General features: G+C 49.5%; 1 protein-coding gene across 1 annotated transcript; it reads right to left on the reverse strand.

Annotated features, from left to right (window-relative positions):
- Nucleotides 1-10,863: 10,863 nt before the first annotated feature.
- EFHD1 (EF-hand domain family member D1) lies at nucleotides 10,864-54,488 on the reverse strand. The gene is made up of 4 exons (XM_069585538.1): nucleotides 53,671-54,488; nucleotides 28,804-28,951; nucleotides 21,016-21,150; nucleotides 10,864-11,099 (listed from the first exon to the last, which is right to left on the reverse strand). The coding sequence occupies exons 1-4, from the start codon at nucleotides 53,961-53,963 to the stop codon at nucleotides 10,965-10,967; spliced, it is 711 nt and encodes a 236-aa protein (XP_069441639.1). The 5' UTR covers nucleotides 53,964-54,488; the 3' UTR covers nucleotides 10,864-10,964.
- Between the last annotated feature and the right edge of the window lie 16,980 nt (nucleotides 54,489-71,468).

Raw genomic sequence — 71,468 nt, forward strand, 5'->3', positions numbered from 1 at the left:
TTTGGGACCCCATGGATTGTAGCCCACCAGGCTCCTCTGTCCATGGAATTGTCCAAGCAAGAATACTGGAGTGGGTTGCTGTTTCCTTCGCCAGAGAATCTTCCTGACACAGAGATCGAACCCATGTCTCCTACAGTGCAGGCGGATTCTTTATCACTGAGCCACCGGGGAACTAGAGTTTCATTCTCCTCAATCCTTTATAACCAGTAAACCCTGGTGGAAGTGAAACAAGATGCCTTCCAATACTAAATCATAAAGGTGATGGAGCTTGTTTGCTCACAGTCCCTTTTAAGGCAAGAGCTGATGTAAAATAATAATAATAATAATTTTTAAAAAGAGCTGACAAATGATAAGTCCAAATGTCCTGAGGCTGCCATTCTGGGAGGAAGTCCAGACAATAAGGAGAGACCCAAGTATCTGTCCACATCTATAGCCCCAGCTAAAGTCCCAGTATCAACAACCAGACATTTGAGTGAAAAATGCCACCAGATGATGCCGGCCCCAGCTAAGTCGTACCCAGGAATCCAAGCCCAGGACATCATAAAGCAGAGACAGGTATCCTCACTGTGCCTTGTCTGAATTCCTGGTCCACTGGATCCATGAACATAATAAAATGGTTGTTTGAAGCCACCAAATTTTGGAATAATTTGTTACATAGCAATAGTGACTGGAGCATATCCTTATGGATTGAATTGTGTCCCCCCCCCCAAAAAAAAGGTACGTTGGCCTCCAAACCTCAGAATGTACCCCAGAAAGTGACTTTATTTGAAGATAGGGTCTTTGAGGTAATCAAGCTAAAACGAAATCATTAGAGTGGACCAAAATTCAGGATGACAAGTGTCCCTATAAAAAGAGGGAATCTGGGGACTTCCCTGGTAGCTCCGCGGAAAAGAGTCCGCCTGCCAATGCAGGAGACGCAGGTTCGAACCCTGGTCCAGGAAGATCCCACGTACCTCGGAGCAACTAAGCCCCCGCGCCGGAACTACCGAACCCACGTGCTGCAACTGCTGAAGCCCATGTGCCTTGAGCCTGTGTCCCGCAATGAGAGAAACCCATCCGCCACAACTAGAGAGTAGTCCCCGCTCGCTGCAACTGGAGGGACACCCACGCAGCCACGGAAACCCAGCACAGCCAAACATAAATAAGTAACGTTAGGTTTGCTTGTTTTGTAAAAAAGAAGACATCTGGGGACATCCCTCGTGGTCTGGTGGTTAAGAATCCACCTTCCAGTGCAGGAGATGTGCGTTCAATCACGTGCCATTAGGCAACTAAGCCGGAGAGATGCAGCCACTGAGCCCACGGAGTCTGGAGCCTGAGTTCTACCGCTAGAGAGAAGCCCGAGGTCCCCAACAAAGATACCGTGTGATGTAACTAAGACCTCGCGCAGCCAAATAAACAAATAACAAAGAAAATGAGCTAAAAAGAGGAAATCTGGACACAGAAATGTATAGACAGAGCACTCCACGTGAACATGAGGTAGGAATTAGGTGATACTTCTACACCCCAAGAGACACCAAAGGTTGCCAGCAAACCAACAGAGGCTGCGAGAGAGGCGTGGAGCAAGCATTCTTCCTCAGCCCTCTGAAAGAACCAGTCAGCACCTTGATCTTGAATTTCTATCACCCAGCACTGTAAGACAATGAATTTCTGCTAAGCCACGCAGTTGGTGGTACCTTGTTACAGCAGCCCTAGCAAACTAACTGTTAGCTGCTCAGTCGTGTCCGACTCTTTGAGACCCCATGGACTGTAGCCTGCCAGGCTTTGCGACCCCACAGACTGTAGCCCACCAGGCTCCTCTGTCCATGGGATTCTCCAGGCAAGACTATCAGAGTGGGATGCCATTATGGAATCATCTAAAATTTTAAAGAGACACTTTGAAATGAAGGAGATTTAGAGGCAGTCAGAACTAAAGATCTGACAGTCACCCATGGAGAGGAGATCTGTGAAAACTTGGGAAATTACCCATAACCAGCAACTGTAAAGAGGAAAAGCATGGAGTTAAGGCAGGCTCTTAGGAAGAAAAAGTGTAGCTGATGGACAGAGAGAAGTTACAGGGAGGACCAGGTTAGAAGCAGGAACCAGTCTCAGAAGAGAGGGAGGAAGAGATTGGCTGGTAGTGCCAAATCTGTAGCATTATCAAGGCATCTGGGCCTGGGGACTGGAGGTGCGTCTGTGGAGCAAAGAGTACAGAGGATTAGAAAAGAGTAGGTGATGAGGAAGGGAGGGTGCAGACATTTGGAAGTAGATTAAAAAAAAAGGAGGATGGATTCATTAGTGCAGAAGGCAGTGCCACTCAGATTGGTACCCTAACTTACAGCGTTGGGTACACAGCTGAAAAGCAAAGAGGAAACACAAGGAAGAGAGTGCGGGAAGAGAGCACAGCAAACAGCAAGGAAAGACTGCTCAGATGATAACTATGGAAACGGATCCATTTTTATGTTTGAAAACATTTTTATTCTAAAAGTACTTGCATATTTAAACTTTTTTTTTTAAATTTCCAACCTCCAGATGTACCAAGAAAATTAAATCGTAAAAATGATCTTGGACTACGATAAACATATCCTTTCATGTAAACACCCCACAGTGTGTCCCAAAATGGTGTTTTCTTTCTCCTGAGTCTTGCATATTGAGGATTTCATATTTTTGCTGTCCCGAAGAGTTCCCACATGCATGTTCAACTGCTCTTCTCACTTTCTTTGCAGTCAGAGAGTCCCTTTTCTTTTTTAGTAACTGTTATTAGCAGTTGCAACAGTAAAGCGTATGTGTTTACAGTTTAATACTTTTAAGAATTCAAAGACATATAACAGAAAAAATTTAAAACCCTCTCAAGCCTAGATTCTTTCCCTAGGAAACTCAGGACCCTTAGGTTCTGTCCCCTCTCAAGTAACCCACTGATGACAGTTTCCTGTGTGGCTTTCTGGTTGTATAAGGAAACAAGCATGATGTGCTTCTTAACTCTCAGTACCACCGAGAGCTGAGGATACAAGCAGTTGCCCAAAATCTACTTGGCACTGACCTCATGCAGCTTAGCCGACGTAGGCAGAGACATGGCATTGTATCTCTCATGTAAAACAGAACAAAATACCTGAGTGGTACTGTGTTTGCTGCTCTGCTTCCGGCCTTTCTCCAAGAATATGTCCTGGAGTCCTCCACATTCTTTTTAGTGTCTGCCTAGCAGCAATTATTTACATGGATAGAGGATGGCATGGCACCCCACTCCAGTATTCTTGCCTAGAGAATCCCATGGACAGAGGAGCCTGGCAGGCTACAGTCCATGAGGTTGCAAAGAGGCGGACACGACTGAGCGACTAAGCACAGCACACATCAGAATACACTTAACTGATCCTCTGCTGACAGACACCCTGATTGTTTCCATTATATTTGCTATAACAAATAATGCAATAATAAATTTCCCTTTAAGTATACCCTTATTCATGTTTATATTTACCTATAGGATAAACTCCCAGGGGTAGAATCCCTGGGTCAATGCTCCTGAGTATCTCTGCAGCAAAATACAGGGCTGGATGAAGCACAAGCTGGAATTAAGATTGCCGGGAGAGATATCAAAAACCTCAGATAAGCAGATGACACCACCCTTATGGAAGAAAGCAAAGAGAAACTAAAGAGCCTCTTGATTAAGGTGAAAGAGGAGAGTGAAAAAGCTGGCTTAAAACTCAACATTCAAAAAATGAAGATCATGGCATCCGGTCCCATCACTTCATGGCAAATAGATGGGGAAACAGTGGAAACAGCAACTGACTTTATTTTCTTGGGCTCCAAAATCACTGCAGATGGTGATTGCAGCTGTGAAATTAAAAGACACTTGCTCCTTGGAAGGAAAACTATGACCAACCTAGACAGCATATTAAAAAGCAGGCATTACTCTGCCAACAAAGGTCCATCTAGTCAAAGCTATGGTTTTTCCAGTAGTCATGCATATATGCGAGGGTTGGACCATCAAGAAGGCTGAGCACCGAAGAATTGATGCTTTTTAACAGTGGTGTTGGATAAGACTCTTGAGAGTCCCTTGGACTGCAAGCAGACCAAACCAGTCAATCAGTCCTAAAGGAAACCAATCCTGAATATTCAGCAGAAGGACTGATGCTGAAGCTGAAGTTTCAATAGTTGATCTACGTGATGCGAAGAGCAGAATCATTAGAAAAGACCCTGATGCTGGCAAAGATTGAAGGCAGGAGGGGAAGGGGGTGACAGTGGATGAGATGGGTGGGTGGCATCACCGACTCAATGGACATGAGTTTGAGCAAGCTCCAGGAGATGATGAAGGACAGGGAAGCCTGGTGTGCCACAGTCTGTGTGCCACAGTCTGTGGGGTCACAGAGAGTCAGACATGACTGAGCAACTGAACAACAATCTCGGCAGCAGACACCTGCCTTTCATTCACAACTGTTCTGCATCGGAAATACTTTTCCATGTTTGGGGAAAATAAGAATCTTGGTGGGAGACCTTCCCTTACAGAAGACAGGTGGTCCAGATACTATCCCTTCCCACCCCTAACACGTGGGCATGACTGGGCTCCCCCTCAGACTCTGAATCTGGACTAAGCACCTGCAGAAGAAGGGCATCCCAAAGATCTTATCACCCAGGGCAGTGGCACCAGGCCTGGCTTGTCTCCATGGAGCTCTTTTGGCTGTGGTCCCCAGACACCTGGCTTCCTGCCTATTTCCTAAGCCTAATCCCCCAACCCAGCTAGTGATTCTGTGAGCCCCTCGATGTCTTTGCAGGAAATTCTCCTTCTGCTTAAATCAGTCTGCTTAGATTTTGTTACTTGCAATTAAGAATCCAGACTGATTCTGTAGTAGTAAGCCTCCACGATGGCTCCCGGCGTTTCCTACCAATTGGGCTGGACTGTGTAACCAGTAAGATACTGTGGGAATGACAGAGCATGATTTCCAAAGTGAGGTCTTAAAAGACATTGTGGGTGGCTTACACCTCTAATATCACTTGCTTTGAGAGAGACCAACTGCCATGCTGTGAGGACACCCTGACCGTCCAGCGGAGAAGTCCACTTGGCAAGAAAACAGGCCTCTGGCCAACAGCCAGCACCAACTTGTGAATCACGCGAGTGAGTCACCTTAGGGATGGGTCTTCCAGCCCCAGTCAAGCCTTCAGATGGCTGCAGCCTCAAGTGACATTTTGACTGTTTATAAGAGACCCTGAGCTAGAAACCAGCTAAACCGCTTCTGAATTCCTGCCCCTCAGAAAGGGTATAGCATAATAAATGTTAATTATTGATTTCAGCCACTAAGTTATAGGATGATTTGTTAAAGCAGAAATTAATGACTGACACACATACAACTCAATTAATTAATTTACTTGACTGCGTCAAATCTTAGCTGCAGCATCAGTTCTTTAATTGTAGCATGTGGGATCTAGTTCCCTGACTAGGGATCGAACCCAGGCCCCCTGCCATGGAAGTGTGGAGTCAGCCATTGGACCACCATGGAAGTCCTCACAATTCTAAATTTTAGCAGTCTATCAGATTGCCCTTCAAAAGGACCACAGCAATGTGTACACCCACCAATAACATGCGGCAGGGTGCCAAAAGTGATGATTGGTTTTGGAAAGGAGAGGAAAGGAGCAGAGATCCCGGATAATGTCCCCTCCCCAGTGCCTTCCTAAGTGGGCGGAATTATAAGTTTGGTCCCCTACAGCACCCCCATCAGTCAGGCTAGTGGGCAGGGATGTAGCCAGAATCTGGCCTGGTGTACAAGCAGGGTAAGAAAGGAGAAATCTGAGCAGGGACAAGGCCACACTTGTCAAGTCACATGATCCGGCCAGGGGGGCTCAGCAAGTGTCAGCTGCAGGGGTGTGGCAGGGGAACGGGCAGATAGGCAGAAATCTCTCCAGGCTGTTTGGGAAAGGGGACTTAAGAAAATAGAGAAGCTGGGTAAGTGAGTGACTGCTTGGGGCCAAGGCAACAGCCAGGACTGAGCACTTCCAGGCAGGAGACAGAAGGGATGTGGATTCGATCCCTGGATTGGGAAGATCCCCTGGAGGAGGAGATGGCATCTCCCTCCAGATTCTTGGCTGGAAAATCCCATGGACAGAGGAGCCTGGTGAGCTACAGTCCACGGGGTTGCAAAGAGTCGGATACGACTAAGTTTCTGAGCACTAACAAACTAGCCTGGAGTCTCTTGCATGTGACCTTAAAGACCCAGAGCTCAGGAAGAGACAGAATTGTAGCAGGGGAAGGTAGAAGCTAGAGAGGGGACCCATATGTCCTGAGCACTAAGTAAATGCCAGACATAGAATCTTCCAGGTGGACAGTTATGTTCCCATTTTACTGATGAGGAAACAGAGACTCAGCGAGGATACAGTTCCGGCCTAATTAGTATCTGATTGCAGCTCTTATGACATCACACAGTCTCCAGGGCAGAGGCAGAGCTGACTTGTTTGCTGGTGTTCCCTACTGCTCAAAGGAGAACCTTGGGGAGTAGACTTGTCGCCTTTCCGTGAGACAGATGTCTGCACAGTCTCTGCTGTCCTGACTTTCAGAGCTGTCCCCTCAGGCCAGGCTCCCATGTCAGGCATCCAGAAGGTCCCTGAGTCAGTGGTAGTGGCCCTGTCTCATCCATCTGCTCCAAAGAACCTGATACCTCCTTGTGAAACAAATATGCATGGGGTGGGTGGGCGGGGTGGGGGGAACATGCGCTCACATGCCAAGCAACATGTTAGGCTTGCAACAAAGGGTAAGGCAGAGTTTCTGCCCTTCAAAGAGTTCATAGTCCAAAGAGTTCAAAAGTCCAAAGGAGGAAGGAGGAGGGGGATGGGATGAATTGGGAGGTTAGCAGATTGGGAGATTGGGATTGACATAGATACACTATTGATACTACGCATAAAATAGATACATTAATGGGAACCTGCTGTATTGCTCAGGGAGCTCTACTCAGTGCTTTGTGGTCACCTAAATGGAAGGAAACCAAAAAAAGAGGGGTTATACATACAGGTGTAGCTGATGCACTTTGCTGTCGGGTAGAAACTAGCAACATTGTAAAGCAACTATATTCAAAAAAAATTTAATCTTTAAAACAAGGAGGGAGAGAAGTAAAGAAAAGAAAACTGCAGGATGTCATAAGGATTACAGCGGAGAAAAACTTAGGGTGAAATGGGAACTCTTGAGACCGGGTACCTTGAAGCATCAAAACGCTTCTTGAGGATCATCTCTGAGCTGAGTGACAGTGAGAACTCACTGGGGAAGGGAGGGCGTACCAGGCAGAGGGAACTGGAAAGGTCTGGATGAGTGGCCCTTCCTAGGGATCACTAGGTCTTGCGTGTTCCAGGAGAGTACCATTTGGAGGGGAGGAGGGGCAAGATAAGAGACAAGACGGGTGAGCAGGGGCCAGATCCTAAAGGCGGGGAGCCAAAAACTGAAGGAAAGCTGCCTAGAAACACTTTACAGTTTAGAAAGTTGATTCTAACTCAGGGCAAAATGAGGACAGGGAAACCAGTTATGAGGCCACTGTCGAGTCCCAGAAATAAATCAGTGAAGGCCATGACGATGTTGCTGACGAGGGGAGCTGTGGACGGCAGGCGTGAAGGCAACACTGTTTACAGGACTTGATGATGAAGAGGGGGCAGAGGAGACCTGTCCCTGGTCTTTGTAGTCCCATAACCCGACAGTCGTCCTTGTTTCCCTCATAAGTCCTTTTGTGTTTCATTTTCTATCATTTGCAAACAAGAGGTCTTAGCTCTCACATGGGCCTAGAAGTCCATGGAAGGAAAAGGGCATTTGAAGTATTGAAACTGTCATCTCCCTTTCTTCCTTCCTTCCTTTTTCCTTTGCTTTATTAATAGACTTTATTTTTTGGAGCAGTTTCAGGTTTGCAGATAACATTGGCGGAAAGTTGAGTTTCACATACCCCTCTCTTCCTTCCCACTCCCTTTCTGCCTGTTATTAACATCTTGCATTAGTGTGGTACATTTGTTACAACTGATGGGCTCCCACTGACACACTATTATTAAATAAAGTCCTTGTAACCTTAGGTCCCACTCTTTGTTGTATATTCTACATGGGTTTTGAGAAATGTACAATGACCATTGTAGCATCATGTGGGCTTTCCTGGTGGTTCAGTAGTAAAGAACCCGCCTGCCAAAGCAAGAGACACAGGTTCAATCCCTGGGTCATGAAGTTTCCCTGGAGAAGGAAATAGCAACCCACTCCAGCATTCTTGCCTGGAGAATCCCCATGGACAGAGAAACCTGGCGGGCTGCAGTCCATGGGATCACAGAGTCAGACATGACTGAGCAACTAAGCACAGCACAGCAGCAGCATTCTTGCCTGAAAAATCCCACGGACAGAGGAGCCTGGCCATCCACATTTCATGGGGTTGCAAAAGAGTAGGACATGATTTAGCAACTAAGACAGTAGCAACATGCAGAGTAAGTTTCACTGCTCTAGAAATCCCCTACTCATCCCTCCTTGCCCACCCCAACCTGATAATCCTAATCTTTTCACTGTCTTCATAAGTTTGCCTTTTCTAGAATTTCACATAACTGGAACCATGTACAATGTAATCTTTGCATATTGGCTTCCTTTACTCAGCTCTATGCACTTATGTTTCCTCCATGTCACTTTGTAATTTGATAACTCATTTCTTTTTTAACACTGAATAACATTTTTCACCGCTTAATTAATACTCCATTGTGTGGCTCGACCACAGTGTAAAGATTCACCTATTGAAGAACACTTTGGTTGTTTCTAAGTTTTGAACTATGAATAAAGCTGCTATAAACATTCATGTGCAGGCTTTTGCATGGACAAAAGATCTCAGCTCATTTGGATAAATACCAAGAAGCATGATTGCTGGATTATATGGCAAGAGTCTTCCCATTCCTCTCAGTTCCTTTTTCTCCATTTTCTTTTCCATGTCCACTTCTTCCAGCAGGGAGGTGGTGGGGTGACCTTCCATGGAAAAATGATGCCATAGAAGTGTAGGTCTTAAATTTGTGTAGAAACAGAAATTGTCCTCCCTGGGGAGTGTCCTTTAAGGCCAGGGGTCCTTACCATATTAAGGTCCACTATATACTGTGGAATTATACATGGGAACAAGGGGTCACTGGCCCTCATCAGAGTTTCAGGGGGTCTAGGAAGCAAGGAAATGGCAACCCACTCCAGTATTCTTGCCTGGAGAATCCCAGGGATGGGGGAGCCTGGTGGGCTGCCGTCTATGGGGTCGCACAGAGTCGGACACGACTGAAGTGACTTAGCAGTAGCAGGAAGCAAGAGAAATTAAGCTACAGAGTTCATCTGCAGCTGAAAGAATCCTTAGTGATAGGAAAGGGAAGAGCAGCAGACAGACAATCTTCCTATTCAGAATGCCCTGGAGGGAAAACCAAACTTCTAGCCTTCACTTTTAAAAATAATTTTATTTATTGATTTTTAATTTATTGATTTTTGGTTGTGCTGGGTCTTCGTTGCACAGGCTTTCCTCTCGTGGCACTGAGCGGGGAGCTCCTCTCTCGCTGGGGTGCACGGGATCCTCGCTGCAGTGGTTTCTCTTGTTGCAGAGTACAGACTCTCAGGCTGTGGCTCCTGGGCTCTAGAGCACACGCTCAACTGTTGTGGCGCATGAGCTTAGATGCTCCAGGGAGCTTAGCTCCCTCCTGGATCAGGGATCGAACCCATGTCTCCTGCATTTGGCAGGCGGATTCTTTCCTTCTGAACCACCAGCGAAGTCCCACAGGGACCACTTCTAACTCTACTTCAGGGACTCAGTGTCAAACAGGAGCCTGGGCCCACACAGGCTCCCACACAGGAGCCCACACAGAAAACATCCTCCTCTCTCCTCCAATTCAAAGAAGACAAGAAGCACGCTGATGTGATGGCTAAGCCCACTTGCACCGTTTATTTAAAAAGAATAGCTGTAAGGTAAAAATGCAGATGTTTTCTTCATTGTAAAAGACAGCAGTTAAAAAAGGGAAGAAATAAATATGACGTTAGAAATTATTTTATCATGTACAACAAACCCCTGATATCTGGGAGCAATCCCCAGAGCTCATAACATGTACAAATTTGTGCTGAAGAACAGCTTCACTTTGAACACCTTAGAGCAGATGTTGGAAACTGGCTAGATGGTGAAAATGATCCTAGCTTTTCAGATTCTGAAAGACTCTGGATCTGTTACTCAGTGATGGCAAGGGTCTACTGTAATATAATTTGCATCGAGTCAGAGTTAATAAGAATTGTTCTACTCATTAATATTGTTTGTAATCATTCTCTCATTCTTACGGTTAAGTAGCACAGTATTTAGGAGAAGGGGGAAACGGCTGAGAAGTGCAAAGGGGAAGGAAAAGGGAGGGACCTAAGTGGAATGCTAAGGATAAGAGAAAGGTGATGGGGAGGACCAGAATCTCCCATCTCTTCACTCTTTTCTGTCACCTCAGCAGCATGCTGTGGCCCACTGTGGAGAGGGACCAGGCTGTGGTCCAGCCTGGCCTGCCTTAAACCTCACCATCACCAAAGGACAGAAGATGCAGGAGCATCTGGCAGGATCAGGCGAAGAATGAGAACAAGGAGGCTGGATGAGAAAGAAAGGAGAGACACAGAAAAGGATGACCCAAGGAAATGGATGCTGGCCTCCTGCGGCTCTCTCCTCTGAGGACCACCAAGGAAAGAAGTATCTGCACGAATTAACACAGCAGACCACTCTTTGATGTGGAGGGGAAAAGAGACAGGAACAAGCAGAGGTTGCCAAGTCAAGGCACATTCTGGCTACAGAGAAGGGTGCAGGAGAGAGACTCGAGGAGGGCAGTGGGACCTTCTGGGAGGGGTTCCCAAATGGGGAGAGCTGCCCCTGCCACCCCACGAGGCCAAGGAGTGTGCACTGGGTGATGGGTGTGGAGGTTGGCTGGGGCAAAGGGTCAGCAGGGGTGAGGGTGTCTGGCCAGCTCTCCCCGGAGCATCTGTGAGGCACAGCTGTGGTCAGAGGTCAGGGTCAGCCCCACTAAGCACTGAAAGCGGCCTTGAGTTCCTGGAAGGCTGCTTGGCGGACCTTCCTCTTCTCTTCCTCCCGCTTCCGCTCATCTTGCTCTGCTTTTAGCTCCGCTTCAAACTTACTGGCACAGGACAAGGCTTGGACCTGAAGAGAAACAGTGAGGGTGGATCAACAGAGTGAGAGACAAAAGAGACGTCTGGAGAAGGAGCAGCCCACCAAACAGAACTCGGTGGTCTCCAGCCACATGGCCTGGGACCCCGGCCCCGCTGGAGGCAGGCCCCCTGAGCCAATGCTCCCTGCCCTTGGTCTTCCGATGTTTGCTTTCTAACAGCGAGGATATCAGCATTTCACTTGCTTCTGTGTTACAGATGCTCCTTCCAGTCTGCTGGGGTTGCCTATTCCACCTGAGCTTCTGTTTCTTTTTTTTAGCTTCTTTTTCAGGATACTTTTTTAAAAATTAATATTTATTTATTTGGCTGTACTGGGTCTTTAGTTGCAGCATGTGGGATCTAATTCCCTGACCTGGGTTCAAACCTGGGCCTCCTGCATTGGGAGCATGGAGTCTTTGCCAATGGACCACCAAGAAAGTCCCGGGATACTGTTCATATCCATGCCCACTTCTACTTACTTTCCACCTTAATTTCACAATGGTATTCTTTAGTTCTAGGGAAAGTCAAGAACAAAATGAGCTCCCTGTGGGCATTTTGACTGGGACTGCATCAATCTGCCTGAGGCAAAGGGATATTTTTAGGTGGTGGTGTTTGGTCACTAAGTTGTGTCCGACTCTTTGTAACTCCATGGACTGTATGTAGCCCACCAGGCTCCTTTGTCCATGGGATTTCCAGCCAAGAACACTGGAATGGGTTGCCATTTCCTTCTCTAGAGGATCTTCCCGAGCCAGGGATCAAACACCTATCTCCTGCATCGGTAGGCAGATTCTTTACCCTTGAGCCACCAGGGAAACCCCATCTTTAGGTGTACGCTATTTTTAATAAAAACGGCTAGATTGCCCTCCAAAGAGCTGCTCCAATTTGTACCCCACAATCATGAAATGCAAGGCTCATTTTCCCATAACCTTACCAACACTTATCATTAACCTTTTTCCTGTTTGCCAATCTGATGTGGAAGAAAAATTGGCACCTTCTTTTATTTCTTCTTTGATAAACTGGAGAAGGAAATGGCAACCCACTCCAGTACTGTTGCCTGGAAAATTCCATGGATGGAGGAGCCTCGTAGGCTATAGTCCATGGGGTCGCAAAGAGTCAGACACGACTGAGTGACTTCACTTACTTTCTTTCTTTTCTTGATAAATTATCCATTTATATTCTTTGCCTATTTTTTCTATTCAGTTAGTGTTTATTTTTCCTTTAATTTGCACTAATTCTTTACATAATTTAAGTATATATTTTTCAGCTAATTTCCTCCAGTCTTTTTTTTACTTCAAAGTATCTTGGGTCATACATTTAAGTTTTGATGTCATCAAAAAGTTCACTTATTTCCTTTCCAAGTTGGTACTTTATATCATGTTTAAGAAGTTCTTCTCTACCACCCAGGTTCTAAACCCATTTTCCTGTAATTTCTTCTCATACTTGTATGTTTTCATTTTCCCATTTGGCTCTTTAAGTCCCCTGCAATTTATTTTGTGAGGGAGCCTAATGGAGGGCTTTACTTCGTTTTCCTAAGTGGATACCCAATTGTCTCAACACCTGTTACTGAATAGCCCATTATTTTCCCACTGATTTGAAAATTATCTTTTCCATATACTCAATTCCCACATGAAGGAGACCTGCTTTTATTATTTTCTACCCCATCCCGCTAACTGGTTTGTTTATTCCTGTGTCCGTACTACATTAGTTAATATTACTGCCTTATAGAATGCCTTAATATTTATAAAGAAAGTAAATCTTTTCTTATGTTGAAGAAGTATATTTTCTTATTTTCAAATGTGTGATTATGAATATGCATTAAACTTCACCAAATGTTTTTGAGACATCTACTTGCAATGGTCACATTTTTCTAATTTAACCTACCTATGATATGAGTATATTTTAAAAATTATCCCTGCCATCTTAACATAAATTTCAAATATTTCAATTGCATTCCATTTCTTAATGTTTTAGGATTCATACAGCGATACTTATTAGATGGATATATAAATTGTTTGGTGTTATTTTCATCTGATTTCGTAATCAGAGTCATAATGGCTTTAGAGAATGAATGTGATATAGCCTTTTGTGTAAGTTTCAGGTATACAGCATTACAGTTCAACATCTGAATACCCTACAAAGTGATCACCACCATGAGTCTCATTACCATCCATCACCCCGTAGTTGACTCTCTTCATCCATTTCTCCCATTTGTCCCCCACCTTCCTTCCCTTCTGGTTACCAAATCTGTTTTCTGTATACATGAGTATCTTTTATGGAGCTTTTAATGGTTTTAGGTTGATGTATCATCATCTCTCATTATTTCTACCTGTGGGCATCATCGCCTTGATTCCTCTGTCACTAGCTTCCTTGTCTCACTGTCGCATCAGTCTACCCCTGGTCCACTCATTCACTTCTCTGCAGTGCTGCAGCTCAGATTCACCATTCCCTACCATGCTTTTTATTTAGCCCATTCTGTTTTCATTTCATTATATCCATGGCTGCTGTTGTTTAGTTGCTAAGTCGTGTCCAACTCTTTGCAACCCCGTGGACTGTTGCCCCACCAGGCTCTTCTATCCATGGAATTTCCCAGGCAAGAATACTGGAGTGAGTTGCCATTTCTTTCTCCAGGGGATCTTCCCGACCCAGGGATCAAGTCCCCATCTCTTTCATTGGCAGGCAGATTCTTTACTGCTGTGCCACTGGGGAAAACCACATCCACGGTAGCCCAATGCGGAGTCTCATATTTCAATGAAAAATCATATCCTTTTCAAATCCTCCCTGTACTTCACAAGGGTCCATTTTTGAAGACAAGATACCAATGAAATTATCAGTAGGTAGTACGTATTATGTTTTCACTGTTTCTGAATCCGAATCCCTAGGGATAGGGTCAAGGAAATTATGTTTTCCAAACTACCCCCTCCCCCCCAGGTATTTCTCAGGCCCTTGGGGCCCTGCTCTGACCCAGCAGCTCTCACCCCTGGCTCCCTATGTCAGAGTCCTCAGAGACTGCTCTATCTTGATCTTGGCAAGATGTCCAAGTTGGAGTTTACCGTTGTCTACCCAGCCTGTCCCCCAAGTATCCCTAATGGTTGTAGAATCCTACAACCTGGGTTCAAGCTCCTATTTCCTAATGTGCTGGCCTCGCCTTTATTCACTTTCTAACCCAGAACAGATGCCTGAACAATCTTCACAACGGCAGCTGCCACATAGCCTCCGACTGCCAGGACTGCGCTTCTGCCGGACACGCTCCACCTCTGCCCCCGACTCCCAAGTCCCACCCTTGGACCAGGGATGTTGTCTGCTCCTGCTTGCAGGCTGAGAATGTGTCTTTCTTAGAAGCCTCACCAGGACCCACTTAGGGTAAGGATTTCCAGTTTGGGCTGGTCCTTCACTGAGGCTCTGCCCTCCTCCCAGCTCTTTGCCCACAGAGGTCAAGCGGATGGCTGCATCCTCAGGGACCCTGCCACCCTGCAGGCCATCTCCTCCCTCGTTTAGACAACACAGAGGAATGTGGTCTGTCCACTCTGGACTCCTCTCCCACCCTCTTCATCCCTCCCCTTTTCCCTGTGCTTCAGGGTGGGCAGGAAGCCGACCCTGGGCGCATCTTTGAACATCTCAGGGACCAGAGGCGCACTAGCTGCTACCTGCTTGCAAGCCAGTTGTTTGATTTGCAGGAATTTTATGAGCTGGTTGCTAAATATGGTTGGTGGTGGTTTAGTTGCTAAGTCGTGTCCAACTCTTGCGACCCCATGGACTGTAGCCCACCAGGCTCCTCTGTCCATGGGATTTTCCAGGCAAGAGTCCTGGAGTGGATTGCCATTTCCTTCTCCAGGGGATCTTCCCAACCCAGGAATCGAACCCAGGTCTCCTATATTGCAGGCAGATTCTTTACCGACTGAGCTTTGAGGGAAGTCCAAGCAACTGTTAAAAATTAGATTTCTATACTTTCACAATGAAATTATGTTACAAGCAAAGGTAACACACACTTACAAGTCATCAATTTCTGGTGATTGTGCTTCATTGACTACTATCTGTGTCCTCAAGGTTACCTGCGTCTGTCATGTCTCTAAGGGGGAAACCGTGTATGATGACCTGGTACCATGAATTGTCCCAGCTCCATGTTCAAAGGCATCCTGTGGGTAGCTTCAAAAGCAATCCCAGGAGGGGGATTCACACCTTGGAAGAATAATGCTACAAACACGGGTTTAATTATTCTTTCAGTGACTGTCTAGACAATCTTTTCTTAAGAAAGTGATGGCAAAATGTCAAAAATGCAGATTAAAGGTAAACATGTGTAGCGTCTGTAGCCTTCACATTATAAATAGCTCCAACATGAAAAGGCTGTTCTTCCAATATTTAAAAGTGAAAGTGAAGTCGCTCAGTCGTGTCCAACTCTTTGCGACCCCATGGACTGCAGCCTGCCAGGCTCCTCTGTCCATGGGATTTTCCAGGCAACAATACTAGAGTAGGCTGCCATTTCCTTCTCCAGGGGATCTTCCCAACCCAGGGATCACACCCAGGTAGATGCTTTTTACTGTCTGGGATGTTGCTCATGTCACTGAGGAATGAATGAAGTTCTGACACGTCTTTTCACTTTTTTCTTATAAATTATACAAAATACTAACCAACATGCATGTTGGAACTACATTCCTTTGTCAGCTGCAATCGTAGACTGCCTATAGACACAAGAGTCCAGCAAAAATCAAGGAGTTATTCTTTAAGAATCAATAACCTATAAGGGGGACATCCCTGATAGCCTAGTGACTAAGTCTCCAAGCTCCCAATGCTCAGAGTTCAATCGCTGGTCAGGGAACTAGATTCCACATTCTGTAACTAAGAGTTTGCATGCCACAATGAAGACCTGGTACAACACAATAAATAAAAATAAGTATTTTTAAAATACTTTGCTCTTCAGCCTTCCCTTGTAGCTCAGTCAGTAAAGAATCTGCCTGCAATGCAGGAGACCTGTGTTCGATTCCTGGGTTGGGAAGATCCCCTAGAGAAGGAAATGGCAACCCACTCCAGTATTGTTGCCTGGAGAATCCCATGGACAGAGAAGCCTTGAAGGTTCCCAGTCCATGGGGTCGCAAGAGTCGGACACGACTTAGCAGCTAAACCATCGCCATTTAAAAAAAATAGACTATATGAAATCTGCAATAAAAATAGTGTATATTTATTATTTGTATATTGCATGCTATGTATCCTTTTTATCAGCAAAATCTATAATAAACTTAGGCATACATATATATATATATGCCTTCTTATATATAAGAACTTAAATATACAAGTTCCCTTCTCCAGGGAATCTTCCCAACCCAGGGATAGAACTCAGGTCTCCCACATTGCAGGCAGATTCTTAACCAGCTAAGCCACAAGGGAAGCCCAAGAATACTGGAGTGGGTAGCCTATCCCTTCTCCAGCAGATCTTCCCAACTCAAGAATCGAACTGAGGTCTCCTGAATTGCAAGCGGATTCTTTACCAACTGAGCTATCAGGGAAGCCCATATAAATATACACACACACACTCTTTGTCCAGAGAGCCAGTTGTTAAACATCGATCAAGTTGTTAAGCATCAGTCTCCTCATCTGCAAAGTGGGATAATAACACCTACCTGCAGAAAGCTTGTATGAGGATTAGATACAGCCTGAATCTGAAGCAGTCAGCAGAGGGTCACCATCAACACTCACATGTTTGGTAATCACCCCACCTACCCATTCCTGGCCAGGTCAGAGGAAAGCTGGGGACCTGTGCAATTACTTTACTTGGGGTCCTTGTCCTCCACTATAAAAGCCCACCTCTCCTCTTGATTCTATCATCTCTGAGTACTTGTACATCAATCACTCCACTCTTTATGTGTTCTTCTCGCTGGATCACTTCCTTGTGACCTAGAAACATGCCAACATCTATCTTCTCTAGGCTAAAAAAAAAAAAAAAAGTTTATTTCCTGATCTTAAGCTACCATCCCCACTTTGTCTAGGCCTCCTCTGCCAACTTTCTAGACAAAAAAGCCAGCTATCAGGGCTCTTTCCCCCCAGCTCCCACCCACCCCTTACCCTGTTACAATCTGCCCTCCCTCCATAGTGAACCTCATCTCTCAGAATGAGTCTCCACTGACCCACTTGCTGGACCCAACACCTCTGCCCCAACCTCATCGGATTCAATCTCTTCTTGAAATTGCTCTTGTCCTCCATATAGCATTTCTCCAGAGTTTCCTTGTATCTCTGATTATTTCCTTTCCCACTCTAGTCACCATGACGTTCTGCCCTGAGTCAGTTCCCTTTAGTTCCCAGGTTTCAGTCTGTATCCCGTGAAGACAGCGCCTGTGGTCTGTGTGGCTGGTTGTCCAGGAAACACCCATCCTCCCCCACTTTCTTTCTATGACATGTTTCCCTATCACATGGTCCAAGGGCCTAGGGGAGACCGGCTTCACCCCTGGGCTCAAGGAGAGAAGCCAATCAGAGAAACAATATTCCAGCCCTCGCCAGGAGTCAGTTCAGGCATGGACAAGCATGGAAGAGATTATTCCATGACTACAGTATCTAGTATGCCTGTCTTCCTTAGTATCAGAATTGCAGCTGGGCACATGGATGCCCAGGAAAGAAAAAAAAGGCATTCTGTAGCCTCCCATTTAATGGGGTGTGGCCAAGTTCTGTCCAATAGGGCTGAGCAGAACCTAGCAGCAAACAACAGTGTGCCCTTCAGATAAAGGGGCAGGTCTTTCCCTTGCCTGAAGTCACCTCGGACTTAACAGTAAAACCCAGCTTATCGCTTTTCCTCCCGAAATCATTCACATTCAGGGACAGGGGTCCTGTTTTGATTTTTCTTAGTATCACCAACCCCTGGCCCCGCAGCTCCTACAATCTTGTTGCTTTTACTTTCCACCTCCAATCACATGGTCATGAACACAGAGTTCTGGTTTTTTTTGTTTGTTTGTTTTTTTGCTGCAGTGTGCAGCATGCGGGATCTTAGTTCCCTGACCAGGGATCGAACCCATGCCCCCTGCACTGGGAGCACAGAGTCTCAGCCACAGGCCCACCAGGGAAGTCCCAACACTGAGAGCTCTAGGGGGGTTGGGATTCATCGCCACCTCCTCCCCAGCCCACTGTCACACTCCTCGTTGGACCTACGGTTCTTCTCCAGGTGTCTACGGAGCCTCCCTGAGTCCAGTCTCTCCCCAGCCAAATCTGTCCCTGTTGTACCCAAGGCTGATCAGAGCAAGGCGCTGCTCTCCAAGATTGGCCATGCACTGAATTCTCCCGCAGAGCCCAGGGAGAGTTGGATGAGGCCTGGGAAGCTGGTCAGCAGATAATTCTGGTGACCACAGGCTGGGGAAAGCCTGACCCTCAGGGGAACCCAGAGCTTCCTGTCCAGCTGCGTCCAGTACAGACAGGGGCCAGCCTCCAAGCCCTCCCTGCCCCTCCCCACCCCATGCCTCAGAGCCTTTGCTCTCACAGTTCCCACGGCAGGAACGGCTTCTCCTCCCTGATTACAAGGTGAATCCCCATTCATCTCTTAACATCTGTCGCGAATGTCAGCTTCTTTATGGCCTTCTCCCAAATTCGGGCGATGGTTTCCTCCATTTGTCATTCATGCCAACACTTCTTGAGGGCCATTATTAGCCAGGCACTGTAATTACACAGGTAACACACCTACGCTGCCTTTGAGTCTGCGGGTGAGGAGGCAGACGAATAAACAGAACAAGTTCAAAAAAATTTATTGTTATTCTTTTCATCTTTTCTCCCGTTGTAAAAATAATGCACACACATCATAAACCCTCACAAAATTATTTTAAAAAGTCAGTCCCTCTGACATCACTATTACTAATACTTTGGTATAAAATTATCCAGGTTGTATTTACTATTTCACAAAATTGGCTTTCAAGCATACTGTTTTGCCTAATTCATTTTGGACGTCTGTCCACATATAAAGGGATGACAGAGGACAAGATGGTTGGATGGCATCACCGACTCAATGGATATGAGTTTGAGCCAACTCCAGGAGATGGTGAAGGGCAGGGAAGCCTGGTGTGCTGCAGTCCATGGGGTCGCAAAGAGTCGGACACGACTGAGCAACTGAACAACAGCCAAACATAAATGCAGCTGCATCTCCTTCTTTAAGAGCTGTAGCATGTGTAAATGTGCGGGTGAACCACAGCGGACTCAATTCCCGGGTCACAGACATTTCCGTTACGCTCAGTTCTCCTCTATTACCAACCTCACTGTATGAAAAGCTTTGTCTATACATCTGTGTGCATTGGCACGAGGGTCTCTGAAGGATAAAATCCTCGAGGCAGGGACTTCCCTGGTGGTGCGATGGATAAGGGTCTGCCTGGGGAGGGAGGTGGGAGGGGGGTTCATGTTTGGGAACACATGTAAGAATTAAAGATTTTAAAAATAAAAAAATAAAAAACTAAAAAAAAAAGAAAAAAAAAAGGGTCTGCCTGGAAGAAAGATGCTGGACTCCTATCTCCATGCAGCATCATAGAGCTGCAGAGAGAGCACGCTGCTTTGAGGCCTGAACAGGCTGGGCTGTGTCACCCAGGACACTCTGTTTCTGGGCAAAGAAACTCCTGGGATAAGCCAGGAGCGGTGGGGCTTCCACAGTGGCTCAGTGGTAAAGAATCTGTGTGCCAGTGCAGTAGATGTGCGTTCAGTCCCTGGATCAGGAAGACTAAACAATCAGCACAAGGGGTTGGCCCCTGGCTGGAGCTGCAGGGAGTCCCAATAGCTCATATCATGTACAGAGTGTGTTCAGTGAGCCAGGCACTTGCTAAAGGCTTCAGACGAAAGAAAGCATTTCATCCTCGTGGTGATCTCATTATCAGCTCCAGGGTACAGATGAGGAAACTGAGGCACTGACAGGTGACAGGTAAGTGGAGGAGGCAGAATGTGAACCCAGGTGGTCTTATCCACTGCACCCCTCCACCCGTCTCCCCAGCCCCACCCCCTACCCCATCCTACCCCCCACCCCCACCCGCAACTGCAGAAGGACGTTTGGAGTGTTTTCCTGATCTCTCTTTCTGCCAGTGTGCTCTGTGGAGAGGAAAATGACAGCACCCAGACTGAGATAAAATCTCCAGAAACGTTCAATGACTGTATGAACTCATGAATGAACAGAAGCACCCAGAAGGGCTCCAAGACCACATGCTGCAGAATCCTTCCCGGCTCCCTGGCGTCGTCAACGTTGCACATAACGATTCTGATCCAGGGCAAGCCAACAAGGCAGCCTTCTCGGGTCACTTGTTTACACACAGGTGTCTAAGATGCAAACACGGAGGTAGCTGTTCAAGTAACTCATGTGGTTTGGGGTAGAGAGGAATTCTCTAGGAAAGTCTGACTCCGGAGTCATCTGGGACCATTGCACCAGCAAGCCTGTTTGAATCTGATATCAGGAGCCTCCCTGATGGCTCAGTGGTAAAGAATCCCCCTGTCGATGCAAGAGACATGGGTTCAATCCCTGGTCTGGGAAGATCCCACATGCTGCTGAGCAATTAAGCTCATGCACCACAACTATTGAGCCTGTGCTTTAGAAAACCTGGGAGCCACAACTCCTGAGCCCCCACGCTGCAGCTCCTGAAACGCGAGTGCCCTAGAGCCCGTGCTCCTCACGAGAGAAGCCACTGCAGTGAGAACCTGCACCCCACAACTAGAGAAAAGCCCAAGAAGCGATGGAGACCCAGCACAGTCAAAAATAAAAATAAATCTGAAACCAGGATCCAAAGCATTTGCCATCGGGCCATTTCCTTTTTAATTTTCAGATGGCACACAGACACACTCTCCTTTCCCTACCATCTCACGTGCTCAATCGAGTGCCGCCTCCCTTGTCCTGACCAGCTGGTCGCTGGCTGGGAGCTCGGCTGGTCAGGGTGCAGGAACAGAGGGGCTGTGCCACGCAGGAAGGAGGCACCTACCTTGGCTTCAAAGAAGTCCTTGGCACCTCTGACGCCCTCCAGGGCAACATCGATCTCAGAAAGCTTCGCCAGTGCCATCAGCCCGCTGTCCTCCTGCAGTTCTCCCGCAGCGGCCTTGTGGAATATAAGCAGGAACTGCGGGGGAAGGTTGGTAAGGGTCAAAGTCAACGTCACCAGGAGATTTACGGTTCCCTCTGACCCAAGCTACAGTCATTACCGCCATGCCTATCACAAAGGGTGTATGCAAAGGGTGTCCACATGACAAGCTATTTACGTCAACACTGGAAACGTGGGGAACTCCCTGGAAGTCCAGCGGTTAAGACTCCATGCTTCCACTGCAGGGCATGTGGCTTTGATCCCTGGTAGGGGAAACTGAGATCCCATATGCCTTGAGACACAGTCAAGAAAACCAGGTGCTTCCCTGGCGGTCCAGTGGTTGAGCCTCCGCCTTGCGATGCAAGGGACACCGGCTCGATCCTGGTCTGGGAAGACGCCACGTGCCAAGGAGCAACTAAGCCCGGGCACCACAAGTACTGAACCTGTGCTCTAAGAGCCTGGAGGTTACAACTGCTGAAGCCTGCTCACCCTAAAGCCCGTGTTTCGCAACAAAGGAAGCCACGACAATGAGAAGCCTGCGCACAGCAACAAAGAGGGGCCCCTGCTGGCCGCAATTAGAGAAAACCCACATGCAGCAATGAAGACGCACGCAGCCAATAAACAAACAAATACACAATTTTTTTTTTTTTTAAGACCTATCTTCCCACAGGGATGTAGGGGAAAGGGCACCCTCATGTTGATAAGAGTGTAACCTGAATCAAAATTTTTGGAGGGCGTTTTGGAAATATTTACCAAAGATAAAATGCTTTCACCCTTCTAATCATTAATTCCCCTGCTTGGAATCCATCCCTTAAAACATGCACATAAATGCTATATCACATAAAAACATTACATAAAATGGTTTAAGAAGAAGCACTATGCATAAAAGCAAAAAATTGGCAACATCCTGCTTAACAGCCATGAAAGAAAAAGTCCAGTAGATTGGTATGTACTACTTTTAAAACTGAATAACGTAATATTTCTGACATTTTAAGAAGCCATTCCTACTTCCCATTTGTGTCCCATTTTGCCGTTAAACTATTTACCTTTCTCGGTGTTTTCTACTTTACCTCTGTCACTTGCCTTTCAATTTTGTTTACAGTGGAAATGTTTTTCAAAAGCTATCAATCTTTGCTTTTCTCTCACCAGTGTTATCCTTAGAAAATCCTCCCTTGCCACCAAGGTTACAGAAACGATCAAAAACCTGTGTTTTTGTCTACAACTTTTAGGACTCTTTAAAAAAAAAAAACAAACCACATGTAACTATTTAATCTCTGAAATTTATTCTGATCTGTCATGTAAAGGTGATCATTAACCTTATTTTCTTCCACATGGTTAGTTAGTAATCCCCACACCACTTATTGAATAATCCAGCATCTTCCTGAAGATTCAAAATGTGACCTGAATGAATTTGTCTTTAAAGTCAGTCTATACTAAGAGAACACAATACATACAAGACTCTGGAGGATACATTTTAAAATAAACAAGTAAGTCAACCTGAAAGAGCAGTCCTTGCTCTATCTCACCCCTTGCATGTCCTTCCATCACCCCCAAGGCAGTTTTATGGCTTTTTTACTTCTCTTCTTTAAAATTTTTTTGTGAATTTGTCAAACAGCTTCTATACCACTTCCATAATTTATCCATCTAAGAAGAATAGATCTTCTCAGGTGGCTCAGTGGTAAAGAATCCCCCTCCCAAGGCAGGAGACATGGGCTCTATCCCTGGGTTGGGAAAGATGCCCTGGAGGAGGAAATGGCAACCCACTCCAGTATTCTTGCCTGGAGGAATCCATGGACAGAGGAGCCTGGTGGGCTACAGTCCATGGGGTTGCAAAGAATCAGACATGACAGCATCTGAGCGCATACACACACACACACACACACACAATATGTATGCCTAAAGGGAAATTTCCATTTTCCTCTAAAGATTGTCTTCCCCAAGAGGAAAGAACATTTTCTAAAGCAGAGTGAGAGTAAGACAAGCTCAATGAACTTTTTCCAAATTCCAACTTGAATGTCTCTTAACGCCTAGAGGGAAGCGTGTCTCATTTAAGGGAAAGTCTGAGCTTCCACCATCACCACCCCCGAAAAGCCTTGCCGACAAGTCCTTCCTTGTCATTCTCGCTTCGAGGGTCCTAACTCCACTGTGGACTTCACCAAAAATAAAGCAACCGGTGAAGCAAGATGTTGCAGGACTTTCAGCTTCACGGAGGAGGCCGCCACTGTGGTCAGCTTGGCTCGACAGAAATGCCACGGTCACCCACCTGCAGCTTCAAACTCTCTCACTAGAGGCCGGCAAAGACTCAGTTTGCAGCAGACTCTCAGAGCCAGAACACCGGCTCCAAAGAAGACTTGGAAATCAAGCCTGTTGAAGGAGGAGAGGTTCCCCCAAGAAAAGGATGGGGGACAAGGGGGCTGGGGGATGGTGGTGAGCGGGCTCTCATAGAAGAGACTGAAGATCCCTGCACACGTGAGCCTCAGAGAGAGGGAAAGAGTAAAACACCCAACCGTGCCTCAGTCCCCTATGTATCCTTAAAGCACTTAGCAGAAGCCACCCTCCTTCCCAAGTCTTTATAAGGAGGACACAAAACAGGTTGCCCCTCCGGAGCTTAGGAAAGACGGAGCACCGCCCCCAGCCTAGCACCAACCCTAGCGACCTGGGGCAGGGGAGTCTCTTCTGTAAAATTCATTTTTCTTACTCTGCAGCAGAGATAACAATGTAGGTGTTTACAGGAGGGTTTGGGAAGATCCTCTGGAGGAAGAAATGGCAACCCACTCCAATATTCTTGCTTGAAAAGTTCCATGGACAGAGGAGCTTGGTGGGCTAGAGTCCATGGGATCGCAAACAGTCAGACACGACTGAGTGACTAAACACCACCAGCAAAAGGGCTTAAAGTATTCCTCAACAGTCCTTTCCTCTGAGTGGATCCCGGCCACAAGTGCTCACTCTCAACTTTGCCGGCTCACAGGTAACCACCAGCAGCTCTGTCACAACTTAGGGGTCTCCCTACCCCAGCCAGTTAAAGAAAAAGGATCCAGCTCAACTCGAAAATCTCCAGCTTTCCTTAGAGCATGCCAGACTTTCCCATTTAATGTATCACAATCACCAACCCCTGAATGACAATTTCTCCAACTGCCCAGCCTTGTTTGTCTTCCTATTTATAGTCCACAAAGACTGGTATGTTGTAGAGAATTGGAAAGTGTCCTAGCTGTGACTCTGAGCAAAGAGGGGGGAGGGAAGGAGAAGCAGAAAACAAAGAAACAGAGAGAACTCACAAAGCTAAAAAGCAGTTTCAGACATGAGCTAGAAAATGCTTGTGATGAATTTAAGGGAATTTTTAATTTTGTGGCTCTGACTGGTGATACAAACACTTGCCCACATTAGTTGGAGCTTTTAGGTGGCTAGTGACAGAAACACACTTGTTGGCTTAAGCAAAAAGGAGGTATTCATTATAGAAATAGGATATCTCAAAAGCCAAGGGCAAAATACAGTGGTCTGGATGAAGATTGGAATGGGGAGAGCCAATGTGTTCAAGACCAGAAGCCACATTCTCTTTCAAGCTCTTATGTCTGGACCACATGGCAGAAAATGGCCAATCCGCACTGAATTATCCTTGCAGGAACAGCCACCTGCAGAGCCAGTGTGCCAAATTCCAGCCCCAAATTCCCAGATACAGAATCCAATTGACCTAATCTGGCCACGGGTCCATCCACGGTCCAATCAACCATAAACAGACAGGGGTGCAACCCAGGACAGCCAGGGCTGCCAGGGACCCTCTTAGGGAAGGTAGGGTGGGAGGAGAAAAGAAGACCTACGTTTCCAGTGTGTGCTTATGTGTGCATGTGCGCTTGCTCACTCGTGCCTGACTCTTTGAGACCCTATGGACTGTAACCTGCCAGCCTCCCCAGTCCATGGGATTTTCCCGGCAAGAATACCGGAGTGGGTTGCCATTTCCTCCTCCAGGGGAATCTTCCTTCCTGGGTCTCCTGCACTGGCAGGTGGATTCTTTACCACTGAACCCCCTGGGAAGTCACCCAGTTCCCAGGACTGACAGGTAATCTAGTAAACCCCTTATCCAGCCTTTGTACAAAACCACCACATGTCTGGTCTTGGAGCAACTCTGCTTTGAGACAGATGTAATGGAGTTAGTAAGGACTACAAGAAAAAGGGAGGAAGATATTGAGGTCTCTCTGTCTGCCTCCAAAGGAGACTGAGGTGAGGAGGCCTAGAATCTGATTCTAGATCCCTAGAGCTACGGAGATAGAACTGCTAACTCCAGTGCATCCTGTGACTTCTCCTACATGTCTGTACATGTACATAAACTATAAATGCAAACAATTATCTTTTACACACAGTTTGGAAATATGCTTTTGTTGCTGCTTCTCACACTGTCAACATTTGTCCTCTGGTCATCAAACACTGTGCTAGATCATCATTTTTAAAGGCTCCTTGTGTGCCATTTTGTTAAATACCCCGAATGTGCACATATAATTTTCATAATTGGAAAAGAAATGGTTTAAAAAGAAAGATCAATTCCCTTGAACGTTAGGGGAAGGTAGCAACCTGGTGCTTAATAGAAACATATTTTCTGTATCAAAGGGCTTTTCTTTAGATGTAACTCACTTCAGTCAAGTTAACCTCCCCCCCCAAAAAAAAAAGGGAATATGAACTCACCAAGCACCCACTAAGCATCAGGTCAGGAAGGCACTATAGAAATGAGACATTTTGTCTGTCTGGCAGCTCCTGCCACATATGATGATGGTGGTGGAGCGGTTTTATGATGCCCTGCGGCACATGACCTGAATCTAACCAATCACAGTATCCTGGATGCAATGATTGGTCCAGGAGGTGGGCATGTACCCCTATGAGGGCCAATCAGAAGCCTTCTTCTGAGACTGCTATGGATTATGGGATGAAGTAGCCCTCCATCCCCTGGGGCAATGTAGCCTGGAGCTGCCAGCAACCATCATGGCAAGCACCAGGGACAACACCCTATTTGGAAAGAAAGGATGTAGAAAAAAGCACAGTCAAGGTACAGCAAGAGAAAATTACTGATTACTTGTGCCTAAAACACTTTCACTTCATTTCCTAGGTATGTGAACCAAGAGTCACCTATTCTTTCCTTGTTTAAATTAGTTAGCATTCTCTTTCCATCACTAACAGTCAAGCATTCTAACTGATAGAGGCATAGAAAGAGAACTTTGTCCTCAAAACAGTCCCTAGCAAAAGCTGTTAACAGCCCTATTTTAAGGACATAAAAACTGAGGCTGAGAAATAATGTGTTCCAGTTACACAGCTCTGTGCGGAAGATGGAGGCTGGAATGTACACCTCTTTTCATTACACAAACTCAGCATCAGCCCACTGGTGGCTTACAACATGGGTGGATACTGGCAGAGTGAAATCCTAAGAGCAGGAGTTTGGGCTGTGGAGTACTGTGTGGCAAACGCATCCACACTTCCAATTCTGTACCTCTGGGCACAACTCCTAGAGATGGGGCCACAGTGGGGCTCTGAATTGACAAAGGACTGAATGTGAACACCCCTGAAGACCTGTAGGTGGGTTGAGTACCCACAACAAAACCCTTTGGAAATGTCCAAGCCTCAGATCGAAATGGCCAAACCAACAGCTAACCAAAAGCTAACTGAGCATCTTGGAAACAGAGAGGGGCGCATGCAGGAGGATCCTGGGTCAAACAGAGGGGAGGGATTTTCAGTTGGTGACTTGCATAGATGTCTAAGCACCCTCGATTTCCGTTCCCCTGAGGTTAAAACTTTGCCACAGAAGTTCTTTCCCCAGCAGTGCCTCCAAAGCTTCACCAAGGCGAAATCCTTTACTTTCTACATCCCAGGGGCACCCAGATTATTGCTGTCGTTATGTGTGCTCAGTCATGTCTGGCTCTTGGTGACCCCATGAACTGTAGCCTGCCAGGCTCCTCTGTCCATGGGATTCCCCAGGCAAGAATCCTGGAGTGGGTTGCCATTTCCTCCTCCAGGGTATCTTCCCAACCCAGGGATCGAACCCACGTCTTCTGCATTTCAGGCTGGTTCTTTACCACTTGAGACATTGGAAAGAAAGAGTTAAAGCCTAGCATGATGCATGAACAAGACAAAGGATTGATATATTATTATTAATAATTTGTAGTAATACAAATGAGAGGCAAGGGAACCAGAGAGGCAGCCGCAAAGTTGAACGTGGTAAATGATGGTGGCAGGCTGTCTCCCAGGCCCAGCCCTGAGCCGGGATCTGATTTCAGGCAAGTGCTGACCTTCTCGGTCTTCTAGCTCCTTAGCTCTGAAATGAGAAGTCTGGCAGCAGATTACCCTGAGGGTTACACCCAACACAGGTTTTCCATCATCTACCTCCACATCAGCCAGTTGAGGAAAGGAAGAGATGGGGGATTCTGAAGTTGATCTGTGAGCAGCGAAAGGCACGGTCAGCTGGGGAAGGGGCTCAAGGCTGCAAACTCAGCTTCAGAGAGAACCGCCCCTGGCCCCCAGCCCCTGCAACCAGGAAGCACAGCCAAAGGCCCTATCTAGCCTGGACAGACCAGTGTTTGGCCAAAGTTCTCACCCTCAGAAACCAGGATGCCAGCACTCCACTGTTTCTGGAATAATCAGGGTTAAACACCAGAAGACAAGGACTGTCCTCTCTTCTTTCAGCTTCCAAGGGTCCCAAAAGAGACACGACTGAAAACGAGACCACAGCAGCTGGGCTAATGTCCAAACCTTCAGCCTGGATGGTCTTGCCAAGTTATTCTAATACCAGGTCATGAATACATCTAAAAACCTTTCAGTAAAACTCAAACACACAAGACATGCAATTCCCTTCCTTGTGGAGCTGCATTCTTGCCATGGAAGAAACCCAGTGGCCTTGAGATTTATTCCCCAAAGTAAAAATGGCTGAGGTTTTCACCCATTGGGAAATCAGGTGGATCTATGTGTATTCTTCCAGGAATATATCTATATGTACACAATTTTGCTCACAATTCCAGGGGTCCAAAGACCAAAAACCTATCCTGGACTTCTTTGGAGGAGAAGGTTCAGGGGCAGAAAGTAAGACCCTTTGTTTAATTGTTTTTTTAAAAAACTACTTTAAAATGCTTATTTTAAAAATTAATGGGCTTTCCAGGTAGTTCAGTGGTAAAGAATCCATCTGCAAGCAGGAGATAAGGGTACGATCCCCAGATAAGGAAGATCCCCTGGAGAAGGAAATGGCAACTCACTCCAGCATTCTTGCCTGGGAAATCCCATGGACAGAGGAGCCTGGAGGGCTATATCCATGGGTTTGCAAAGAGTCAGTCAGGACTTAGTGACTAAACAACAACATACAAATTAACAGTTTAAATATATTTTTCAAGTGTGAAACTAAAAACCACTGAAACTTTGCACCCACAAACATTCACTATGAATGTTTTAGTGAACATCCCTCCAGATTGCTCAATACTTACCATTTTACCCAAAGGAGGCTATCCTCCCCAGAGTGATTTTCAAACTGCTTGCTGAGCATTTTCTCATGCCAGCACTGTGGTTCACTAGCTCCTTAAAGATATGTTAAAAAGCAGAACTGCAGGTTAAATATCCAAGCAGCTCTCCAGAGAGGCCCAAGACATTGTGTAGTCCAGGGGACGGTAAATCAGCGGGTCCTCTCAGGGACCCTCACCCTCCAGGGGCTCACGGCCAGGACGCAGGTACCTCACGGAAGCTGAGTTTGCCATCAAAGTCCTCGTCCACCTCCTTGATCATGCTCTTCAGGCCCAGGTGGGTCTGGGGGGCCCCCAGCTTCTCCATCATCAGCTTCAGCTCCATCAGGTCAATGAAGCCATCCCTTCCAGCATCATACCTATGGGGTCAAACGCAGGGCACTGGTGAGGGATAGCCATGGCCAGGACCAAAAGACACTTGTTAACCTACCAAATGTGAAATGCTTTTGGCTTTAGTTACTTAACAATGACTCAAACTACTCCTGCCTTGCAATGGCCACCAGGGTCACTGCGTTGGAAGGTCCCTGGCCTCTCCTTCAACACCTCTGGACTCTGCAGGGCCCAACTCAAAGTGGGTCTTGGACTCCAGGAGTGTTTTCATATCTGTTAATGCCTTAATTAGGCCATAAGTTTCCTGAGGATGAAAAACATGCCTGTTTACCTATATTTTTCCCTGTTTTAGTCAACAAACATCCACGGAACTCCTAACCCTGGACAATGGGAGGGCTGCCACAAGGCACCCCATGCACCCGCTCTATTACACTGACGGTTCTGGAAGCTTCCTTCAGTCACCGGTCCCTGGGTCCCCATCACCCCATTTCCATCTACCTCTCCTCTCGTCCACAGGTCTCCTGTCTCTGGAAGCTGCTTTTCCGACCTGGCACTCTGGTTTCACGCTTAGCCCTCCGGCTCCCAGATATCCAGTCCCCAGGTCTGAATGGTCACGCCTGGATGTTACAGATGAGCCGGGACTTGGCACAATACTCTTGGCCAAGTTTCGACACAGGGCCAGCACCTCTGCTGACGGTGCCCCCAGCCCTCAAGCCTCCCCACGGCAGGGATCCTGGCCCTGCCCTGTACTCCGAGTGCCTGGGTCAGCCCTGTGGGACCCTTCCTCAGCCTCTGTTCTTATCCCCCAGCCACTCCACCCAGCCCCACCCCCAGCATCCTTCTCTACACACTTGGGCTATTATGGAGCTTCTCACAGACTCCCTGGCTCTTCTCCTAGCAAATCCATCCTATTCCCCACTGCCCAGAGATCCCTTGTTACTACAGCATGAACATCATGCGTTAAAATCAAATCCATTCAGAACAGCCCAAAGGTGGGAACAACCCCAGACTCCCCTGACGGATGAACAGATAAGCAAAATGAGGTATATCCATACAATGGGACATTATATGTTCACGCAGTAGCATATTATTCTCCATTTTAAAAATGAAATTCTGGTCTTCCTTGGTGGTGAGGTGGATAAGAATCCACATGCCAGTGCAGGGAACATGGGTTTGATCCCTGGTCCAGGAAGATCCCAGATGATGCAGAGTAGTTAAGCCCAGGAGCCACAACTACTGAGCCCATGGGCAGCAACTGCTAAAGCCTGGGCACCGAAGAGCATGTGCTCTGCAACAAGGAAAGCCGCCGCGATGAGAAGCCCACGCGCTGCAACTAGAGAAAGCCCTTGTAGCAACGAAGACCCAGCGAGGTAAAAAAATAAACAAATAAAATTATTTTAAAAATGAAATTCTATACTTTGCTGACAAAGGTCCATACAGTCAAAGCCACGGTTTTTCCAGTAGTCATGTCTGGATGTGAGAGTTGGACTATAAAGAAAGCTGAGCGCAGAAGAATCGATGCTTTTGAACTGTGGTGTTGGAGAAGACTCTTGAGAGTCCCTTGGACTGCAAGGAGATCCAACCAGTCATCCTAAAGGAGATCAGTCCTGAATATTCATTGGAAGGACTGATGTTGAAGCTGAAGCTCCAATACTCTGGCCACCTAATGCGAAGAACTGACTCATTGGAAAAGATTCTGATGCTGGGAAAGAATGAAGGCAGGAGGAGAAGGGGACAACAGAGGATGAGACGGTTGGATGGCATCATCGACTCAACGGACATGAGTTTGAGCAAGCTCCAGGAGTTGGTGATGGACAGGGAAGCCTGGTGTGCTGCAGTTCATGGGGTCAAAAAGAGTCGGACACGACTGAGCGAATGAACTGGATACATGCTACAACACAGATGAAACTTGAGAACATTATGCTAAGATTGAAATAGACCAGACACAAAAAGACAAACCTGCAGAATTCCACTTATTTGAGATTTCCAGAATTCCTAGAGTAGCTACTAGAGACCAGGGGAAGAGGGGTGGGGTGGGAGTTACTGTTTCATGGTTTAGAGTTTCAATTTGGGATGAAGAAAAGGTCCTGGAAATGGAAGGTAGTGATGGTTACACAAGAATGTGAGCATATGGTGAGCTCAACACTTAAATGGTTAAGATGGCAAACATTATGTATATTTTACTACAGTTAAAAAAAATTAAATACCAACAAACAAAAAACCAGACTTCTTGACTATCTGTCCTGCCCACCCTCAACTCCACAAAAGAAACCACCATTGTTGGGGAGCACACCACACCCGTAGCCTGTGGGCATCCAGAAATCTAACCATGTGGGCTGGTGGTATTTTGAGGCCCACGTGGTCTTGCTGGAGATGAAGCCTAGTACTCCCCAGGGTGCTGTGTTCCAGCCACAGTGGCCAGCTCATGCCGTTCATCCCACCCACAACATACTCCCACCCCACCCTCCTTGGTGGCCTTTTCTGTCCCCTGGAGCCAAGGAGCTTGCCCCACTTCCTCTAATCTCCAACAGCACAGTCTGCCCTCTGTTCTTCAACAGAAGCCACCTCCTCCAGGCAGCTCTGTGCTCCCCCTGGACTCCCACCGCCTTCTTGGCTGGAAGGATCACGTTGCAAAAGTTCTGTGCTAAAGTTCACAGATGAGTCCCCTGGAAGTTCTTGGTGGGCTCTGAGAACCCTGAAGGACAAGACAGGTGTTCCAGGGCGGTTTCCAGGTGTGCCAGCGTTTGCAGGAAGCAGGCAGAGCTTATAAATCACAGATGGACTGGCTCAGGATCTAGTATCATCAACATGATTTGTGAGCACTTAAAAGAGGAAGCAGTGATTGCCAGGGGTTCCCTAAAAGTGTTTCAGGGATTGGCCATATTTTCTTGGTTTTTAGCTTAAAAAAAAAAAAAAATAGCTTTATGACTCTTCCCTGGTGGTCCAGTGGTTAAGAATCCGCCTGCCAGTAGAGGAGACACAGTTTCAGTCCCTGGTTCAGGAAGATCCCACATGCCTTGGAGCAGAAGCTAAGCCCGTGTGCCACAACTCCTGAAGCCCGAGTGCCTGCGCCCCTGCTTGCCACAACTAGAGAAAGCCCATGCACAGCAATGAAGACCCAGAGTAGTCAAAAATAAATAAATAAATAATTTTTTAAAAAGAACTTGAACATTGAAAATAGCACCTTTATTGAGATACAATGTATATACCACAAAATTCACTCTTTCAAATTGAAGTGGAAGTGAACGACCGACTCTTTGTGATCCCGTCGACTATACAGCCCATGGATTTCTCCAGGCCAGAATTCTGGAGTGGGTAGCCTTTCCCTTCTCCAGGGAATCTTCCAAACCCAGGTCTTCCGCATTGCAGGCGGATTCTTTATCAGTTGAGTCATCAGGGAAGCCCAAGAATACTGGAGTGGGTAGCCTATCCTTTCTCCACCAGATCTTCCAAACCCAGGAATCGAACTGGGGTCTCCTGCATTGCAGGTGGATTCTTTACCAACTGAGCTATGGTGGCGCAGTTTAAATTGCACACCTCAGTGATTTTTAGCATATTCACAATGTTGTAGAACTATCCATCACTGCCTATTAATAACTCCTCAACATTTTCATCACCCCCGAAAAGAGCTCCATGCCCTGCAGCCATTCCCCATCCCCTCTTCTCAGTCTCCTGCAACCACCAGCTTGCTTTCTGTCTCTATGTGTTTGCCTGTTCTCGGCATTTCATACAAACGGAATCATTCAATATGTGACTTTTTGGGTCTGGCTTCCTTCACTTAGGGTAATGTTTTCAAGGTCCACCATGTTGTAGCACACATCAATCACTATTTTATTCTTGTTATTTATCGCTGAATAATATTCTATTGTATAAATATACCATATTTTGTTTATCATTCTTCAGCTGAGAGACATGTGAGTTGTTTCCACTTCTGGCTATGATGAATCATGCTGCTATGAACACTTCTGTCCAAGTTTTGTATGGACATATGCCTTCATTTCCCTTGGGTCAATATCCCAGAGCAGAAATGCTGGGTCGCTTGCTTTTGAAACAAGATGGTCAAGCAGGTCCACCAGAACACCAGGACCGACTCTATCAGAATCAGCAAGGCCCTCTATCAGGCTTCTGGAGGGAAAGATAAACAGGGGTAGATGCCCATGCAATTCAGTGGCTGGCCTGTTAGGTAGGTATAGGTAGGCCACCTAGGAAGAGTGCTGACTGTCAGATTTGCTGGGACAGGGCTTCCCAGCTGGATCAGTGGCAAATCCGCCTGCCCAGGCAGGAGACACACATTCAACCCCTGATCTGGGAAAAGATCCCACATGCTGCGGAGCAACTAAGCCCGCGCACCACAGTGAAGAGTGGGCCCCATCACAGCGTGAACGGACCTTGAAGACGTTATGCTAAGTGAAAGTAAGTCAGATGCGAAAGGACAAATTCTGCATGATTCCAGCTGTCTGACATTCCGAGAATAGTCAGATTCACAGACAGAAAGGAGAATGGTGGCGGAGAGAGTGGGGAGTAGGGAGTTACTGTTTATCATAGTAACTTCACTTGTGAACGACTCTGAGACTCTACAGACTGCAGCCCCCCAGGCTCCTCTGTCTGTGGGATTCTCCAGCCCAGAACGCTGGAGTGGGTTGCCAAGCCCTTCTCCAGGGGATCTTCCCGACCCAGGGAAGGCCGGCTCTGAGCGTTGCGAGCTGCAGTCCACGGCGTCGCAAAGAGTCGGAGGCGACCTAGCGACTCAACAATACCAAGGAAGACCTTCCTGGCAAAAACAGCTAACACAGGACCTGAGGTGAGAAGAGCTCTTACAAACAGGCCGGAGGGATGGTCTCTGGTTCAGGGAGTCCTGCTCCAAGTGAACAGGCTTCTCTAGTGTGGAACTTTCCAAAGCCTTCCATATGGTCATGTGTCCGAGGGCAACAGCGCTCGGGCCACACGGTCCTCTGAGTTCAGGGACTTTCCACTGGGGGGAGGCTCCTCTAAGGAATCATTCCAAGGAAAACACTTGGGGAAACAGCTTCTCAGGGCAACACTACCTCAGAAAGGTGGCCAGGTGAACGGCCCCTGTGCTCTGCCCTCCAGGCCCAGAGTGTGGACGGGTGTTCCCTGCCCTCTGCTCAGCACACGATGCCCGTCCCAACGAAGTCTGCAGAGGAAACGGAAGCCGAAGATGGGGTGCATCCAAGATACAGATCTTCCTGGGCAGAGGCTGAGGGTCGGGGTCCGAATCCGGAGAAGAAAGGGAGGGAAATGAAAGGAAGACAGAACAGCTGAAATGCTCAAGGGTGAGGAGAATGGCCTCGGGAACCGGAGGTGAACTGGGACGAGACAAGAAAAGGTCAGGGAACAAGGCAGGAGTTTGTCCTCGCCCGGCAGGGGCAGGGAGGACCAGGGCCACCCCCCATCACCTGAGCCTGCAGCCAGCACGGGCTCCCCAGCCCAAAGTGCCGTCAGGCTGGGGCTGTGGGCAGCGAGGGGCTCGGAGACCTTACCCCTGCATTTCTCCGGGGTTCTGACTCAGAAGGGCCATGAAGGGTTGGAAAACTTCTCTTAAGCCCTCAAGCCTGAAATACTTTCCAGGCCTAAGAACAAAGGCCAAATGTATGAGAAACAGCCTTGGTGAAGGCTGGGCAGCAGGTGAAAGGAATTCACATTTCTTTAAATAGGCAGGAAATTGGGGGTTGACCATAGTGGATGTAGAAGCCCACCACCTCGGGGGGGCGGGGCAAATCCCAGGAGGAGGAAAGGGCCGCCATCCGGCCAGAGGGTCAGTTTGGCCCAGGAATAACGCCCGTGTGTGGACAGAGAGGGGACGTCTCCGAGGGAAGAGGGGCAGGGAAGACAGGGGTCACGAGCCAGCCAGCGCCTCCACTCCCAGGGACCCAGCAAAGACTGCGTCCCTTTGTTCCTGCCTGAAGCACCAGCCAAGCACCGTCGTTAAGTCCCGGCCAGACTAGAAAGAGACCACATTAGTGGTGTCCCCGCCCTCCCCTTGGAACTGGGATTCGTAATCCTGAAGCACGCCCTTCTCCCTTTAAAGTGACCGTCTCTCAGGGTTGGTCCACAGCCACCTCCTCCAGGGCCTGCATTTACAAGGCAGGCAGAAAACCCCTCCCAGGTGGCCCCTCATCATCTCACTGTTTTATCTGCTCCTCTCAAAGCATCCGATGACCGTCTGCTGTCGGCGCAGACAATGGGGTTCAAAGCACCTAGTAACTACCACTGGTCTGCTTTGCAGCTCACACACATTGTCTCATACAGGAACCCTTTCAACTTTCCTATGAAGAATTAATAATAGACGCCTGCGTTTACTCTTTATTGAGCACTTCCTAAGTGCCAGGCACTGTGCTAAGTCACCTTATTTAATTCAGCAGGCTGTGAGGCGGTTATTAGTCACCCCCCTTAACAGGTGGTGATAGAGTGCATACATGGTATTCCAACAAACAGACCACTAGTTAACTGCGAGAGTTAGATGTTTTACAATTTGTATCTGATGACGTTGGCAGAGATAACAGGAGCCGTGCTGCTGAGTCCTATTGGCATCCCCTTAAGTCCTTGGCTCCTCCTCTACCAACATCTTAGCTCCATTCACCAGTTTTTTTCCCCCTATAATTTAAGTTTTAACCCACATTTTCCCTCTTAAAGGCAGTCTAGGATATTAAAAAGAAAAGCCACTCATGGTCCCAAGACACCCCCTGCCCCACCCCAACCTTGTTTGTCTCCTGGGGCTTCTTTCTAGCCCTCTTCTGGATTGGTGAGATTTTTCTCTTGCTTTTGCTTTGAAAGGTCCACATTCCCTTCCTCTTGCTATTCTCCAGGATCTCTGAGGGGGGAGATTCCAGTCCTGTCAGAGGTGCACATGGCCCTGCAGATACAGGCCTGGGTGCAGTCCCAGCCTTGCCATTCATGTGGGAGAGACGGGCTAGCAAGCCCACTGCAGACTATCACTGAGCTATCTGTGCCTTGCAGAGCTGCCGAGGGGCCAAAAAAGATAACCCACCAGCTCTGGCCCCTGTGCCTGGTAAGCGTGCGGTGGGAGGGAGCTATATTTAAAAGTAGGACCTGTCCGCAGCCATGAAGAGGAAGCAGACGACTTCCAGGGCTGCTGCTGAAGAGGTACCGACACCCACTGGCCTCAAACAGCATCCAACACCATTAGCATTCTGGAAGAAACTGCAGTCCACAGCCTGCTGCGGCTCCTTGGGCTGAATTTCCAGGAAGCCCTTATAGAATAACTCTTGTCACCCAGCCTGTCCTGATGACAGCATCAGATCTGCCCTCCAAGGCCTCACTTGAAGGCTTCCTGACTCTGACTGGGGCCATCACTGGCTGGTGGAATGGGGTGGGATGAAGCAGGATGGTCTGAGGTCCCCAAACTGGGCCTATGACCTGGGAAAGCCCCCAGCCTGGCCAAAGGGGCCCAAATGAGCCCTAAGTCTCAGCCTGCCAAAGGCCCTGCCAGTAAGGGAGAGAGGCAAGGGGGCAGGGCCAGTTTCCAGCGTCCACCCAGTGCTGGTCCATGAATGGCTTGCTCTCTGGGCTCCACTGTGCAGAGCCCCTGGGTTTTCTTGGGTTTCACCTCCCCAGAATAATCCTGCTATCAAGGAAGAAAGAAGCGGGCCAGCCTTTTGTCTGCCTGGGGCTCGGCCATCAGAAACCACCCTGGGGATCCCCAGAGGGTAGAGGGTTCTCAGGAAATGGCAGCACCCCAGAAAATGCCTTACTCTTAATGTTGGGGGAGGGGTGCCTAGGCCTCAGGGCACCAGGAGCTCGGAACACCCGGCTTTCCCCCAGAAAATCCTGGTACGGGAATCACGCGCTGCCTCTTCAGACAGGCAGGCTCTGGCCACTCAAAGTGTGGTCCCTGGACCAGTGGCCCAGGATTGTCTAAGACGCAGAATTTCCTGTCCCTCCCCAGACCTGCTAAATCAGAACCTGCGTTTTCACAAGGTTCCCCCTGCTGGCAGGCTCTTTCAGGTAGGAGAAGGGCACTGTACCAGACTATGCCCGAAGCATATGGCCTTTCCCAGGGCCTGTGGGTGTCCCAACAGTGTCTACCCAGATGAGCTCAGCCCCCTCCCCCAGGTCAGTTCATTTCATTCACCGAGTAGCGTCTGACTCTTTGCAATCCCATGGACTGTAGCACACCAGGCCTCCCTGTCCATCACCAACTCCCGGAATTTACTTAAACTCATGTCCATCGAGTCGGTGATGCAATCCAACCATCTCGTCCTCTGTTGTCCCCTTCTCCTCCCGCCTTCAGTCTTTCCCAGCATCAGGGTCTTTTCCAAGGAGTCGGTTCCCCCAGGTCACAGGGCTGGGTTCCTCCTCCAGGCCTCCCTGCCTGCCCCTTCTCTGAGGCCCTGGTTTCCTGTCTTTTGTGCAGTACCCCCGGCTCTCAAATTATCTGTCCCTTCTTCCTCCCTTCTTCCTCCTCTCCCTCCTGATTTACTGCAGACTGAGAAAGCCCGTCTCCAAGTGTGTTACCACTGCAGGCAAACTAGGAGTCCGCAGGCTCTGAGGAAGGGGGACTCTGAGGAATTAAGCACAAAAGCCTGAGCCCAGAGTCTGATTTCCAATCAGGCTGCCCCCGGCCGCCTCCATTCACTCAGTCACCACCTGGCTCGGGTCTACCTGGGGCCTCTCCAGAGATGAAAGAGAACACAGAGACCGGTCCCAGCGGGGAGGCAGAGGTACAGACGGCTGAGCTGTGATACGGCCGGAGCTTAGGCAGAGCTGGGTCTGACAGCAGCAAGGCTGCAGAGCCCTGGGAGGGAGCCCCAGTCCCCAGTAAGGTCCACGGGGGATAGGATGTCTCAGAAGTGGGCAGGGGGTCCGGCCCCACAGGCAATCTGGGAAAGCTGTGTCTTCCTAAGGGGGAATGGGGGCAACCCCCAAAGAGTATGAAGCAGAGAGGCGACATCAGATAGGTGCTTCAGAAAAGAACTCTCAGCTCGGTGTGCAGGATGGATGGCGGGGTGGGGGTGGGGAGAGGGCGGTCATGGAGTGAGGAGACTAAGGCGGCTGGGGGAGCACACAGTACCCATCATGGAGAGATGTGGGGAGGGCGGAGGTGGCGTGGCAGTGGCTCTGGGTCAGGTGAGCACCAGCCTCCCCTGTCCTGTGTGCAGCCCGTGCTGCGGGAATGCACCTCTGGCTGATACCCTGCTTCTTCTGGAAAGAGGCCAGCACATTTACCATCTCATCCTCTGCCACTGGAGGAGCTGGTTAGATAGTGCTCGATGGACATGAGTTTGAGCAAACTCCGGGAGATAGTGGAGGACAGAGGAGCCCAGCACGCTGCTGTTCTGTGGGGTCACAAAGTGTCAGACACGATTAAGTGACTAACAACCACAGCAGCAGCACCTCGACAGGCTGCAGGAGACTAGCCCCCCGTAGGTCCATACACAGTGTCTGGAAGCTTATAATGAAAAGGAGGGTGGCAGAGCAGAGCTGAGGCGCCACCCCCACCCCTACAGAGCACCCACGGTGAGCTCAGGGCCCCGCCAGACAGCAGAGAGGATACAGAGTCAGGCTGCTGCTACCTAGGGTGTTGAGAGAAGCAGGGAAACCTGCTTTGTCCCAAATGCCTGCAGTGGGAGAGCACTGCCTCCACCAGGGACCCTCAACATGGATTCAGAAGGAGACGGAACCGAGGGTGAGCTGGGCTTCCCCCAGTCCATGCTCTCAGGCTGCAAAAGGCTTCAAACTGGGAGGCTCTAGCTACACGCAAATTCTCTCACTGATGCCAGCACCCCAAGCCAGGCACCCCGTGACCACCCCCACCTCAGCCCCGAGAGGAACGTGCCAGTGACACCAGTTAACAGGTCAGGACTGCAAAGTGCTTCAGCCACACGCAGGGTCCAGGTGCCAAGAACCCTCTGGCCACGAGTGACAAGGTAGGGAGGATGAGCCCTGGAAAGCTTCTGACCTGGCAAATGAAACAGGGCATAGTTGGGCCCACGGGAGCCCGGGTGGGCTCCTCCAGAGGAAGGCAGAGGATGGCAGGAGATGGGAGTGTGTTTCTGGTGTCAGACATCCCTGGTTCAAGGTCCCAGTGATATTCTGGGCTATGTGTCCTTGGTTTGGGTTTTGTCTGGGTTCTGCCCCAGAGTGACTCCCTTCTCACGAAGATCACAGGAGGCAGATAAGCTCTCAGCTCATCAGCAAGGGCACCCCCTCTCCTTTTTATTTTTTAAGTTTTAGCTCATTAAGAGAAATGTCTCATTAAGGGAAAGACCGTAATTCTGGGGTCTCCCTTTTGTCCTTTTGAAATTGGAACACCTTTGCTGGGTTTGGATAAGTACAGGCGGCTGGGGACTCAGTGTGGGAACAGGAACAGAGTAAGTAGGCCTGGGAATTGAGAACCACCAGGCTATTCATCCAGAAAGGAGGGTGAGAAGAAAGGGTGTCCCAGGGGACACCTGTCGTGGGTACTCCCTGATGGAGGCCGTGGAGGCCACAAGGACACTCCTGGTCAGCGGGGTGTGGAAATGAGTAGGGTAGGTTCTTTCCTGTAACAATGGGGCGCCTCCCCTTGGTTTCCAAAAAAGTGAAAAAAATGGAAAGTCGCTCAGTTGTGTCTGAGTGGCCCCTTGGATTATATAGTCCATGGAATTCTTCAGGCCATAATACTGGAGTGGGTAAAGCCTTTCCCTTCTCCAGGGGATCTTCCCAACCCAGGGATGGAACCCAGGTCTCCCACATTGCAGGTGGATTCTTTATCAGCTGAGCCACCAGGGATGCCCTTGGCTCCCAACAGCTCCCGTAAAAGCCATGGTGGGCTGGGAAACTGGGCCCAAGGGGGCCCCTGGAAACCTAGTTGTCCTGGGAATTCCCAGGAGTCCTGTGGATCTTGGGAGATGGATGACCCCAAACCTAGGGGTTTCTACATCCGGACCCGGTCAGGCCTGGGGCAGCCCTGGCAGTGATGCAAACCCCCTTGACTCTCAAGCCCTTGAGTCAGGGAGGGACATTGGCCAGGGGGAGGCCCTGAGGGAGGGGGAGGCCCTGAGGGAGGGCGAGGCCAGGGACCATGGGCCTAGAGGAAGTGGACCGTGGGCGACTCAGCGGTCCCTCCGAACAGAAAGGAAGACAACCAGGCTGGCAACCTCTGGGTCCTCAGAGCCTCCGCCTCCACCCACCACTTCCCAGGCCAGCGGCTCCTCCCCCAGGCCCTCCCTCTGGGCTGGCACCACCCTAAATCCAGCAGCCCAGCTGGGGGCCCAGACCTGCAGCTCCCTCAGTGGAAAGAACCTGGGGCTGCAACCTAGGAGTGACCTAATTAAGGCTGCCACTGCACACCGAGTGGTCACGCGATCTCGGGGACAACCTGAGAAGGTGGTCACTTTCCTTGTTCCATGTCTCACTTACAGGCCCGTCTGAGTCCATGTGGCCTGCAGTTGGCGGCACTGCCAGAGGGCCCTGCACCACCACAGGGAAGGCTCCCACTCCTGACATCCCTGGGGGCTGGGAAGCTCCCCTGCGGCCGTATTTAGAGCCTAGGGACAGCTCCAGAACAGAGCTCAGATCTCTCCACAGAGGTCAAGGCTCCCCCCTCCACCGGCCTGGCCTGGGGTCCAGCCCTGGGGACTGGAGAAAGAAGTCAGCCATGCTCAGCCATAAAGGGCTGGGGACTTCCCTGGTGGTTCCTGGTACAGGAACTAAGATCCCACCTGCTGTGCAGCTACTGAGTCTGTGAGCCTCAACTAGAGAGGAGCCTATGCCTTGGAACAAAGAGCCGAAAATAAATATTAAAAAAAAAAAAAAGCTGAGCCTGCTTTACCAGGATAAACACTATGGAGGGAGAGGGGAGTCTCCTAAGAATCAATAGAAACAGACTGGAGATGGGGGTTGGTGGATGGGGGGTGGGGGAAGGTTGGGGACCAACAGCCCAGCGGGAGGGGGGCCCGGCTGGGGCAACCAGCAAGAGAGAAGAATGCAGTAGCCAGCCGTGGCTGGCCTTAAGGGTCATCGTGAGAAGTCTGGACTGTGTTCCACAGGCAATAGGGAGCCATCAAATGTTGTAGGCTGTCCCCAACCCATAGGGCTTCTCAAGAGGGAAGCAAGATAATGAGATCTGGGCTCTGGCATGTAGGATGGATCAGGGGAGGCCACATAGGAGGTAGCAGCCCCAGGCTGGGAGTGGGTGGTCTCTCGAGACCTCGAGGTCAGGAGGCCTGCCATGCAGGGCCCCGCCTGGCTGTGCAGGGGAGGGTGTCGAGGATGGCTGAGGGCTTCCCTGGTGGTCCAGTGGTGTAGAAGTGAAGTGACGTGGAAGTCGCTCAGTCGTGTCCAACTCTTTGCCACCCAGTGGACCGTAACAGTCCATGGAATTCTCCAGGCCAGAATACTGGAGTGGGTAGCCTCTCCTTTCTCCAGGGGATCTTATCAACCCAGGGATAGAACCCAGGTCTCCTACATTGCAGGTGGATTTTTTTGTACCAGCTGAGCCACCAGAGAAGCCCCAATTCAAGCTGCCAAAGTGGTAAAGAATCCACCTGCCAAAGCAGGGGACAAGGCTTCTGTTCCTGGTCCAGGGAGGTCGCACATGCTGAAGAGCCACTAAGCCTGTGCCGCGCAACCACTGAAGCCCTCACGCCTGGAGCCTGTGCTCCGCAGCAAGAGAAGCCACCGCAATGAGCAGCTTGCACACAGCAACGAAGAGCAGCCCCTGCTCACCACCGCTGGAGAAAGCCCGAGCGGAGCAAGGAAGACCCCTCTCCAGGGGACCTTCCCGATCCAGGGATTGAACCCGCATCTCTGTGTTGCCTGTACTGGCAGGCAGATTCTTGACCACTAAGGCTACCTGGGAAGCAAGAAAGACCCAGAACAGCCAAAAATAATTTTTTTTTTTTTTAAAAGGATGGTTGAGACTTGGTGGCACAGGGGACAAGAACACGGGCCACCTGGGTTCAAACCCCAGCTCCACCACTTATGCAAAGTGCCATGTTGGGCAAGTCATCTAGTTTCTCTGTGCCTCAGCTTCCCCATCTGTAAACTGAGGGATGCTGAAAGCACCCACCTCCTCGTGCTGATGATGTACAAACGCTAATAACAGTGCTGCACAGAACAGCAGGTGCTCTGCTAGCAGTGGCTCTGATGGGTAAGAATCAATCAGAGTGTAGATTTCCTACAGTTGGCTCTTGCAGGAAAGGGTGCGGGGAGCACGCCTCCTTTAGGGAGGGGACAGAGACCCTGTCACCAAGGCCAAGACAAATAGAGCTGCACAGGATCAGGGCCGGCACCTCGCCAAGGCTGGGACAGAGCTCACCAGGTCCCTGAGGGCGCAGAGTTGGGCTTGTCCTCAGCCAGACCTTGTTGGTAGAGGACAGATGGCAGGGGTCCACCGTCCCAGGCACAGAGTTCAGGGAGCAGTGCCAGGTGGGGCCAGGGGATCCCCAGGAGCTGATACCCCAGGGCTGGGATCAATCACAGCCCTGGGGTCCCTTGCCATTCTCACCAGGAAGGGGCGGCAGGGCCAGCCTTGGGCACATGAGAGTTTCTAAGTCCTGAACTTCCTGCAAACCTGACCCAAGCTGGCAGAGTGCGAGGATGTATTGTCAACTAGAGGCAGCCTTGTGCGGGGACAGACCACCCAGCCCTCGCTTCCAAAAATCAAAGAACTGACTTTCGTTTAGCAACATACAGAGCCGCCAGGCTGAGACTGAAAGAAAGCAAGACCAGGTCTGGACACCCCCAGACACACACAGCGACCCACCCACGACTTGCACAAAGGCCTCCCCACAAAGAAGGGCCACCAGCAAGACAACATCAGACAGCCACACTTTCAAAGGGCGCAAGAGCCATTAGTGTAAGGAGACGCCCACCAAAGAGGGTGCTGGCCCCAAGCACTCCCGCCTCTCCACCTGGAGACCTCCTAAAAGAGGAAGAAATCAGAGATGATAAAGATAACAAAGGAGCATGGCAGGGGGTGGGGGGTGCTGGTCTAAAAACCTGAGATGAAGAATGCCTCCTCTAACCACGGGGCTCAAGGAGGCAGACACCCAAGGCCCCATGGTGCAACTTTGTGCAACCAAGTTAGCTTGCACTTTCCTTTTCATCTGGAGTTTCTAAGCTCCCTCTCTCTCTCTTTTTTTAGCTGTACCATTCAGCTTGTGGGATCTTGGTTCCCTGACCAGGAATCGAACCTGTGCCGCCTGCAGTGGACGGGCAGAGTCCTAACCACTGGACCACTAGGGAAGTCCCTAAGTCCTCCCTGACCACAGCCCGGCTCAAACACACCTTGGGCCACCTCTCAGAGGAAGGAACACCAAGGCAGCCCTTCTGAGGGCTCCCAGCTGCCCGGTCCTCCAAGTTGGCAAGAGAAGCAGACAGACCTGTTGCTTCTGGTCCAGCAACAATCTTCCAGAAGTGACTCTGGGTCCCGGGTTCCAGGCTCACTCTCCCGTCCACGTCCACTTCTGGCTCCCTTTCCCCTGGGGGCTTGAGGTCTGCCCCAGCCAGTGAAACCCCAGGCCACAGGCAGGGAGAAAGGCCAAGAAATGAAAGAGGGGATGAACGAGACCACCAAAGACTCACAGGGCTCAGGATTCAGAAGTTTCCAAAACAACTGCCTTCAACAGGGGCTGGCACACCACGGCCTGCAGGCAAACCCCGCTCACCAAGTTTTCTCTGGATGCAGCCATGCTGCTGAGTTTAGGTTCCTGGACGCACTCTCTGCTGCTACTGTCTATCACAGTGGCCGAGTGGCTCTAGGGACCCCACAAGGTCAAATATATTTACCATCTGGCTCTTTACAGACCAAGCTGGCCCAACCCTGGCCCAGAAGGAACCTTGAAGGTCATCTAGCCCACCGCCTAGCCTCCCAGGAACTTTCCAACCCTTCCCTACTGCAAACCTCTCACTCCATAAAGACAGACTACCCATCTTCCATTGGAACTCCCGACCAAGGGGCTTACCACCTTTGAGATCATTCCTTCCATTGCTCCACAACTCCAACCATGAGAAAGTTCTCTCTTCTCTACACTGTGTCTTTCACTGCCGCTTCATTGCCCACCTTCTGCCCCCTAAGGTCGAGCAGGTCCCCACCAGACTTCAAGCTCTCAGCCCCCATCCTCTGGCTCCAAGAGGCCTTCAGATCCATCACGGGCCCGAATCCCTTCCCAGTCCTGGCTGGCTGCTCCTCCCTGGCTGTGTCCAGAAAGACCACGACTGCCCTCCTGAACGCAACATCCCCCAGGGTCTGCTAGGCTACACGGGGTGTCTTGTACATGAGTGGTGGACGGCTTTCCTGGGATTTGAATCCTTCCCTGTCAAGCAGTATTGTGGTCAATCCATCCCACTGTTCAAAGTTTGTTGAGCGTCTCAAGGGCAGAACCCCTCCAGATCAATCTGTACAACCCCAGTACCTGGCATGTGCTTTGCTGAATGAATGAGAAAGCTGAATGAATGAATAGGTCATGACAGGAGGTGAGAAAGAGATTCATCATTATCACCATTATTACCACTCCACAGGAGCAGGCATCAGCAAACGCACAGACAGTGCTGGTCACGGGAGCCCAGGGGTGGGAGCACTGAGGGAGGGTCACAGAAGGTCCAGGCAGCCTGGGAACCTAGGAAGGATTTACCAGGGAGCCGCAGGTCTGCGTCTTGGGGCCACTGAGTACACGTCGGGACTGCAGAATGGCACAGTCCACATTCCAGTAACTCAGGTCCCCCTGTACACAGGCCTTCCAAGGAGCATCTGACTTAGCACCGGGGTGCCCTTCAGTCATCAACGCTCAGGGGACACAGAAGCAGGGCGGAAGGCAGAGGTTTGTTCCAGGAGGACTCTATGATGAGGCCAAAGCTGTGTGTAAGAGAGCGTGACTGAGCATGCCTCTAGGCACGGGTGAGCCTGCTAGAGTGCATATGATACACAGCTATCCTTGAAGCAGGCAGCTAATAGCGAGCTGTGCAAAAATCCAGCGTGAGGGCTGGGCTCCTCCACTGAGTATCTCTGCCCAAGAAGACAGGCCTGGGATCCACTAGCTCCAAAGATTTGATTCATGCAACACATCCTGAGAGATTCCCTGGGTCAGCTGTACCGTAAAACCATGCATGACGTAGCCCATGTCCACCAAACTCCCCAAATCCAGTGGAGGAAGGTACTTCTATTCACTAGTTAGACTAGGGCAGGGAGGTGTTATAGGGCTAAGGGTGTAAATACAGTTAGAGGCCCCTGGACCTTAAAGCTTTGAGCGTGCTCAGTCACTCAGTTGTATCTCTTTGTGACCCTACGGACTGTAGCCCACCAGGTCCTCTCTCTCCATGGGATTTCCCAGACAAGACTACTGGAGTGGGTTGCCATTTCCTCCTCCAGGGCGTCTTCCCGATCTAGAGCTCGAACCCGAGTCTCCTGCATTGGCAGGCGGATTCCTTTATCGCAGGCAGATTCTTTTACTGCTGAGCTGTCAGGGAAGCCCTGAAGCTTTGACACCAGGCACTTAATTTTGCAAGGGAGAAAGGGAAAAAGACTTTTTATTTTTGCCTCATGTATAATTTTAATAAGTCACTCAAATTCTCACAAAACAGGATGCTCTGTAATGAGGAGAGTGGAGGAGACGTCCCTGAGAGGAGATGAGGAGCGAGGAATAAAAAGAAGGAAGCTCTCTGCAAAGATGAAACCGCCAGAAATCGCGCCACCTCCTTCCAGCTCCTCCCACATCACACAACCAGGGCAAAGAAAACCAGTGCTTAAACCCCTGTAAGAAATACTTCCCAGTTACAGCATCTTTCTTCCAGAGACCAAGGCCTCAAACAGAAGCCAACCTGGCTGGGTTCTGGCTGACCACTCACCAGGAATTCACACAAGCTCTGAGTTCTCCTGCCCCACCTTCAACCAAAACACTCAAACAGGCATAATCCAGTGCAGGTGAGGGAATTTCGACTCTAAGGTGGATCACTCTGCACCAAAGACATAATCAGGAGAGTCAGAAGCCCTTGCCTTTCTCTACGGGAGGAAAAAGAAGCACTTAATGTCCGGTTATTTCCACCCACCTTTCTCTGCGTAGAAGGCAATTCACTGGAAAGATACAGATAAGAGTGGGTGGGCTGCCTCCCCTCCCTCTTCCCTAGCAAACCTTAACTCGGCTCCCTTCACCCCTTTTGGCAAATTCCAGCCCTCCATCTCCACATCTCTTCCTCCTTCCCTCAGAGAAAAATCTAGAGAGGATAAAAAGCAACTGGGGATGGGGGAGACGAGAAATGAAGAATTCCAGGACAGCCCCGCCTTTTTGGAGTTCAGCGGTGACAGGGAGTCGGGTGCTGGCAGGGTGTCCATGACATCATCGTTTCGGATTCCGAATAAAAAGACAACTTTCCCATAGCCAAACGCTCCTCTCCCCACCCTCTCTGTGGGGAATTGAAACACAAGCTTTTAGTATGCTGCAAAAACATCACAGCTGCATTTTAAGATGCTGTATTTGGGTCCTGCCTTTAAGTGGTTCCCCTCATTACCTCCCTTTGAACGGGGCCTCTGGATAAGCGCAGGGTAATTAAAATTTCCTGTCTAACCTTGACCGCTCCACCAGCTCCTATTACAGCCCTGGACACACTCTGTAGAGTCAGTTTCTTCGGGGCCCTCTTCCTCTTCGTTTTAAAATCAGGCCACTATTCTCTGGGCCCAGGCTATCCAGTAACACGCTTGGAGATGGAAAGGGAACTTTTTCTGGCCGGGCTGGTGATGCCTCTGGCTTCCCGCACTCATTAGAAAATTCTCTCTCTTCTACAACACACCAGGTCCCAACAATATAAAGACAAATGACCCCTACTCCAAGGATCCACTGTGTTCACAGGCTGGCAAGAATCCAGGAGTTTTTAAAACCTTGAAAATGTAAGAAATCCCTAGGCAAAATACTTTTAAATAGTATTAAAGAGATCAAAGCACGTTTTGCAATGTCTATGTGAGTAGAGGCCCAGACAAAAAGAAGGGGCCTACTCTGATCCGGTCAAGTCAGGTTCTGGGTGAACTCAAAGGAGACATCACAATCTGGATCTAGAGACTGATTAGAAACGAAATTCTTGCTGAAAGTAAGTGCGCTCCTGGCACAAGTAGGGGTTTTCTGCTGGTTTTGTTTGGTTTTTTGCAGTTAGACGGCAACTCCATCTGATCCCCCTTCTGTTGGGGTAGGAATCATTCTGGCTTGGGTTACCTCTCAGACATTCCTAAATCACCTAAATGGCAGAACGTTCCTAAACCTGAAGGCTCCTTGGAAGGGCCTCCCCACCACTGTACTCTCCCAGGAGGCCAGGACGGGACAGTCATGGTGCACACCAACTGGACACCTCTGCCCACCCTCAGTAATGAGCTGAAGGGGGTCCCCTCAAAATTCACAGCCACCCAGACCTGCAGAACATGACCTCTGTGCTAGTAGGATCTTTGCAGGCGTGATAAATTGAGTTAGGATGAAGCCATACTGTGGAATTCCCTGGCGGTCCAATGGTTAGGACTCTGCACTTCAACTGCAAGGGGCAAGGGTTTGGTCCCTGGTTGGGGGACAAAGATCCCCCACGTCCCTGAGCCTGGCCACAACTCCTGGGAGTCACAACTACTCAGCCCGAGTGCTGCACTACTGAAGCCCATGTTCCTAGAGCCCGAGCTCTGCACCAGGAGAAGCCACGGCAATCAGGAGGCTGCGAACAGCTCGCCACAATGAGAGAAAGCCCGGCCAAAGCAACGAAGACCAGCACAACCAAAAAAAATAGATGGTGAAATCATTGGATTCGGGTGAGCCCTAAATCCAACAACAGGTGTCTATACAAGAAGGCCACGTGAAGACAACACACAGGGAGAAGGCCATGTGGCTCTCAAGGCAAAGACTGGAGTGATGTGTCCATAAGCCCGGGATGCCAAGGATTGTTGGCAACCACCAGAAGCTGGAAGAGGCATGAAAGCGTTCTTCCCTAGAGCCTGTAGAGGGAGCATGGCCCAGCTGACGCCATGACTTCAGTTTCCAGCTGCCAGAATGGTGAGAAAACACATCTCTCTTGTTTTAAGGCACCGGCTTGTGGTCCTTGTTACAGCAGCCTTAGGACTCAAATCCACTTACCCCGCAGTGCAGTGAGTGAATCCCTTCAACAACCCCCCTGGGTGCAGTCCCAGAGGGGCCAATAAGCCAGCAAGTGGCCATGCACATCCACGTCCATGTCCGCACTCCACAGCTCAAGCTGCAGGAGAAATCGGCTTCAAAGGATAAAGCAGCCGTTGCAAAGTGTTCGCAAACTGTTTAACAAAACGCACAACACAGAATCTGCATATCCACCCAAATTACAGCCGTGAAAATTAGTGCCGCAAACCTACTGGCCTCACCATGGGCCAAGCATTGCACTAACTGCTTCACATACATGAATTCATTTAATTCCCACAATAATCTCACAAGCCAGGTGCCATTCTATCCCCACCTGACAGAAAGGGAGACTGAGGCACAGAGCCTTCCGGCAACCTGCCTAAAGTAACCTTTGAAGTAGCAAGTGGTAGAGTTGGTTTGAACCCAGGGAGCCTGGTTCCAAGTTCATGTTCTTAACAGGCTCACAACACTGCTTCTGCAATGGATAAAACATGGAAAGCACAGAAAACAAGTTAATGTGTTATGCGTTCTTTGAGATTTTTCACACGATTTTTTTTTTCAGTTTAAGCATAAAAAGCAAAGGAAGTAGAAAAAGGGAGGAAGAGGTATTTTTCCAGTAGTCATGTATGGATGTGAGAATTGGACCACAAAGAAGGTTACGCGCCAAAGAACTGATGCTTTCGAATTGTGGTGCTAGAGAAGACTCTTGAGAGTCCCTTGGACTGCAAGGAGTTCAAACCAGTCAATCCTAAAGGAAAGCAATCCTGAATATTCATTGGAAGGTCTGATGCTGAAGCTGAAGCTCCAGTACTTTGGCCACCTGGTGCAAAGAGCCGGCTCATTGGAGAATACCCTGATGCTGGGCAAGATTGAAGGTGGGAGGAGAAGGGGACGACAGAGCATCAGATGGTTGGATGGCATCACTGACTCAATGGACACGAGTCTGAGTAAGCTCCAGGAGATTGTGGAGGACAGGGAGGCCTAGCATGCTTCAGTGCCTGGGGTCACAAAGAGTCAGACATGACTTAGTGGCTGAAAAACAACAACAACGAGGTACGCTTCAGGTGGAGCAGACACGTGGCAATCACCAGCTGCTGGCTGGATAAGGTGACGCCATAGCAACGCACTCACAGGGCAGGGAGAGGATCGGAGAGGGGTGGGCATGCCTAGGAGGCATAGGTACCTGGAAGACCCCCACGAAGTGCTTTCCTTGCCCAGCCCTCAGAAAGCAGCTGCAGAAGAGGTTCAGTGCAGGAGTGACTGGATGTGAAGGGGGCTGTGGGCAACAGTGAGGTTTTCAAGAGGACTTACCTAGATGTAGTGTTTTTTTTTTAAGTCATGCAGTTTTTTTTTTTTTTTTTTAAAGTCATGTAGGACAGCAGGAAGAGGGAAACATGAAAGAGGGCCAGCAGGAAAGCTGGGCTGAGCTGTGAGCAAAGCTGGGATCAAGGACCTCATCAACTGCAAAGGGCACCTACAGGAAGGTGGCAATGCCAGGCCAGCAGGTGGCAAATCCCCAGATGCCAGGCCCCAAAGCAGCCTTGCGGGTAGGAAGGGGATGAGGACTGAAGGGCAGAGCTGAATCAGAGGGTTCCAGGTGACAAACTCTCCCTGGCTGGGAGCTCCTGACCCTGGTGGGGTCGGGGGAGCAAGAGTTCAGCTGCCTCCCAGGGGAAAAACTGGGCAGGAACCCCTGAGGGGGGGACCCCATCACGCTCAGGTGGACGCTCACAGGGGCCAGGGCCAAGGAGTCCCTGTTTGTGCCCATGTGGGTGGCAGCGTGGGGAGGGTTTTGGACATGGACATGGGGCTTGGAGCCAAAGCTGGGGAACGGCTTTCAACAGAACGCCCCTGTTTCATGTCTCAGGCTGACTTGGCGCTTGTCACCCACTCCTCTCACTCAGTTCTCACCAAACCCTTGAAAGAGGGCTTTCCGGGGGGGCTCAGTGGGAAAGAATCTGCCTGCCAATGCAGGAGACGTGGGCTCTATCCCTGATCTGGGAAGATCCCACATGTGGCAACTAAGCCGGTGAGCCAGAACTGCTAAGCCTGTGCTCTGGAGCCGGGTGCCGAAACTACTAAAGCCCCGATGCCCTAGAGCCAGTGCTGCACAACAAGAGAAGCCACGGCGGTGGAAAGTCCAGGCCCCACAACTAGAGAAAAGCTGTGCAGCGACGAAGACCCAGCACAGCCAAAAATAAACTTTAAAAATTCAGTTAAAAAAAAACTTGAAAGGAACAGCTGCCCCCATTTTACAGATGAAGAGCGAGATGTGGTTACGCAACTTGCCCACGATCACAGCGAATGACCCTGGAATGAGGGGGAGGGGGGCTCTGTCTGTACCTTCTCCAAACTCAAAATGGATAATTGGGTCCTGATACTAGATTTAAGGGGGGTTTCCCAGATGATGCTAGTGGTAAAGAACCCACCTGCCAATGCTGGAGACCTGGGTTCAATCCCTGGGTGGGGAAGTTCCCCTGGAGAAGGGCATGGCAACCCACTCCAGTATTCTTGCCTGGAGAACTCCACAGACAGAGGAGCCTGGAGGGCTACAGTCCATGGGGTTGCAGAGTCGGACACGACTGAAGCGCTTACAGTATAGCATTAGATTTGGGGGGGAGGGAAGGGTTTTTCCAAACCACCATCAGGGAAAGCATGATTCTCACAATGGTCTCTGCCCCTGGCAGCCACAGCAGCTACCCGGCCCTCACAGGAAGGTGGTGATTTTACCACAGTGCACACACCGGCTTCCTCAGTAAAAGTCCCACTGCCAAGCCCTCTGCCAGTCACCGCAGGGGTGGGCCACGTGGCTCAGGCCCAGCCAATCAGAGCAATGAATTCCTCTGGCCACAGTAATAGATTCAGAGCCAACCAGAAACAATAGTAAAGCTACAAAAGACACACACACAATAAGGCCTTTGCTATGGTTACCCTTCCCACTGGACTTACTAGAGCTGCTGTGGCCACACCACCACCCCCAGGGATAAGCCACCTGAGAATGGGGACCACACAGAGAGGAAGCTGGCTCAGAAAAAGACATGAGCCTCTGAGGGCATCATTTGAGCTCCCAGATACAGCCATACCTGACACCAGCCCTGTTTTCTTAACTGCTTGAGCCCATTAATGCCCTTTTTGTTTCTGCCAGTTTGGGTTGCAAGTGGCAGGAAACCCCAGCTAGACTTGTGACTGACCCAGTGGCTCTGGAGAAAGAAGCCCCACACTTGACGAGACTGCCAGTTCTTCAGGGCCCTAGAGCGCACACTGCCTGTCCTTTAGCTTGACCTTCTTTCAGCATCTGTTTCCTCATCGGTGCCATCTTGCTTGATCTCCCAAGCCCCCCTGATTGTGTTCAGTTTAGTCCAATTCTTTGCGACCCCATGGACTGCAGCAAGCCAGGCCTCCCTGGCCATCACCAACTCCCAGAGTTTGCTCAAACTCATGTCCATTGAGTTGGCGATGCCATCCAGCCATCTGATTGTGTGGACTCTCTTTATTACTGTTAGGCAGCCAACAAACAAACAGCCTTTCCAAGACTGTTCTACAGAAAAAACATAATAAAAATAAATAAATGAAAGAAATCTGAATGACCCCAAAGCAAGAGGAAGATGACAGTTCCTGGGATGCCCTCTCTAAAGCCGCCTGGACTGGGAGGAACCGCTGGGCCCTGGGAGCCGTCAGTCGGGGAAGAGTACTCCAGGAAAGGCACAACCCCAAATAAGTCAAAGGGGTGCTGACAAACCGCACACGTTTCAGGCTCTGCCCCAGTCAGTCTTCCGCCTCGACTCAGCTTTCCTTGCTGGGCTAAGTCGCTTCAGTCATCTCTGACTCTGCGCGATCCTAGGGTCCGAAGCCCGCCAGGCTCCTCTCTGTCCATGGGATTCTCCTGGCAAGAATACTGGAGTGGGTTGCCATGCCCTCCTCCAGAGATCTTCCCCACCAGGATCAGAGTGCATCTCTTATGTCTTCTTTCCTGGAGAAGGAAACTGCAACCCACTCCAGAAGTTTAGCCTGGAAAATCCCATGGATGGAGGAGCCTGGTAGGCTACAGTCTATGGGGTCGCAAAGAGTCCCACAGAGCCACTTCTCTTTGCTTTCTTTTTTCTATGTCTGCTTTACCACTAGCGCCACCTGGGAAGCCCCAGGGCTCCTTAACGGCCCAAATTACACCCACCAGGTGTTAACTCCAGGAGAAGGCAATGGCACCCCACCCCTGTACTCTTGTCTGGAAAATCCCATGGACCGAGGAGCCTGGTGCGCTGCAGTCCATGGGGTCGCTAAGAGTCGGACACGACTGAGCGACTTCACTTTCACTTTTCACTTTCATGCATTGGCGAAGGAAACGGCAACCCACTCCAGTGTTCTTGCCTGGAGAATCCCAGGGACAGGGGAGCCTGGTGGGCTGCCGTCTATGGGGTCGCACAGAGTCGGACACGACTGAAGCAACTTAGTAGTAGGTGTTAACTCCAGAGAACAGCCTGGAAGCGAGGGACCGGGAAATTAGGGTGTCGAGGAAGCCGAGGAGACGCGGTGGCTCCGGGTACCAATCTGCCGACCTCGGTGCCGAGGCTGGAGCTGGACGCAGTCCGGCCTCAGGAAGGGGCTCAGGCTCCCGCCACACAGTGCCGGCCACAGCGCCTTTAAATAGAACCTCCGCGGGTAGGACAAACACATTCCAAGCGCTTTTTAAAACGCCCCAAGCAAGACCTGGCCGGCGGCCTCCGATCCCCCCAGGCATTTCCCGGTCTTGGCGAAATTCTCCAACAAATATTAATAGCTCAGTTGGGAGCTTATGGTGTGCAAAATACTTTCTGGCCTTAAAAGGCAGGATGATTTTTTTCTCCCCACTCTCCAGATGAAGAAACTGAGGCCCAGGGAGCTGCCAGGCTACAAGGCCGACTACCAGTACAGGCCACCAGGCAACGCTGCCTCCATCGCCCGGGGTTGGGGCTCCCCCGAGGGGCACGACCGGAATGAACCCACGTCGGACCAGTTGCCAGCTGCCATGTCCGGTTCCTACGGGCGCCTCCTGCCCAAGAGGCAAGAAGAGGGAACACGGCCAAGGCGACGCCCCCAGGAGGCTCCCCAAACGCGCTCGCTCCCGGAACGTACTGATCTTCCGCGAAGTTTAACAAACCCCCAGTTCTCTGTCTCCGCGGGTACAGCAAACCCCGCGCAGCAGCCAAGGATAAGTTTCCTCCTTTGTTTTTAAAAGATAAAGGACAAAGAAGGCTAATTTCTCCCTCGGGAGATAAAGTTGGCAGGTGAGGCGCAGCGCGTCTCGGTTTCCTAGAAGTTGCGTGCTGGGCAAAATCTCCGAGCCAGGAGGCGGAGGGGGCGGGACCCGCCGTCTGGACCCCTGAGCCCAGGATTCGGGCTCGGTTGCCCGAGCGGAACTTGTGAGCTAGGTCAGGGAGAGCCGCGGCTCCTGCCCTCGGTGTCCCAGCCCGGCTGGATCACCCAGCACCACCGCGCCGGGATCGCTCGGGGCGTGCGGGATCTTGGGGGCGTTAGGGTTAAATGATAAAGAAACCGCTGCACTGGCCCCCTCCGTCCTACCCCAAACGGGGCTCGGGACTCCGAGAGACCGCCCCACCTCCCCTGCCCCTCCCTCCGGGGCTCCGGGTCCCCGGGTCCCCGGGTCCCCAGGGGCGCACGGCGCGAGCGCTCACAGTTTGAACATGCTCTCCAGGTCCTTGATGAGGCGGCGGCTGAACTCCGGGAACTCCGAGTAGGGGTGGAAGACCCTGCAGCGGCGGGGCCGCGCCGCGCCCTCGTTGATGTCCAGCCGTCGGTTCAGCTGCGCGCTCAGCTCGGCGTCGGCTCTGGCGGTGGGCGCCCAGGCGGGCGGCTGCGGCTGGGGCTCGGCGTCTGGGGCGGCTCCGGGCGCCGGCTGGAGCCCGCTGTCCCCTTCCTCCCACTGCAGTCGCCGCTGCAGCTTGCTCGCCAGCTCCTCGCTGGCCATGGCCTGGGTGGACCCGGAGACTCAGGGACTGGGCGGGCAGCGCGCTCCTGGGCGGCTGGCGACTCTGCGACACTTTGCCGAGACGGCGGGGACCCGCTGTTGGGTGGAACCGTGGGCAGGCGGGGCGGAGCCGCGGCTTTAAGGAGGAGCTGTGGCTCGGGGACCGCCCGCCCCGGAGGCCACAGGTGCCCGCCTGTCCCGGGGATGTCGACCGGCCGAGCGCTTCCCGGGATGGGGCGCAGACCCTCGGGTCAACCCTGAGCTTTCCGCCCGCTCCCGGGGGCCCGGGGACCTTGGGGTCCTCCGGGAACGGCAGCGGGCGAAAGTTTCACTACCGTTCTGGCGGTTCCTTTCTCGTCCCCCAGAAGTGCCCCGACTGCCTGCCGGCGCTCGCGGCCGGTGACAGACTGGGGGTGGGGGGAGCCGAGCGCCCCGGAGTGACACCCGCGCGCCCCCAGGACTGCGGGTGGCGTCCTCGCCGCCACTGGTCTCGAGGTCTGGGAGAGGGAGGCGCCCTCAGGGAGCGCGGGGAAGGGCGAGCTGACTTTTAAATACTCACTCTAAAGACATGTTTCCAAAACACACTAAAAATACTAAAAACAAATAAGCAAACAGAAAAAAAAAAAAGGCAAGCGGGCAGAGAGGAACTCCTGGCTCTCTTGTGGTAAGACACCAGAGCCACTTCGGAGACTCTGACTTTTTCTGTGAAACGCAAGAAAGTAAAAAGGAAGCTTGAAAATAAAGAAATAAGTCAGCATTTTAACACCACGGTTAAAAAAAAAAAGTCACTCCCTAAGGAAGGCTGATGTGGATGGCTGTTACGTCAGCCAAGCCTTGAGAAAAATCTTGTAAACACCGCTCTGCCCCTGAGGACTCTGCCTTGACTTTGTTCTGACTGCCTGGGGGCTGCTGCCCAGGGCCTGTCCCCACTGCTGGCTGTGGGCACCTGAGATCCAGGACCAGCCTTTGGCACTGGGGTGTGTAGGGCCCAAGGGGGTCCTGGCAGGGATTCTGAGCATCTGGAGAGGCCTGTGTGCTTATTCCCTCAGTCCTGTAGGACCCTTTGCCACCCCGTGGACTGTAGCCCAGCAGGCTCCTCTAGCTGTGAGGATTCTCCAGGTGAGAATACTGAAGTGAGTTGCTATGCTCTCCTCCAGGGATCTTCCCGAAATATATATATATATATATATATATATATATATATAATTAGGGAAAATATTAAAATTTTAAATAAAGTGATCAAACAGAACCTTTTCAACATCCCTACTGGGAAGCCCCATACATACATTTTTTTTAATTAGGGAAAAATTAAGTTTTTAAATAAAGTGATCAAATAAAATCTTTTAAACATCCCTATTGGGGCTTCCCAGGTGGCACTAGTGGTAAAGACCCTTTCTGCCAATGCAGGAGACATAAGAGACACAGATGTGATCCCTGGTTCACAAAGATCCCCTGGAGGAGGAGGGCATAGCAACCCACTCCAGTATCCTTGCCTGGAGAACCCTCATGGGCAGAGGAGCCTGGTAGGTTATAGTCCATGGGGTCACAAAGAGCCAGACACACATCAATACTACTGTGCAAATATGACCTATATTTTGTAAAACACATTTCTATGCACAGGAAAAAAAAAAAGAGAAAGGGACCAAATTATCATTTTAAAAAATAGTTATATTCATTGATCGGCTGTGCTCGCTCTTCGTCGACTCGTGGGCTTTCCTCCAGTTGTGGCGAGTGGCGGCCACTCGCTGGCTGTGGCGCACGGGCGGGCTTCTCGCTGCGGTGGTGTCTCTTGCTGTGGAGCACAGGCTATAGCGTGCCAGGGCTTGTGGACTCAGTCGTTTCAGCTTCCAGGCTCTAGAGCACAGGCTCAGTAGCTGTGGTGCACGGGCTTAGTTGCTCCACGGCATGCGGGATCAGCCCAGACCAGGGGTCGGACCCCTGTCTCCTGCATTGGCAGGCGGATTCTTTACCACTGAGCCACCAGAGAAGCCCAGGATCGCATTATTAACTGTTGTAAACACTGGGAGTCCAACCATTTCTGTCAACTATTTTAATTCTCACTTCTCTGAATTTTCTACAATGACTACACAGAACTGCTATAACAAAACAAATATGATTGCTTGCAATGGAACAGTACCACAGGGGAGCGATGTTAGCTGTAGAGCAGTTGAAAGTATTTTGCCTGTGTCATCCCATGAATGTGTTTCTTTCACTGACATTCCTGGGGAATGGCTACAGGAGATTTTACCTTTCTTCTGTCCATGGAATTCTCCAGGCAAAAATACTGGAGTGGGTTGCCGTTCCCTTCTCCAGGGGATCTTCCTGACCCAGGGATTGAACATGGGTCTCCTGCACTGCAGGCAGATTCTTTACCATCTGAGCCATCAGAGAAGCCCCTTTGCATTTCACAGGGGAAATCAAACGTGTTTTACCTCCAGGATTTCTTTTCAGTTCCCTATTGCTATGTAACAGACCATCCCCAAACCTAAGGCCCAAACAACACATTTACTTTGCTCACAAATCTTCACTTTGGACAGACCTTCATGGAGAAGTCCCTCCTCTGACCCACCTGGTGCAAGGTGGGATAGCTCGGAGGCTGGAGGGGAGAATCCATCTGAAGATTTATTCCCTCCCAGGTATGGACTGACGCTGGCTGATGCTTGGCTAGAACACCTACGTGTGGCCTGTGCTTCCTCCCAGCATAGTCACTGGGTTCCCAGGGCGGGCTTGCAAAGAGACAGAGGGAGGTAGAAGCTTCATCGCCTCTTATGAATAGGATCAGAAATCACACAGCTCGACTCTATTGGTCAGAACAGTCATGAAGGAGAGAGGACGTACATCTCCACCCCTCAGGCTTCCCTGGATGGTGGTCCAGTGGGTAAGAATCCGCCCGCAAATGCAGAGCATACAGGTTCGACCCCTGGTCCGGGAAGATCCCACATGCTGCAGAGCAACGAAACCCATGTGCCGTAACTGCTGAGCCGGGCTCTAGAGCCTGGGAGCCGCATATACTGAGTTCACGCGCCACAGCTGCTGAAGCCCACGAGCCCATGAGCCCCTGCTTCGCAATAAGAAAAGCCGCAAAGGAAAGTCCGTGCACCGCAGCTAGAGCACAGCCCCTACTCGCCACTAAAGAAAAGCATAGCAACGAAGACCCAGCACAGCCAAAAATAATCTCCACCTCTCAATGGAGGCATGATAAAATCATCTAGAAACAGTGTGTGAGATGGGATATGTGTCATTGTGATCATCTGTCTTCATTTTAAAAATCTATTGATTTTTTTAAATCGCTCATTTTGTTCTCTTTTCATAAAAAAAAATAATTATTTATTTGGCTGCACCGAGTCTTAGTCATGACACTCAGGGTCTTCGATCTTTTCTGTGGCCCTCGGGATGTTTAGTTGCAGTACATGGGATCCGCTGACCAGGGATCGAACCCAGGTCCCATGCATTGGGAGCAGGGAGTCTTAGCCGCTGGACCCCAGGGAAGAAGCATCTACTGTGACCATCTTAGGAAAATACAATTTGCCAGTCCTCCCTCTGAAAACCCCTGCAGGCTTGAGGGTCTCATGGTTCTGTGGCATTCAGACAAGAACAGGTATGCCCTTCAGCCTAGATGGGTTGGCACCAGTCTCTCAGCCCTCCGGGAAGCATGGGCCTGCAAGCTACCAGGAAGTCAGAATGAATCCAAGTCCAGAAAGGGGAAAACGCTTCCAAGTGAGCAGAAACCTGGCTCTGCTGCCCTCTCTGGAGGCATGCAGTCCTGCGTATCTTGGCATCGTCAACGTCTTTAACAAGACAAAACCTCAGGCCTTTGATTCGTTTTTAGAGGAAAAGGTTTTGTCCTTCGCAAATGAAGTAATTGTTAGTGTCGTGTGCTCTTCCTAAGTCTCTTCATGCACTGAAAACATTCTAAAAGTAGACAGTGATGATGACTGTACAACTCCATGAGTATAATACAAACCATTGAATTGTACACTGCAAAAGGGTGAAGTCTGTGCATGTGAATTATATCTCAACAAATCTGTTCTTTTTAAAATGACAGTAATAAGCCGTTACCTATTAACATAAATAGTATAAGTGAGAAGTCCAATATTGTTTTACATTTCTGCATGTCTTTCACACACACACACACACGTACACACACACACACACACACGTCTTTCATCTCTGCCTTAACAGTAGGCTTGGATATCACATCTGTTTCTGCATTAGACTGCTGTGATTTGTGCTTTCTTTGAAATCTGTGAAGAAAATCTAGGCTTCCAAAGACCACTGGGAATGTCAGTTCAGTTCAGTCGCTCAGTCGTGTCTGACTCTTTGCGACCCCATGGACTGCAGCACGCCAGGCTTCCCTGTCCTTCACCATCTCCCGGAATTTGCTCAAACTCATGTCGATCGAGTTAGTGATGCCATCAAACCATCTTGTCCTCTGTCATCCCCTTCTCCTTTTCCCTTCAATCTTTCCCAGCATCAGGGACTTTTCCAGTGACTGGGTTCTTCACATCAGGTGGCCAATGTATTGGACCTTTATCTTCAGCATCAGTCCTTCCAATGAATATTCAGGACTAATTTCCTTTAGGATTGACTGGTTTGATTTGCTTGCAGTCCAAGGGACACTCAAGAGTCTTCTCCAAAACCACAGTGCAAAAGCATCAATTCTTCGGCACTCAGCTTTCTTCAGTTCTCACTTCCATACATGACTACTGGAAAAACCACAGCTTTGACCATAGCTTTCACTACTGGACAAACCATAGCTGGGAATGTAGTTGGATGTATAAATGGAAAAGGGGAGAGTGGTTGTTTCATCTTTTCAGATAATTGTGGTTATCATTTTTCTTTGTTACTACACCAAAACTCCTAAGTGATAGTTTCCTGAAATTTAATTGCAACATGGAAGATGAAAGCATCCAGATTATCTGTTACCGTATGAGTATGGATGATAATCACTCTATCTTGCACATGTAATGGGTCCTTGAGTTAGGCATGTTACTTTGTACTGTTACAGGCTTCCCTAGTGGCTCAGTGCTAAAGAATCCACCCACAAGGTGGGAGACTCCAGTTGGATCTTTGGATCAGGAAGATCCCCTGGAGGAGGAAATGACAACCCACTCTAGTATTCTTGCCTGGGAAATCCTATGGACAGAGGAGCCTGGTGGGCTACAGTCCATAGGATCACAAAAGTCAGAAAAGTCAACTCTTTGGAAAAGACCCTGATGCTGGGAAAGACTGAGAGCAAAAGAAAAGGGCAGCAGAGGATGAAATGGTTAGATAGCATCACTAACTCAAAGGACACGAATCTGAGCAAATTTCCGGAGATAGTGGAGGACAGAGGAGCCTGGCAGGCTGCAGTCCATGGTGTTGCAAAGAGCTGGACAGACTTAGTGGCTGAACAACAACATTGCAAGGAAAAGTAATGGAAGGTTTAATGTGTAAACCGGAAGAAGATATCAACAAATGCAACAAAGTATCCAGAACCTCACTGGGCGCTCCTACAGAGCAGTGGTTAAAAAGAAAAACAAACTGATGAAAACTTGGGCAAGGGTATGAGCAAACTTACCTAAACCGGTTTAACCTAGTACAACTCAGACTTCACTTGGTTGGTTAGTGTATTGGTCAAAGAAGTTTAGAGGGGGTGTTTACTCCCCCACATTCTTGTTATCATATGATAAGGAAAGCCAGCCCCAGACCAAATTCTGCTAAACATAAAATTATTTATTATGGGAATTCCCTGGCAGTCCAGTGGGTAGGATTCTGTGCTTTCACTGCCAAGGGCGAGGGTTCGATCCCTGGTCAGGAAAGTAGTATTCCTCAAACTTCAAAGTGAAAGTTGCTCAGTCGTGTCCAACTCTTTGCGACCCCATGGACTAGGCTATGGAATTCTCTAGGCCAGAATACTGGGATGGATAGCCTTTCCCTTCTCCAGGGGATCTTCCCCACCCAGGGATCATACCCAGGTCTCCCGCATTGCAGGCGGATTCTTTACCAGCTGAGCCACAAGGGAAGGCCAAGAATACTGGAGTGGGTAGCCTATCCCTTCTCCAGTGGCTCTTCACGGCACAGGAATCAAACCAGGGTCTCCTGCATTGCAGGCGATTCTTTACCAACTGAGCTATAAGGGAAGTCCCTAAGCATCAAGGCAAGTACAAAAAAAAAAAAGATATTTATTAAATCAACATCCCCAGCAAGCAAACATAGAAATTTGATGAAGTCTCAAGTCCCAGCTCTTGACCACCTTTTAGAAAATCCAACCAAAGCCTTCACCAGAGGCCGGCACACACTCTAGAAACCAGATTCCTTGCCTTACTTATGACCATCATCAAACAACCAGAAGCCCTTCTACATCAGTGGCTGAAAGCTGGCTAATAAAAATCAAGCCTTAGGGGCAGGTTAGAAATTTTGGCGGTTTCTCATGTCCTTTGCAGTATGGAGGTGGGTGGGAGGTTAAACTATTTTAAAGCAACCCACATATCTTAAAAAAACAGTACTTTTCATTTCACCAATGAGAGCCTGATTTGAACATTATTCAGTTTAGTCAATGAGCCGCTATATTCACCGATGTTTTGTTTAAATTCCTGACACCATTAGCTTAATTAGTAATCATGTTTCAGTGATGATCAAGTTATGCATAACAAGAAGACTTGCATAAGCAACATCTGAGGTGAGATCCTTCCAATATAATGTTGGCTGGTACATCTGGACTGTGTGCCCTTTATAAAAAAAGTTAAGGTAAAATTTGAGCTTCCTAGGTGGCACTAGCAGTAAAGAACCTGTCTGCCAATGCAGGAGATGTAAGAGACATGAGTTCTATCCCTGGGTGGGGAAGATCCCCTGGAGGAGGACGTGGCCTCCCACTGCAGTATTCTTGCCTGGAGAATCCCAGGGACAGAGAGCCCTGGTGGGCTGCAGTCCAGAGGGTCGCAAAGGGTCAGACACGACTGAAGCTACTTAGCATGCATGCAATGTAAAATTCACAAAACACACAATCAACCATTTTGAAGTATACAATTCAGTTCAAGTCAAGCAGTGTCAGAAATCGGGGATGAGGGTGGGGGGAATGACTGAGAGGGAACACAGGAGGGCCTTCAGACAGTGTTTTATTTCCTGATCTTGCTGGTAACAATACCAGTGGTTCATGTTGGAAAATTTCATCAAGCAATACCCTCATGATGGGTACTCAGGTTTTGTAATTTTTTGCATCTGTGTCTGTGGTGGTTTGGAAACATGGCCACAAATGATTTGACATCCCTCCCACTAGGAGAGTCTGTGTCCCCACCCCTTGAACTTGGATGGGCCCGTGTGTGGAAGGGCTTCCCTGATGGACCAGTGCAGAGAACAGATTCCTTCCCTGGTCTGGGATGATTCCACACACCTCAGGACAACTCAGCCTGTGTGCCACCACCCCTGAGCCCATGCTCTGCAGCCTGGGAGCTGTAACTAGAGAAAGCCCAAGAGCAGCAGTGAAGACCCAGCACAGCCAAAAGAGGGGGAATATGGTGGAAGTGATGCAACATCGCTTCCGAGGCTAGATGAAGAAAGGCCTCTCTGTTTCCTCCTTGCCTTCTTGGAACACTCGTTCTTGCCACCCTGAGTCACCGGGCAGGACGCCTACTTACTCTGAGGTTGCCAGGTCAGAGACGCCCCTGGTGGGGATATCGTCTGTGGGCCCAGAGAAGCCAGTCCATCCCACGTGCCACACATGTGAGCAAAGAGGTCATCTAGGGAGTTGGCTCTGGGACCCAGGTCTTCCGGCCCCAGTCACCAGGGTCGCCCCTGGGGAGGTCCCAGGTTACCTGAAACAGAGAAGGGCCACCGCCCTGTGCTCAGCTCCTGACCCAGAGGGTCCGTGAATGCAGTATACTGGTGGTGGCTGTTTCCCATCACTGCGTCTTTGGGAATTGCGGTAAAAACAACAGGGCTTCCCTGGTAGCTCAGTTGGTAAAAGATTCGTGCATCGGGAAGATCCGCTGGAGAAGGGATAGGCTACCCACTCCAGTATTCTTGGGCTTCCCTTGTGGCTCAGCTGGTAAAGAATCCACCTGCAATGTGGGAGACCTGGGTTCAATCCCTGGGTTGGGAAGATCCCCTGGAGAAGGGTGAAGACTACCCACTTTAGTATTCTGTCCTGGAGAATTCCAGGGACTGTATAGTCCACGGGGTCGCAAAGAGCTGGACCCGACTGAGCGACTTTATGAACACCACTGAGTTCCAGGTGTTTTGTTACATCACGGCAAAGACTGGAACAATGCTTGTGGTTCAGTCGTGTCCGACTCTGCGACGCCATGGACTGCAGCACGCCAGGCTTCCCTGTCCTTCAGTATCCTTCTTTTTTGACACCCGGAAGCACACCTAAGGAAGCCTCACGGGGTTGGGAGAGCATGACCCCCAATTTCTCAGACAGGCTGCCCCCTGCTGGAGGCCATGGGGAACCACATGGCAAATGGTTCCCTGAGTCACCCAGCTGGTTGGTGGGAACCCTCTGGGAGGGTGGGCCTCCTACTTGCCCCTTCTCTGGATGGCAGCAGAGGCTTCCTGTTGGCACATCGCTGGGACAGTTCGTGCCTCAGGGGTTTCAGATTTAGTTCTTGGAAGCTCTGAGGTTTAGGAGGACAAACAGAACTGCTCTGCCCAAGGGAGGGAGATTCAGACACAGAAGCAGCTCCAACCAGCCGGTGAGCAGCTGGGAGCACAGCTGGCCCACCTGCCACCCTGAGTGTCTGCCGCTGCATCCCAACTGACCACCAGGGTGCCCGCTGTGGGGCCGTGCCCGCGGTTTCTTCATTGCCCAGGCAACTGGAGCCCTGTAGTTATAGAAGGGCACGTGACATGCTTAGTCGCTCAGTCATGTCCGACTCTTTGTGAGCCCATGGACTGTGGCTCACCAGGCTCCTTTGTCCATGGGATGCTCCAGGCAAGAATACTGGAGTGGGCTGCCATTTCCTTCTCCAGGGGATCTTCCCAACCCAGGGATCAAACCTGCATCTCCCGTCTCCCGCATTGCAGGCAAATTCTTTCCCACTAGCCATCGGGGAAGCTCACAGAGGACCTTGTCACAGATGTGATACATATCACACGGGGAGCAGAGACTCTCCCAAGAAGCCCTGGGGGCAGGGTGCAGAGCCTTGTCCTGGCCTGGCTTTAGGGTTCTGGGTAGACTCCCCCAGGCTGCTGTCTTCTCAGGACGGACTCCCTCCATCCCCCACCCCACCCCTCCCCTCATCCTGCCTCCCCTGGCATCTCCAGAATGCATGTGCAATCCAGGGTCACTGGAGGCTCAGTGGGCAGAAGACGGGTCCTGGTGGGGCAGGTGGCCATACTGTTTCCTTCATCCCTGCAGGTGGGCTCTGGAGCCTCCACCCCCATGGTCTGCCTGGAAGGTTTTTTTTCATTCATTTGACAGTATTTACTGGGCATCTGGGATTCCTTGGTGGCTCAGACGGTAAAGAAGCTTCCTGCAATGCAGGAGACCCAGCTTCGATCCCTGGGTTGGGAATATCCCCTGGGGAAGGGAAGGGTAACTCACTCCAGTATTCTTGCCTGGGAAATCCCATGGACAGAGGAGCCTGGCAGGCTACAGTCTATTGGGTCACAAAGAGTCGGACACAACTGAGCAAATAAGCACACAGGCACACACTCAGTTCACTTCAGTTCAGTTCAGCCGCTCAGTCGTGTCCAACTCTTTGCGACCCCATGAATCGCAGCATGCCAGGCCTCCCTGTCCATCACCAACTCCCGGAGTTCACTCAGACTCATGTCCATCGAGTCGGTGATGTCATCCAGCCATCTCACCCTCTGTCGTCTCCTTCTCCTCCTGCCCCCAATCCCTCCCAGCATCAGAGTCTTTTCCAATGAGTCAACTCTTCACATGAGGTGGCCAAAGTACTGGAGTTTCAGCTTTAGCATCATTCCTTCCAAAGAACACCCAGGACTGATCTCCTTTAGAATGGACTGGTTGGATCTCCTTCCAGTCCAAGGGACTCTCAAGAGTCTTCTCCAACACCACAGTTCCAAAGCATTAATTCTTTGGCGCTCAGCTTTCTTCACAGTCCAACTCTCACATCCATACATGACTAACTGGAAAAACCATAGCCTTGACTAGACGGACCTTTGTTGGCAAAGTAATGTCTCTGCTTTTGAATATGCTATCTAGGTTGGTCATAACTTTCCTTCCAAGGAGTAAGCGTCTTTTAATTTCATGGCTGCAGTCACCATCTGCAGTGATTTTGGAGGCCAAAAATATAAAGTCTGACACTATTTTCACTGTTTCCCTATCCATTTCCCATGAAGTCATGGGACCAGATGCCATGATCTTCGTTTTCTGAATGTTGAGCTTTAAGCCAACTTTTTAACTCTCCTCTTTCACTTTCATCAAGAGGCTTTTTAGTTCCTCTTCACTTTCTGCCATAAGGGTGGTGTCATCTGCATATCTGAGTTTTTTTATATTTTTCCTGGCAATCTTGATTCCAGCTTGTGCTTCTTCCAGCCCAGTGTTTCTCATGATGTACTCTGCATAGAAGTTAAATAAGCAGGGTGACAATATACAGCCTTGACGTACTCCTTTTCCTATTTGGAACCAGTCTGTTGTTCCATGTCCAGTTCTAACTGTTGCTTCCTGACCTACATATGGGTTTCTCAAGAGTCAGGTAAGGTGGTCTGGTATTCCCATCTCTTTCAGAATTTTCCACAATTGATTGTGATCCACACAGTCAAAGGCTTTGACATAGTCAATAAAGCAGAAATAGATGTTTTTCTGGAACTCTGTTGGGAATTTGATCTCTGGTTCCTCTGCCTTTTCTAAAACCAGCTTGAACATCAGGAAGTTCACGGTTCACATATTGCTGAAGCCTGGCTTGGAGAATTTTAAGCATTACTTTACTAGTGTGTGAGATGAGTGCAATTGTGCAGTAGTTTGAGCATTCTTTGGCATTGCCTTTCTTGGGATTGGGATAAAAACTGACCTTTTCCAGTCCTGTGGCCACTGCTGAGTTGTCCAAAGCTGTGAAGAGATACCCCATGTCCAAGGTAAGAGAAACCCAAGTAAGACGGTAAGTGTTGCAAGAGGGCATCAGAGGGCAGACACACTGAAACTATAATCACAGAAAACTAGTTAATCTAATCACACGGACCACAGCCTTGTCTAACTCAATGAAACTAAGCCATGCCCTGTGGGGCCACCCAAGATGGGTGGGTCATGGTGGAGAGGTCTGACAGAATGTGGTCCACTGGAGAAGGGAATGGCAAACCACTTCAGTATTCTTGCCTTGAGAACCCCATGAACAGTATGAAAAGGCAAAATGATAGGATACTGAAAGAGGAACTCCTCAGGTCAGTAGGTGCCCAATATGCTACTGGAGATCAGTGTAGAAATAACCCCAGAAAGAATGAAGGGATGGAGCCAAAGCAAAAACAATACCCAGCTGTGGATGTGACTGGTGATAGAAGCAAGGTCCGATGCTGTAAAGAGCAATATTGCATAGGAACCTGGAATGTCAGGTCCATGAATCAAGGCAAACTGGAAGTGGTCAAACAGGAGATGCAAGGGTGAAAGTCAACATTCTAGGAATCAGCGAACTAAAATGGACTGGAATGGGTGAATTTAACTCAGATGACCATTATATCTACTACTGCGGCAGGAATCCCTTAGAAGAAATGGAGTGGCCATCACGGTCAACAAAAGAGTCCGAAATGCAGTACTTGGATGAAATCTCAAAAGTGACAGAATGATCTCTGTTCGTTTCCAGGGCAAACCATTCAATATCATAGTAATCCAAGTCTATGCCCCAACCAGTAACGCTGAAGAAGCTGAAGTTGAATGATTCTATGAAGACCTACAAGATCTTTTAGAACTAACATCCAAAAAAGATGTCCTTTTCATTATAGGAGACTGGAATGAAAAAGTAGGAAGTCAAGAAACACCTGGAGTAACAGGCAAATTTGGCTTTGGAATACAGAATGAAGCAGGGCAAAGGCTAATAGAGTTTTGCCAAGAGAACACACTGGTCATACGAAACACCCTCTTTCAACAACACAAGAGAAGACTCTACACATGGACATCACCAGATGGTCAACACCGAAATCAGATTGATTATATTCTTTGCAGCCAAAGATGGAGAAGCTCTATACAGTCATCAAAAACAAGACCAGGAGCTGACTGTGGCTCAGATCATGAACTCCTTATTGCCAAATTCAGGCTTAAATTGAAGAAAGTAGGGAAAACCACTAGACCATTTGGGTGTGACCTAAATCAAATCCCCTATGATTATACAGTGGAAGTGAGAAATAGATCTAAGGGCCTAGATCTGATAGATAGAGTGCCTGATGAACTATGGACGGAGGTTCGTGACATTGTACAGAAGACAGGGATCAAGACCATCCCATGGAAAAGAAATGCAAAAAAGCAAAATGGCTGTCTGGGGAGGCCTTACAAATAGCTGTGAAAAGAAGAGAGGCAAAACGCAAAGGAGAAAAGGAAAGATATAAGCATCTGAATGCAGAGTTCCAAAGGATAGCACGAAGAGATAAGAAAGCCTTCCTCGGCGATCAATGCAAAGAAATAGAGAAAAACAACAGAAGGGCAAAGACTAGAGATCTCTTCAAGAAAATTAGAGATACCAAGGGAACATTTCATGCAAGGGTGGGCTTGATAAAGGACAGGAATGGTATCGACTTAACAGAAGCAGAAGATATTAAGAAGAGGTGGCAAGAATACACAGAAGAACTGTACAAAAAAGATCTTCACAACTAAGATAATCATGATGGTGTGATCACTCACCTAGAGCCAGACATCCTGGAATGTGACGTTAAGTGGGCCTTAGAAAGCATCACGACGAACAAAGCTAGTGGAGGTGATGGAATTCCAGTTGAGCTGTTTCAAATCCTGAAAGGTGATGCTGTGAAAGTGCTGCACTCAATATGTCAGCAAATTTGGAAAACGCACACACTGGTATCTACTATATACAGACAGAGTCATGGGCACCTGGGCTGCTAACCACTGGTCGTAAAAACAATTAAAGCTCCCGATCAGCCAGCACTTACTCTGTGCTGCACGTGGCACTAGGAACTTTCCATATACAGCCTCACTGGATTTCCCCAAAATCCTGCGGAGTCTTATTTAGTCTTCCCAGTAGCCTGGGAAATACCTTCACCCTAACCAGAATCAGGATCCCTGGAGATGGAGCCTGGGGATTTCTATTTTAGAAATTAGATGTTCTGGGGTGTCCCACGTTTGGAGTATACCAAGAAGTCGGATCTTGTGACCCTCACTTGAAAGATGAGGGTCTGTGCTGCGTGGAACTTGCTCAGGGTATCTCCAGCCCTATGGGTCTCCTCACTGGACCCCCCCCTCGGAGGAGAGAAGGCAGGTGAGTCAGGAGCCTAGGAGGAGGGACAGTGTGGGGACCCCCCTCACTAATGTTCCAGGTGAGTCCGCTTCGGACTTTTCCTCCCACATCCCAGGGTTTCAGGAGACAGCCAGATCTTACAAGCTTTTAGTTACCAATACTCTCTTCTATGGAGAAGGCAATGGCACCCCACTTCAGTACTCTTGCCTGGAAAATCCCATGGCTGGAGGAGCCTGGTAGGCTGCAGTCCATGGGATCATGAAGAGTCAGACACGACTGAGCGACTTCACTTTCACTTTTCACTTTCATGCATTGGAGAAGGAAATGGCAACCCAGGGACGGGGGAGCCTGGTGGGCACAGATTGGACACAACTGAAGCGACTTAGCAGCAGTAGCACTCTCTTCTATACAAGACAAACTCGAACATGGATTTGAAAGCGAAAAAGTCGCTTAGTCATGTCCGACTCTTTGCAACCCCATGGACTGTAGCACGCCAGGCCTCCCTGTCCATTACCAACTCCCGGAGCTACAGAGGATTTCAAATCTGCCGCCAGGCAGGGGATTTAAAAACTGTAAGTGCCACCCAGTGGTGGCAATGAAGAATTACCGCATCCTTACGCAGCTACAAGAAATTTGCTAGGAGAGTAGACCTTTAACCAAAAAAGAACGGAAAGAAAAAAGATAATTATGTGAGGTGGTGGATATGTTAATTAACAAGATGGGGAATGTTCTCACGATGTATACATTTATCAAATCAACACAGTGTACACTTTATATATGTCAGTTATACTTCAATAAAGCTAAAACTAAAAAAGATCAGCAGAGAAAACCATGGACTTTCAGGATGGAAAGGGGCTTTAAAGAACACCTAATAAAGAGTGTTGGAATTTTTATGGGAAGCGGTTATTAGTAGTTTACTTGCAGATCACTTTGATCCTTTAAGACTTGTTTTGAAGCTCTTTCAAGGTTGGTCTAGCTTTTCCTCTATGACCAATTTAACCCACTTGTAAGGTGTGGCATGTCTGGACTCTACCCAACACCCTATGCATTCAATGAAATCTCTTCACTTTGGCTGATGGGAATAAAATACAACTCCTCATGCTTCTGAGTTTGGGGAACCATTCAGCTCTGCAGTGATCGCTCCTTCCCTGGCAGTGTTTCCACCTGCCTCACAGCATTTCCCTCCATGCCTGTACAATTTGTATTTAGCCAAAGACTCAGGGAACCCCATGCAAAGCTCTTCATCTGCTTACCCCTGGCCTGCTTGCTCTGTCCTGTCAGGTCTTGTTGTCTTGACCTCTGCAAGTTTCTATCTCTGACTCTAACTCAGGGAGATTACTGGGCTCTACTTGGGTTTCCCTTCTTTGTGCCAGTTTGGATTTTACCTTCCTGGCAGAAAGAGAGAATAAGAAAAGAAAGTGTTATTTGCTCAATCATGTCCAGTTGTTTGCAACCCCATGGACTGTAGCCCGCCAGGCTCCTTTGTCCATGGAATTCTCCAGGTAGGAATACTGGAGTGGATTGCTATTTCCTTCTCCCAGCCAGGGAACTAACCCAGGTCTCCTGCATTGCAGGCAAACTCTTTACCACCTGAGCCACCGCAGAACTCACCTCATTTCCTCCCTCTCCTCCTGCTGCCTGCTCCCCAAGGCCGTTCGAGCATTTCCTCCAGTTATCCAGTTGTTTCTGACAGGAGTGCGGGGGAGGACTGGGGGAGGACTGTCTGATGCTCTCAGGGCACGAAGCAGAAGATTCTACTCTTCAACGGCTGGCAGTCCCATCCTCTAGCTTGTTTCAACATTTTAACATAAAACAGCTTCAAAGTTACAGAAAAGCTGCAGGATCGGAACAATGAGCTTCTGTACCTCCTCCAGCTGGAGACTATTCACCAAATGTCCCAGGAGCATTGTTTAGGGAGAAGGTTCCAGTTCAGTATCACACATCACAGCCAGCTCTCTTGCCTCTGCAGTCGCTTTCCATTCCAGTCAGCCCCTCAGTCTTTCTTAGACTTTCAGGACTAAGTATTTTTTGAAGCGCAGAGGCTGGTCATTTCACGGAATGGACCTCCGTTTGGGTCTGCCCAGTGTCTCCTTGTGGTTAGAGAGTGTCACGTGTACTATGCCCTCTCTCTTGCAATCTGGTGGGTGACACGTGACGTCCCCCGGTCACACAGCTGGCGGTAATGGCTTGATCCACTTGATGAAAGCAATACGTGTCTGATGATTTCAATGTAAAGTTTCTTTCCTTCCTTTTGTATTTAATACATATTTTGGGGGGAGATATTTTGGGATCATGTAACGAACGGCCTGTCCCTCTCCCCTTTCACCCACTCATTTTAGCAGCCTGAGGGTTTCTTGGTGGAATTAGTTTTTCTATAGTGAACAGAAGTGATGTTCTCATGCCTCGTGTCTCCCATTCCTTCTATGCTGCTGTGTCACACACTAGATTTTAATATGTATGTTAAGATCATTTTGGGGGGGGGTTGTTGCTTGAAGAATCATTGCAAAGTGAAAGAAATTATCCTGCAGTCAACTGATGTCTCCTCCGCCCAAGAGTAGTCACGGATGAGGGAGCCAGATGTCCAGAGCAGAGCGTGTTGGGGATGAGCTCGGTTTATGTTCAGTTCAGTTCAGTTCATCAGTCATGTCCAACTCTTTGGGACCCCAAGCACTGCAGCATGCCAGGCCTCCCAGTCCATCACCAACTCCCGGAGTTTACTCAAACTCATGTCCATTGAATTGGTGATGCCACCCAACCATCTCATTCTCTGTCATCCCCTTCTCCTCCTGCCTCAATCTTTCCCAGCATCGGGGTATTTTCCAGTGAGTCAGTTCTTACATCAGGTGGCCAAAGTACTAGAGCTTCAGCTTCAGCGTCAGTCCTTCCGGTGAATATTCAGGACTGATTTCCTTTAGGATAGACTGGTTTGATCTCCTTGCAGTCCAAGTGACTCTCAAGAGTCTTCTCCAACACCACAGTTCAAAAGCATCCATTCTTCGGCGCTCAGCTTTCTTTATAGTCCAACTCTCACATCCATACATGACTACTGGAAAAACCATAGCTTGGTTTAAGCCCGCTGAATTGGGAATGACAGTGGTATCTGTGTCTAGCGGGAAGGTGGGAAGGAGACGAGAGCCTGGATACCCCCACCCTAGGTGACAGCCATGTATGTCCACGCCCTGCCTGTCTCCTCTCAGCTGCCCCCAGAGTCGGGAGCCGCTAGATAAAGGGTCGCTGTCTTCTCTTTCGTCCTCAACCAGCGCTCCCTTTGTTCTTGGACCAGGCGTGGGCTTCCGTCTACGGGGTCGCACAGAGTCGGACACGACTGAAGCGACTTAGCTGCAGCAGCAGCAGCAGCAGCAGCAGCAGCAGCAGCAGCAGCAGCAGCAGCAGCAGCAGCAGCAGCAGCAGCAGCAGCAGCAGCAGCAGCAGCAGCAGCAGCAGCAGGCGTGGGAAGAAATGCAGCAAAGCAGAGAGCGACCGCCAGAGGGCGCCGCCACGCCGCTCACATTCGGCCTTCAGACCAGCGAAGTTCTTCCCCGGGCATCCACCTTATCTTGGTAGTGATGGCGGCGATTCTTCGGTCCCCACCATGTCCCAGGCACTGCACAGGCTCCTGTGGACTTTAGTGTACTTGATGCTAAGGGAACCTCAGGCGGAGGGAATCGCTACCTTTCCAGAGGAGGACCCGAGGCTGAGGTCACAGCTTGCAAGCAGCAAAGCTGGCCTGACCCCCAAAGGCGGTACCCTCCCTCGCCGCTTGCCCTGCACTCGCTCTCCCAGGGATTAAACTCCCTTGTTGAAGGTGTTTTTCTAGATGCTCAAGAGTCATAGACAAAAAAAGAGGTAGAAGAGGGTGGGGAACTTTGGGGTCATCGTTTTGAGGACTTGGTCCCTAAGGCTTTAACATGCCCCCGAGACGGGGGAGTTGGGGCTGCAGCTTAGTGTTGGGTCCCTGACTCTCCTGCGGAACAAAATGGGGCAAGAGACCAAGGCAGAACCGTGAGACATCCAGGGAGCTGGGACACACTCTGGAGAGCAGGTCTGCTGAGGACTTCTGGGTGCCTGGTGCCTCCCCCCCTACCTCTTCCTAGGCTCTGCAATTATCAGTAGATGCTCAGTCTGGTAAATTGCCTCCTTTCCTGGAGCCTCCACTTTCTCATCT

The sequence above is a fragment of the Ovis canadensis genome, chromosome 1, assembly GCF_042477335.2.
Source record: "Ovis canadensis isolate MfBH-ARS-UI-01 breed Bighorn chromosome 1, ARS-UI_OviCan_v2, whole genome shotgun sequence".
NCBI lineage: Eukaryota > Metazoa > Chordata > Mammalia > Artiodactyla > Bovidae > Ovis > Ovis canadensis.

Bases quoted from the DNA above. Each gene is read 5' to 3' on its own strand.
- EFHD1 (XM_069585538.1), bottom strand. From the start codon at position 53,963: ATGGCCAGCGAGGAGCTGGCGAGCAAGCTGCAGCGGCGACTGCAGTGG. The intron at 21,151-28,803 runs GTACCTGCGTCC...CTTCCCCCGCAG, and splicing joins GCAAACTCAGCTTCCGTGAG to TTCCTGCTTATATTCCACAA. The intron at 11,100-21,015 runs GTAGGTGCCTCC...GTTTCTCTTCAG, and splicing joins AGGACTTCTTTGAAGCCAAG to GTCCAAGCCTTGTCCTGTGC.